The sequence below is a fragment of the Lagopus muta genome, chromosome 7 (assembly GCF_023343835.1).
Source record: "Lagopus muta isolate bLagMut1 chromosome 7, bLagMut1 primary, whole genome shotgun sequence".
Lineage (NCBI taxonomy): Eukaryota > Metazoa > Chordata > Aves > Galliformes > Phasianidae > Lagopus > Lagopus muta.
In genome coordinates, this window is record NC_064439.1 from 8,435,294 (window position 1) to 8,507,382 (window position 72,089).

The window sequence follows — 72,089 nt, forward strand, 5'->3', positions numbered from 1 at the left end:
TCATTTAACTTTTCTGACTCAATTTCCCCATCTGCTAAATGGGGATAATAGCAGAGGAGTATTGTAAGGATTAATTAATTAGCTAATGTTTGTAAAGTGCTTTGAAGATCAAAGCACTAAGCGCTATTGTTGTTATCAAGGGTGTTGAATTAACTTTCCTCATTTTGGCACACGAAACCCCAGCACTTGGACCGTTACCCCAGGGCATGTGCTGGCAGTAAGAACACAATGATCATCATCTATTCATAAACAGAGATATCAAAGCACTTGTGGAGGTGCAGCAAGTCTCTGAGCTCCCCAGGCAGAGATGCAGTTTGCTCCCTGTGAGGAAGAAGTGCAGCAACAGCAGAGTGACCTCTCAGGGTATACAGTGGATCAAGGTAAGCTCAGCAAGTGCTTACTGCTTCTGCAAACATGTCCATGCAGGGTGGAGACACTGCACAGACCATCAGGCCTCCAATCCTTCTACGCCTCTCACATCCTTCTTTCAGCCTATTCCTATTCACGTTGCTTTTTTTTTTGAGAGGTAGAGACTCCCAACCATGCATTCTTTGAGCTGTTGGCTGCTCTCAGAGCTGGGAGCACGCTGTGCTTTTTTGGCAGACATGCATACTTAAAATAATATAGTTTGTATTCCAGAGGCACACACTCCAACCAGCTGCCAAAATAGCAGGTGTATCACCAGGTTCATTGACCACCACAGTGGTCAGGTTCACTGACCATTGCAGGCCACCCTGTTCTAGGACTGAGGACAATAAGTGATTTCTTTCACTACTGGGCACTGGTGCTCTGGCTCAACACTTGAAGCAGAAGCTAAATAACCCCTGCTGCAGGGGGTTTGGAACTAGATGATCTTTGAGGTCCCTTCCAACTCAAACTATTCTATAATTCTTCTGAGCAGGAAACTCAATGCATTTCTTAGCCTTGGGAGAGCGAGGCCTTCAGTTGTTATCTTTGCACAGCCCCCAGAATAGATGAGGAAAATAAAAAGATTGTGATAATTACAAAGAGAGAACAGAGGGCAAACGTTGGTTGATAATGGGGAGTTGTTGTCAAAACGTCATTTTAATTCATCTGTCATCAAAACAAGCTCAGTTATTATTAGCAGTTAAAGACTGTGAAATTATTTTAAAAAATCATTCTTTTCATGGAAAACAAGCATTTAAAAGACTGCAGTGACATTTTAATATCACCTTTTATTATTGCTGAAGCAAAAATTCACACCAAAACACAACACTTTCCCTCCCCCCAGACATGATAAAGACAGCAGAGAAAGCAGAGAACACCAGATTTTCCTATAGGAACTGCTAAGGAAAAAACATATTATTGATAAGGCAGTGGTGTGAAAAACATCTACATATGGCCTTGCTTGCATTTACAGTCTAATATCTGAGCTGTTTTTCCTAAAATTTGTTGAAGGGCTTTTTTAAAAGTGAGGCTCTTAATACTAAATGCCATACTAGTTTATTAGGTTTGATGAAGAGCAGGAGAGTTCTGAAACAGAAAAAAAGTGCTGAGTTCAAAGCATTATTTCTGTTTGTAATGTTCTTTATGGTAACTATGCCCCCTCAATCTGGCACAAAATGTATGGTTTTGAAGTTTTCTAAATACACCTGAATTACTGGGATCAGTCCTATGAAGTTGTGATACTAAATTGAACACCTGGATTGATACCGTTGTGCCCTTAAAATTTTCAGCGTACATAATAAAAAGAGAGGTTGGAAGACTTATTAATTGAATAGCAACCAGATTACATGTTGATAGTGATGCCATACTATACTTTTTAGATTTTATGTTTGTTTTTAAAAAATCATGAATGGGGATAAAACTTTGCTAATCCTATTTATTACAGACATTCTGAAATATGAGGGCTACTCTGACCACTATATCATGACAAGCTGAAGGTGATGAGTTCCAGAGACAGGCAGGAGAAGACAACCTTTCTTTTGCAACACAACTTGGATTGATGAAAGATTGACAACAATTTTCTGGTAACAACGACTTCATAGCAGCTGTGAAACAGTGGTGCAGATCTTTTACAAGCACTGCATGCAAGCTCTTGTCCATTGCTGGTGAAAATGCATAGCTAATGGCAGTGATTATGCTGTAAAATAGTGTTTTCTAGATGAGAATTTGCTCTATCAGATAGTGTTATTGTGCTCTTTGTATCTGTTGTAGTTTCTATTGAAAAAAAATAGGTGGCAGTACTTTCAGAACAATGTACATAGCTTCAAATAGCAACTGTCAAATGGAGAATTGCACATGAAACATCTATGTCCCAGGCTGGAACTAATTTTTGACCATGGCCTTGGTTCACCCAGGAGACTCCCTCTGATGTACTATTGCAGAGCAATTAATGATGAACGTTACCTCAGCTCAGCAGCCTGTTAGGTTTCTTTCCAAGTTCACAAGGATGTTTGTGCAATTTGCATGTTCCCTAGATAAGCATCCTGAAAAAATATAGTGGCTCCTAGAAATGTTCATAAGCATTTCTTAGAAAAACTGTGTGATGTGAAGTGTCTAACACAGCTGGAAATTGATAAAAGAAGCTTCACCTCACAAGAACTATCACAGAAGTATGGGCTGAACCACAGCATCCATTAAGTTCTGGATCTGCATCTTCTCATAATTATAGATTTTTGTACAAAAGGAAACAGCTACTTATATTAATTCAATAATTCATTACCAGAAAATCATGGCACATGAGCTGGAACATACTCAGCTCTAGAGCCACACATAAATCAGTTAATTACTATTTCACTAACACGCAACTTTTTGCATGAACCTACACAGGAGTAGTATTTATTTTATAGCCTATTTTTAAGAAGGCAGCAAGCATTATCTTTAGCTTTTTTGCCCTTTTCCTTGCAGAAGAGCTAGCATGACTCATCTTCCTTTGGACTTTTCTGTAAACTCACAGCACATCACATGTATAAATACACCTGCTGAAGCATCAGGACACCACACACACAGAAAGGTACATACAGTTTGTATCTACCCCAGTGTTAAAAGTGACCCAGAGCCATAAAAATGTCAGGATAAGGACTTCTGAAAAAATAAAGGCAAAGAGTGGGAGGATATAGCTCTAATCTGAACAGGGGAGATAGGCAGAGATAGTGGACATGTACTAAGTGTTCACCTAGAAGTGGGATGTGTGTGTTTTACTAATATTAATTCTTTATTTGCACTTTAGCAGGACCAGAAAGATTATTTGGGTGGAAGCACTTTAGTACTGACTTCTGTATGAACACATAAGTAGGCAGAGTCCCTTTACCAATTATAGTCAATACTTCTGCCATCCCGGAGGGCTCACAAATCCAGAGTTCAGGCCCCCAAAACCTTGAGACTGGCACAAAAATAATGAAATTGGAAAAAAAAAAATCTACAACTGGGGTTATTTTTATTTGCCTTCTGGTATCTAAGCCTTTTCTATACACTTGAGTCACACTTTCTCCATGGCCCTGAGGACTAAAAATGTAGGTCTTGCCTACATGGGATTATTTTTTTGGCATAACCGAACATTTAAATTTAAAAAGATATTGTTATATCACTACAGTCCCCTTATCCCATTGGCCACTTGCTTTGGGGCCTGGTTGATATAGCTTGGGCAAAGTTATAACTCAACTCATCCCCAAATATGGACTTGTAATGGAGTCATTGTTCCAAGATAGTTACATCAGCACAGTACCATGCCTATTGACATAGAATATAACTGTGAAAGAGAAGGTGCTCCTGAAACCCCTTGAAAAACAACTGTATATCATGAAAAACGCAAGACTCCAGGAGCTGAATTCTAAACCTTGAAGCAAAAGGTTAGGTGCAAACCTCAAGAGGGAAATCTCTAATGTTGGCAGTGCTGCTCCTGGAGGCTGAAAATGAGTAGGAAGGAGGACAACATGAACTGAGATTAAATCCAGCTAGGAAAGAAGCCAAATTGTTCTGGGTCACTCACACTTGGCCTATTTATAATTTTAGTACAAGTCAGATCATGAACAATATTAAAATAAATAGCATGTGCCTTAATGAACTCCTTTTCCCTGTCATGCAAAGAACTCTCTAATTCTCTGCCTACTAACAATCTCATGGTTAATTGCTTTCACACCCTTCCTTGTACACTCCTCCCCTTTACTATCACTCTATGTGCCACAATGGTATCCAAGTTCAGACATTTTCAGAGCAACTCTGTATCACTACATGCAATTCTAGCAATACATAGAAATTAATTTATCCTCAGCTGGCAAAACAAACTATATCAGCCAAAACATATTTTACTGTTGTATCTTTCTTATTGGGATGTAAATCAGGAGATTCTAATTCATCAGATTTACACCTTATATTTTGCATTAAGACCACAAATGTTCTTCCCTCTCACAATTCCCCATTGTCCACTTGCTGTTGTGTTGTTTTTCCAGATTATCCCTCCTACATTATGCCAGGACAACATGCCAACATACTGCAGTGAGTTGAACCTAGAAGTAGAGCACAGACCAGTATCTCAGTGAGAAATTCTAGGGTTCTGAGTGTGACCAAGAGATTAGTGAAGATTTGCTTCCACTAACCCATGAGGGATAACCCACCTTTATTTGATACCTTTATTTGATACCATCATTCACTTCCACATGTGGACCCATGCTGCCCCGTTTTGTCACCCCCTTTAAGATGCTGTATGTTGTGCTCTTCTAGTCTTACTGTAGTTGCATTGTTTTGAGGGAATTTCAGACATCAGAGTAGCACTGGTTCTGCCTGTGTAAAGGTAAAATACCCATAGGATTGACTAGAAAATAGGAATTGCTTGCAAAAAGCCCCAAGGTCATTTTCCAATAAACCCTATATTGTTACATATATGGGTAAACAATAGATATTTAAGATAGTTAACTTTTCTTCCAGGTGGCTTATCTAAACCTCAGTCAAACCTCCTAGCACTAAGAGAATCAGGCCAGAAATTCTGCAAGAATCACTTTAATACTTCTTTTGATGGCAATGACACGCATGGAAGCCTGAGGTCTTTTGGATATTGCTCTCGGGCATGGGTCTTAGACAAACAGAACATCAGGAGTAGATTAGAGGCCGAAGTCCTCAGATGCCCGCACTTTGTACCAAAAGCTTGTTCTACTTTTTGCTGAATGTGATAATTTCTCCCTTCATTCATCTGTCTGTCCCCCCTACTTCGCTGGTCTCTCATTCTCTGCTCCCTATTTCTCTCAGTTATCATTTTTCAGCTCTGTCAGCTTTTTTTCTCCCTCACATTGTTTTCTTCCATTTTTTTTTCCACATTATGTTGTTCTTCCCTGGCTGCAGGATCCAGACTAACAATCAGATCTACAGAAGGTAGCTGAGAACACTGAGCTGCTCCTTTACCCCACCACATTCTTGAAAGTGCTGGGATCACTTTAACCAACACTATAGTCCCACACCATTTGCACATCTTTGCCTCAAGTTGCTGCAGAGGAGGTTTAAGTTGGATATTAGGAAAAACTTCTTTACTGAAAGGGTTGTTAAGCACTGGAATAGGCTGTCCAGGGAGGTGGTTGAATTACCGTCCCTGGATGTGTTTAAAAACCATTTGGATGTGGTGCTCAGGGACATGATTAACGGAGGGTTGTTAGAGTTAGGGTAGCATGGTTCAGTTGCAGTTGGACTTGATGTTCTTTAAGGGCTTTTCCAACCTGAGCAATTCTATGATTCTATGATTCTATGATTCTATGATTCTGTGATCTTTTCCACTGACCTTTTCCATCTAGTAATTTTTTCCATCTAGTTCTCCTTAACGTTTATTTCTCTTCTTTGTTTTTATGGGCTATGTTCTTTCTGTTTTACTTATGTATGTATTTCTTTCAATTGATTTCTTTCCTGATGGGCAAATGTCCTTCTTACACATGCCACAAAATAAGGTTGTTGTCAAGGGAAATGTGACTTTGGAGGAGTTACTTGAAATAATGTATAAAACATTGTTGCTTATGTTCAGAAATGCATCAAGAAATGTTAAAACGTCTTGTGTTAAAGCTTGATACCTCTTTCTAACTGTCATCCACACAACAGTTGAGCATATGGATTCTGGCCAGTGCGGTAAGTGACTTAGATCTCTCTGTCACTGCCTACCCTGCAACATAACTCCCACGTAGCATGGATTTATTAATACTTTATTAACACTTGCACAAATGTGCCTTTAGCATAGTTTACTGCTGGGATCTACCTGAGGTTGCAACGTGCTCTTGGAACCACTGACAGTCTTTAATAATGTTGGGTATGAGCTTGATATGAAAGGTAAAAAGATAAAGCAAGGCACCTTTATTATTCACAGTTTTTCCTGTGAGTTAAGCAGTAAGACTGCTTATGTTTAAAATAGGTCCCATCTTTGCTGAAAATTTGGCTGGACATGCAAAGAACAATGCTATTCTGTGCCCAGCCACAAAATAATTTACTTTGAGTTACAATTTTGACCCTACAAGGAATTTTACAGAATTTTACTGTAAAGGCAAATGTAAATGTTGCAGCCTTGGAAGAAAAATTAAACGGTAAAATCCAGGCAAATGAATTGAAATATTCAGCAAGGTTTGAATTCTTCACAATATCTCAGTAGAAAATGTCTTATAAGAATACAAGAAATTGAAAATGAACCCTTCACAAAAGCCATCATTCTGCATTGCACAAGAAGGCTGGGTGCTCCTACTGGGTTCCCCATCTGCATGGTGTAAGCATATACTCATTTAATTGCTATAAGAAGAGATCTTCAACAACTGATGATCTAGATTCAAAACTGCTCATAGCTGTTCCCTTGGCATTGCTGGAGAAAGTCTAAGGTTCCATTTGATAAGAATAACGCATCCAGCATTCCTGGTTGTGATAATAACCTCAAAATTAGGAGCCATGTGTTACCATTTCTATGTCATCCTCCTGCCATTTTTAATTCACTAAAGATGCTTTGCTGCTCTTCCTCACTCTCAGAGAAGTAACACAGAACATGTACCAAAATCTGAGTAAGCACTGAGTGTCTCATATCAAGCCTCCACATGTTTTTGGAGTTGTTTTTTGAGGATTGGTTTATTTTTTCAGACTAGTGGAAATGCAGCTAGCCTGTTATTCTCCTCGGCTTTCCATTCACGTACTGTTTAGTACTGTCAGGATAAAGGGAACTAAGCCAGCACATATGCCATTATCAAAAGGAAAAAAAAAAAAAAAAAGGCCAGATTAACTCTCTTCAGGTACATGATTTCAGCATCAGAAGCTCTTATCTGATCTTTTATCCGAATTACTCTTTCAGGAAGACAGTGGGATCATTAACTCAAATAGTCATCATTACTTGCTTCAGATATTCTCATGCCTGTCTGCTTTGTGTATCTGAAGAGAACACTCTGATGTGAGATTGGTATCAAGATTTCCCGTAAGATCTGCAAACTTCTGTGGAAAAACAGGGCAGCGGCTACGGGACTTAATGAGAGGCACTAAACTCATTCTGCTCTCAGAGAAAGAGAGTCTAAGAGGATGTGCACATTGCCAAATAATTCCACTTGCTATTCAAACATGCAAAGAAAAAAAACAGGCTTAGTGTTCAGAGAAAGGGGCTGAAAAATATGAAAGCAGAATTGAACATAGAAAGAACAAAACATAGGCTAGTTTACTCATGACAATGCTGTAAATCAGCTGTGAGAATAATGTCAGGGAATAGAAAACAACTCGCATCACAAAAAAGCTTGTGCAGAAGGGTATGTGCTATAGAAGAGAAAGGAACAAACAATTGAATGCTACAAAACTCTCTTATATCTGTCAGGGCTTTCTGATATGTTTATGTAATTTCCTATGCTGTATGTGATCAGACACGAGGGAAATGAGACTCACAAAGGGCACTGCATGGTAGCTGTTGGGCACAGGGAAAGTCCAGCAGGGCTTCACGGTGGCACAGCATCGGCTCTGCCTGTGCACTGAAATGCAAATGTGCGTCGTTGTCTGCTACAGCAGTAAGACTGAAATTGGAGGAAGCAGATGCTGTAATCTGATGATGATGTTGTTCTTGCTGAGTCTGAAGAATCACTTCAAGAGCTTGTAATGAGAGTCGCTGAAGCTAGTGTTGATTACAGACTACATCAGAATGTAAAAAAAATAAAGGTGATGACACTTCTGAAATGGCGTATTGCAGTCACAATATAGAGACATTGAGCAGTGAAGGAAATTCTGTTTCTAGCAGACAGTGGATAAAAATGGAGAATCTCATTTCGAGGAAGAAGGCATCTCTTTCTATATTCGCACATGCAAACGTACGACTATTAGAGATCCCCAGAGGATCTGTGTGCACAAGACCAGGTGAACCACTGCACCGCTGGGAAGCGAGAGTAGGAGTGCATTAGAAACACAGCAGGCAAGTTAGAAAAGCTGTGAGAGTTTTTAAGCTCAGGCTTCCTCCAAATGCCATGAGAATCCCACCAGGATGGACTTTGGGTAAAGCAGTGAAAATGCTTTTTAAACAATTTCTTCACAAGGGAGCAAAAAAAGAAGCAATGTGAGAAGGAAGCAAAGGGAAGCATTTTGAAATAGCTGTGTTGAACAGGCATGTCAGACCAAGACTGAAGCTGGGTTTGAAAGGTTATTGGATGGCCACTGAAACTTGTCAAACAGATCCAGCTGTGAAAAAACAGTCCCAGTGATCAACAGGAAAATTCTGCTAAAAAGTTCCAGGTGAAAGGGAAGGTTGCACAAGGCACAGAACTGTTGTGACCTATTGTGAGATAGAGAAGGGAGGGTGAGAAAACAGAAAGCAAAATAGCAAGGGCTGAGCAAAGGAATATGAGGGGCATCCTCATAAAGAGGAGTCCTCAAGAGGTGGCCAAAAGAAACTACAAGAGCCCAGTGCCTCAGCTAGTGTAGATGCATATTTTGGAGTTGGGCGGTTTGGATATGGAATTTTGGATATTTTGGACTGTCCAGCCTTACTTGTGCTCTGCCCCTGATCTGCTGCATGTTTCCACTTGGATTACTGTTCTGTTAGTGCTGTATCTGCATGCTATTTCCAGAAGAAGTCAGTTCTCAGCTTCCTTAGAAGTGAAATATTAAGTCTCTTCATTGCAGTATTTCATCATATTGCACATTGGCTGATAGCCACATAATTTCCAGTTCATAAATGCACCACCATCAATCAGGCACGACTGCTGAGGAAGTGAAAGAGTTTTTTGCCAAATTAGACTGATTTCTGAGTCCTTGCACTACAAGTGACTCTTGTTTTTACCTGCCCATTCATGAAACAAAGGATTCTCCAAGGCTATCTACCCCAAGACAATTGAAAAGATGAAAAAAAGTATCCTATTTGTACATTGGAACCAATTGAAACTGGGAGAACTCTAAAGCATTCTAGAAGATCTTATGGCCCTGCTTGTATCCCTTTAAATGTTACTGCTGTGTCACACTACTTCTAACACATTATGTCATGTGTGGTGTGATTTCAGAGCAGGCAGTCTCTGAGCCAAGCACACAGCAGATGTTGAAGAGACCAGGTGGCCATAAGAAATGCGTAATTTTAGATCTCTCCAAATAGTTCAGCAGCCAGCCTTCTTCACTGCTTCTGTATCTCCAGTCCAAATCTCTGACGGCAAAGACAGCAACTTTGTTTTCCCAAAAAGCATCAAACATAATTGTCTCTTGATCCTTCGGATTTATCCAGTCGGGTTTGTATTAGAAGCATGAGTGCGGGACTAGCAGGGAGGGTAATAACAGCACAAGTACCTCTTAGCTAGCTACTTGTCAGGCTAAATGCAGTTGCAATTGCCAACCTGTGTCTGCTGTTCCAGCAAAGCTGATTTAGTTAACTCTGCCAGCTTCCCACTTCCCACCCTCTCCTGTGCAAGTAACTTCAATACTGCCTCTCCTCCCACCTTCCTGTAGTTCAGACACTTCTTATTCTTGGACTCCATTCTGATCTAGCTCAGGGCAAACTACTACTGTTAAAGCTGAAAATCTGACTACTTGGGTATCACTACTTTGTAGTAACAGGTTTATCCGCCCTAGATACATTGCATAACACCATTAACACGAGCAGAGTTCATCTCCTACAACTACAGCCTTCTAAGTTAGTTGTTTGGAGCTGTCAAAGCTCCCACTGTAGTCCGCAGGAAGACAGATGCACTTCCAGATTTTAACCCCTTTTATCTCAGATATCTTTTTTAGGAGAGGGAAAATCAACAGCCTCTGTATGCTTCTCTCTCCATTGACAGTAGAGAGAGCCTGGATCATAAGCACAGATACAAAGGCAAAGGTTTAGAAGTGCAATGAGATAAATCCTCCCTCATCATATCTTTCATAATGCTAGTTACCATGTTATACTCCACTGTTCATCGTGAGAGTAAAGCTGGTGCCAAAATGACCTCATACACATCTATAGGTGAGGGGTTCATTCATGGTCAGGGCCAACTAAGAACCACCAGTTTTGCATCTTCAGTAGTGGTCTTTTGAATGCCTGTGCCAATTGCCTCACTAGATTTTCTGCAAGTGGCAAAGGAACTGCTCTTAAAGAATGCTTTCCTCCTTTACAACTCAGTGACTATACAAGTAAGGAGTTTAGGAAGTTGGACAAGTTGCTGCTTTTCAAAGCTCAATACATGAGCCGTACATTATTTTGATTTAAGGATCTTCCTTCCAGCAGTGAAGGCTCCCTGGATTTTCAAGAAATGGGTTGTACTGCACCAAGCTCTAGCTGCAGAGCTCCTTCCACCTATGAATTTCAGTAGATTTTAGCTCTTTGCGTTCCTGCCCAGATCTATAGCTATAGAAGTATCACTTTACTTTTTCTTGTATCCTGGAGCCAAGGAGTTCATTTTAGGTAATAAATCCTGCATATTGGTAGAATAATCCAAGGAAGCAGTAACTGCAGTGATATAGAAAAGGTACTATTTTTCTCAGTCATGATTTAGGTCACAGCTTCATCAGATTGGTTATTGCTATAGCAACCACAGCTTTTGCTTTTGTACAGAGACTTCTAACAGTATTCCACAAGGTAAAAGAAACATTCTGAAACATAAGAGATAAACCAAAGACATAAAGGCATGCAGCCAATCAAGGTAAAAAGAAATGCAGAACCAGTCTACGTTTTCCTTAAAGATTCAACTAACTCTTTGTTGCAAAAGGAAAAGAATGGAAGGAGTGAAAATAAATTTAACAAGTGTTTCATGGGCACTGGTAGAAATGAAATTGCGGTAAGGTTATTAGAGCTCAGAACACAAAGGACTCTTTCCTCTGGTGCAGAAGGTCACAGATTTAGCTCCCAAGAAGGGAAAATCCAAGCACACTTCATTTGCTGTGCTACTGCACTAAAATAAGCACCTTTAATTATTTTAGCCCTTCTCTCTGCTTTAAGGACACTGACAAAGCCTCGTGAAGGCAGGGTTCTTATTTATTACCTAGCTCCTGTAGTACGCTGTATTTAACCAGCCTTGCCAGCACAGTGATTCCTTTGGAAATTTTGTCCCTCACTGCAAATTGTGCCCTATTAATTTAAAGCAGCAGAGACAAAAATTAACTTTTTGCTTCTTTGCCACCAACCTGCAAGGGACCATTAAGAATGTACCAATCCTACTCACTGAATGTACTTGATGCTGGCAGGTTTAAACTGTCAAATCTCTGCCTGTAACAGAAAAAGTTTTCTGGTGTCCTTTTAGCTGGGTTAATGTACAAAGGAAAAATAAAAAGAAAGAAAAGAAAAAATAAGGACTTAAGCTAATAGTCAGCACTTGCATAGTAGAGCACTTTTTGTCTCCAGAGTGCTTTCCAATATTAACTAATTAAGTTTAACCCATTCCTAGAAGAGGGACATCATGATTCTTCCCTTCACAAGATGGTAACAGGGAGTAGACCCCAATGGCACCTTTTAGAACCATTCAAGTTTGTTAAACATTGCTACTGAGATTTGTTTTGCAGACAATGAGGCCCCAATCCAGCAAAGAAATCTGAGCACTGCATTCAGTTAATATTTATCCTGAAAAGCTTGTGCTGAAGACTTAGTGCTTGGCACTATGCTGTCTGTGGCACACAACCCTAACAAAGGGCAAGCAGCATATTGCTTAGCAATTAGCATCAGTGGAAGGGTTCTGCTCCAGTCATTCTATGTAAAGGCATATTTCTGCAAACACAGGCTGAAGTTTGGTCTAAAACAATTGTTCCTCAGTAGGCCATCACATATACAGCCTTACTTTCATTCTTTTGACCAGCTGAGATTTCATAATATTTACTTAGTAATGTTTCCTTCTTTTGCTTATGTTTGCTGAACAACGTAACTTTCTTTTTAACAATTGATTTAACTGTATGCAATGATGCAAATTATTAGACAAACTGCACCTACCTGCAGCTCTAAAATTTTCCAGCTGTTACATCAGTAAGGTCAAAATATGACCAAATATTTTCTCAGCATAATATTTCTGAAGAAGTCCTCCAGGTCTGTACCAATTTTTTTTTTTTTTTTTTTTTTTTGATAGCTGAAATTTGCCTTAATGCTCAGAATGTGATTGCTTGTTTTATTTAACACAAAGTTGTCTGTCAGCTCACTGTGCATCCAATGTAATTACCTGCCTCCTTGACACAGTTGCACCAACACATATTTTCAGTCTACATACCAGTCTCTGTGTCCAGTGATCAGACATCACTCTGATCACACAGATTTAGACTGTTGTGAGAACTGCCATGAAACACAATTTCCATTTAATTAAAGGCAGTGCAAACATTCCAGTCTCTATGGCTACATCCATCCTAGGACATAAAATGGTCAAAGGCCCATTCTTTGCCCTGATGGCAAGTGGTAAGGCATGGCTTGTAACCATATGGCTAAATTCACCTTTTTCCATCCTGCCTCCTGGGAACAGTCCCTAGGAGCGCTGCTGCCCTGATTGCATCTGGACATCATGTGGAAGCATGGTGGCAAGGGTTAAAAATGTGCCAGAGAACTTGCTGATAATTGATCTGCATGGATCACAGCATAAAGTGTTGAATCCCTGCTCTGCTCCTTTTTAGAGTACTAGTGCAGAAATAGTCTGCAGACATTGCAGAAAATAAAATAAAACCAACTGGAGTGTGGAGAGGGACTTGTATCCCCACATCAGCACCCTCTGGTCTGTTAGGATGGCTTCCTGGCACACTCTATCATGACCAGACTTCAACTAATGGGGTGAATGATCACAAGCCAACACCATTCCATGTTCAGCTTGCCCCCATGGATGCACTTGTATGAGTTTTTAGATTACAAACAACATGGCTAAATACTGAAAGTTTTTTAATGAGTTTAAATCAGGCTGAATGCACTTCAAGCAACAGGCACGTGTGCGTGCACTGCCAGAGTTATATGGCCCTTGCACTAAGGGATGTAACAGACAGGACCTCAGTTCTGTTATTTGTGGCCTGAAAAGTTTGTATCCTTCCCTCCAAGGCAACACTCTTCCAAAATTCAATAGCATTTGGGAGAAGATGCCAAAGGCTTTGTTCAGCAAAAGAAAACTTGTGCCTCAGACAAAAAATTCACAGCAGTAAATACATTCTCATCACAAAGCCTTCACTGATGTACTCTTTAACACCTTGTACTTAGATTACAGTTAATAGCATGTATACTCGAGGTCACGCAGGTGGTGGGCAGAAGGGTTGAGAACAAAGTGTCCCATCATGGATGCTCAGCTGCCAAAGTGCTTCCATGGGTTTGCCAAGCAGTGCTCAGGCTTTCTCTGGTCTTTCAGTCAGGTGACTTCAACAACTTGTACCTGATAGCTGGTACACCCATATGGCATTACCTAGGACAGGACCAGTATGAAGCCAAACAGATGAAGGAGGAAAGAGAAAGGGAAAAATCTCACATTCTGCAATAGAGGCTTTTCCCTTAGCATTTTACAGAAGCTTCAAAGCCGACTGGAACAACTGAAATCACAGGCGGATGTGATTCAAAGCTATTCTGAGCTGGTTAAACTATTTTTAAAAATGTAAAAGCTTTTATTAGCTTAACATTCTATTTCAATCCACATGAGTAAAGCAAAGTGTGTCTTCGTTATTCTGTCAAGATTATGCACATTTCCCTCCTGACTCACAACAGCACTGATCATAATGGTTTTAATTGATATTCATGTGCATGCCATATTTACTTCTGCAGAGTTCCCGTGTAATTGAGCAATAGTTAATGGGCACTTAGGACTCTATTCACAGGAGATTACAAATGTGTGTGTGTACTGGGGAGCTTTTCCCTGTGAGTTTCCATGTGTCTGGATAGGTGCATAATCAGCACGCAGTCATCAGACACAGCAGCTGACACTTGCGGCCCAACGAGGTTGTAATGAGACAAATCCTCAGCTTTTTCCAGATTTGGATTGGACTGGGGGGAGGAGAGGCTGCGGTTGGGAGATGATTAAGAATCAGGGCTGCTCAGAAGAGCTGGAGATGGCATCCCTGAAGGTTTGCTGCTACTGAGGTGAACAGTGCCTTCAGTGTTAACTCCCTCCTGCTAAGCTTACTGTCTGCAATGCAGCAGCCAATTCACAGCCCAAAGCTGTGCTGTGCACTGGTTCTGGACAGCAACAGGACTCAGTGCAGCATCCCCTGGCACAGCACGAGGAAATAAAGCAGGCGTGGTGTGACTGCTTGGATTGGACAGTGCCATCTACATATGCATTTAGGGAAGGTTTCAGACGAGGTTAAGTGTGATGTGGTTTTGGCTTCCCTGGGATTTGTGAGTTAATGGGATGAGGGAGAGGAATGAATGATGATGAGCTGCTAACAACACTGCTGCATCAGTGTGTGAAGTAGAAAGCAATACAGATTTTTATTTTCTTCTTTTTTTCATCTTCTTTTTGTCTGCTAGCCAGTATTGCACAGAGTTCAGTCTGCTCTGGTTACTGAGATTAATAGTGTCAGACTCTGGAAATGGTAAAAAGAAATTATTTCATATTTTTATATTCACTTGCAATTTTGAGCTACTGATTTATTTGACTTTTTACTTCCAACCTGATCCCATGCTGGGACATTTCTACTTACGTATGAGGTAGTCCCTCAGGTCATAGTCATGACATATTTTCATGAAATCTGAAAGCCTTCCCTTCATTCTTTTTCTCTTAGATGAGATGCCTGGATCAATTTGCAGTTAAAAAAAAAAAATGGGGGAGTAGGGGGGAGTGCAGTATTTTCTGATAGTATGAGCTGTGCTTGTCTATAGAACTGTGACTTGTCATAGGATCATGCTTCCAAAACAGAGTCTACAAGCTATGTCTGAAGACAACCTCTGGGCTGCCCACAACGTAACTGCCAACAGTAAAGGAGTGAGATGGGGAGAGAGCTCAGAGTTTCCAAGGACAGAACAAATTACTGCACAGATCAGGAAAATTACCTTTCTCATTGGTCAGGTAACAGTGAAGCTACTTTCCCCTCTAGAAGAAAGCAAAAAAATAATTCTCTCTAGGTTTCAGAATTGTATAGAGTTGATATGACAGAAAGCTCTGATGTGATTTGTGGGGAGACACGTAAAGATATTTGCTACTGGAGTGAAAATACAAGATCACTTATATTTCATATTTCTCACACATGGATTTCCCTGATTTTATCGCTATAGTTATTACACTACACTCATGATGACAACCTTCAGGTGGAACAGCTTCAGGAAGCACAAATGAATGTGTGAATCCCTTCTTATGTTTGTCATGCTTGATATAAGTCTCTACTGTTGAAGAGAACAATAACAGCATTTCGTCTCAGTCCTTTATCACATTCGTTGTGATGTTAAATATTTTGTAGAACTTTTCCATGCCATGATATGATTGAATATGAGAACACTGGCTTTGGATGTCAAAGCCTTGGCTGGCTGAAAATGAGATACTGTTACAAACCAGAAAATTTAGGAACCATCCAAAAAAAGTGGCAGCATTTTTCCTTCACTGAGAATGTTCATCTTCATTTCAAGGCATTCTGTACTGGTACCAGTTCTGATGTGCAGCCTGCATTTGTCCTTGAATTACAGAGGCTGTTCCCCTTGCTAAAAGAGTTCATTTTAGAGAGCCTCCAAGTATTTTCAGTGAATCTCAGTGAGTTCATTTCACCTGTATGTCTGAATCTTGCTTTTCAGATGAGATATGAAATAAAATCCAGAAAAAATCTGTTCCTGATCTTACTAGAATTCTCAGTTCTTGATCAGTTCCATGGGCTTTCTTAGACCAATCCAAAGACCAGACCCACATACAATCCATGGAGGGTTACAACACTCAGCAATAACTTATGGATTATAGTACTAGTCCACTGTATGCAAGGCTTAGATGCAGTGTCTTCCTCTTAATTAGCTTATTTCCACCTTTCCATTTTACTTTTCACTTGAATCCTCCAAGGCAGACAGAATCATAGGTTGGAATTTTTTCCTATATGTATAACTTTCAGTTCCCATGGAAGACTAAGATATTCACTGAGCATTACAGATTCAGTGGGGTTTATAACTATCCACCTATGAATTAGACATAGTATCACTCAGAAATCCAGTTGTCTATTGCCCCATCATAGTTGTAACCAAAAGACTAGCAATTAAACTCTGCCGAGTTATATAGTTACTTCATCAGTATCTGCAGTAGAAGGCTTCCTCCATTAAAGAATTATCTCATGAGATGGTAAATGCCAGATTCTGACCTTATCAAGAGCTCTCTGAGTGAACAGTACATCTGTTCCAGAAACTCCCCAAATGGGCAGAGACATTATCCTGTATAATGTTGGTGACGATTAGTATGGAAAGTGCACTTGTGGGTTGGAAGATGACCTTTAGTAGTGACGAAGTCGAAGTGTTCATGGAACATCTTAGCAACACAAACTATTCACATCGCTTGGCAGAGTTGCTCCTGAATATGTAGGAATAACACTTTCTATTTTTTTAGAGGACCAGATGTTTTGGAGGCTCTCACGGGAATACAGTTTTCATCTCAGCACAATGAGCAACAGTAGTTTCCAGGATCCAGCTCAGCTCCAGTGAAACAAATGAATCTTTCCACTGGCATAGAGAGAAAAAAGAGCAAGGTCTGAAGGCCCTCTATTTCAGCCAGACAAACAGCATCACCTCGATAGCACTGAGCCCAGCCTTCCAGGAGGAGCAGAGCATGGGGAATCAGGGACAACCTGATCACATCCACCCATGTTTCAGTTTGCTTCCAGGTTGCTTGCAGTGTCTGCAGTCACCAGCATTTGCTTGAATCTCAGCTCTTCCCTTCTACCCAAGAAGTCACTCTCGCTGATGATAGAAATAACCATTTCCATAGCTGATATTGCCACATATTCATAATATTCTGACCCAAGACAAGATTTCCATCTGAGCAAGCTGGGAAATACATCCTCATCAAGCTACAAACTCTCCTCCGGACAACTATATCTTATTGGGACGGATATAAAGTGTGGAATACAATTCTTAAATGAAACGTTTCATACTAATTTTTTTTTCTTTATAGAAGAATAACTGTTTTGTTTCTTGTTTTGCATTACTATCACACTGGAGTACTGCTCAGTGTGATGTGCATACAGTTTTCTTTATATTGGATTTTAAATGTCTTCATCACTTTAAATCACTTCATCACTTAAAATCACTTTTACATGGCCTAAACATATCTTATTTGCTCTGAATGAAGAGAATTTTGGGCATTATTTCCCATGGCATGTTGCAACTTTGCATGTGGGGAATCAAAACAAAGTTTTAATTTTTTAACCAAAGGAGGAGATGAAGAAAGAAAGGCTCTCTCTTTTTAAGATTGAGAAAAGAAAATTTATAAATAAATAAATAAATAGTCCTTTCCATTTTACAAAGAAAATATCTGCAGATTTTTGCTGAGATCTCACATTTCAGTTGAGTTGAGCTGAGTTCAGTTGAGGCTTCTGAAGCTGTCAAAAGAGACTGATACATAGAAAAGTCCTGTACATTTGTACTACAAGCAACAAAGTTGGAAGACGTGGGGGAAGGAAGCAAGAATGCTTTGACATATTCAGCAGTCACTCATTAAACTTTGACCACAGGCCTTACAATGGCTTCTACTTGCCTTACTGAACAGTGAGATGCTGACCTAGATCAAAAACTCTTCCACAGACAGTAATAAAATTTGAGACCCATGTCTTAATATAGTGTCTGTTTTCAGTGGAAATACTAACAGACCATCCCATATCCCAACCTACCTTGGTCACACAATGCTCATACTATTCCTTTGTTGCATTATGCTGCTGCCATTCCCCTGCAGCCAGGAATAGCAATGCCATGGCAGCAATGCACCTCACTGGGGTTAAACTAAAGTGTTTTTGCTCATGTGGTGGGAAACAGAAGTAAAACTCAACTTCCAGCTCCCCTCTCTACCAGGTATGTACAAATCTTCAGAAAGGATTACCCACAGATTAGGTGTGAATTGATCTATCACTTTTTTTCTCACTGGCATTGTTACTCACTAAAATAAAATACTTGGGTTTAATTCAGTAAACTTCTGTAGAAGCTCCTTACAGAGTGCCAGGCTCATAATCTGAAAGTTTAATGCACTATACAAAGACGCTAAACCATTCTTCCTTATGGAGGCTGTTAAAGTTCTAAAGTGGGGAGCTTCTGACTTCTTGCAACTTAGCATCACATAAAGTCACATAGGGTTCAGTGGTGTTCTCCAATCTGTTTAGAATATAATTACAATGCTTAAGGAGTTGAACAAGTTGCATAAGTTAGCACAAAGATAGCATCTACAGCACTTTCATTATAGTGCTACCTACCCATCTACAAATATTTATAAAAATGTAATGCAGCTAACAATAAAACTGCATCTGATGCTCTTTCTTTTTGTTAGTTCGAATAAGCATGTTGAAAGAAAGAGTGAATGTACGCATTTATGTGCAATTTTTTTCATTTTGTTTTGAAACAACTTCTTGTCAGGGTGTTTGAATAGTCCCTTGGAGCCTTTATTTTTGAGAAAAGCAGATTGTGTGACAATAACAAACATCAAGTTACTGTTATTTAACAAAGTTGGTTAAAAGTAATTCCACAGCCATCATATTTCCAATTAAGTTTGAAAGTGATGCATAACAAAAGGACTCGGAGAAACTTTAATTTCATATTCCAAACTAGTTAGTCCTATTTGTTTGCTTTGAATCACTCATTTCAATAAGGTGAAAACTTGTGTTAATCCTCCATTCATCAGTTGCCTGGGTGCGTGTGAAATGAGTCATGTGGACAAAATAAACCGCTGCTAGCCGCAATATTCCATTGTCCTCTAAGCTTCTTCAAGGGGCCTCTTCACAGGTACCAAAAAGCCACTCTAGACACTTCACATATTTTTGAAGATCCTCCCTTTTTTCACATCGCACATTACTCACTCATTGAAGAATAGCGAAAAATGGGCATAAAATGAAGGAAAAGCTGAAGTGGGCCAAACTCATTTTCTACACAGAAAGAGATAATTGGCACTGCAGTAATTTTGGAGAACTGAATTAAATGAATAAATTGTGACATGGGAAAAACTGAAAAGGACAACAGTTTCCTGGCTTGCACATAATGGTTACTTTGGGCAGCATTTTTCCTGGAGACCAATTGATAAAACAGGACAAAAATGTTTTTCCCATTAATTGCTTTCAAACATTGTCCTGCTAAATGCCCAATTAAAAGGTAGAAGTGTGAGCTTCTTTTTTGCTTATAATGACCACATATTGGGGGAAAAAAAATCAGTAGCAACGTCCTAGCATTTTCTTTTGTGGATGTGGAATAAAAAGATCAATGGAAAAAGGTTCTTAACTTACCTTAAACTAAAACAGCAGCCTCAAAGCCTGCAGGGCAGTGAGGGGGTGAGGATGGGGAGGTGAATGGTGGGGCACAGACACTATCACTGCCCTATGTTGAGACTATCATTTATTCCCCAGCCCTAAAAAAAAGATGGCACTACTCATAAACATAAGTTCATAAATTGCCTACTGGGATTTTGAATGAAATATAAATGGGATTATTGCATGTCCAAGAAAGAAATAGTAGTTGTGTACAAAAGTGTTATACCAAAGCTTTTCCACAGTTGATTTTTAAAGTACATCTTCAGTAAAGACATGGTTTTCTGACTGTTAAAAATATTCTAATGCATCATACAAGTAAATGACATCGGAAACATTATTTTTGAGATAACTGCACTAAATTAAAAGTAGGTTAATTCATCACCTTCCATTAATGATGCTACTTTATATCTTCAAGAGCTGTCATTGTCAGTCAGCACTGGAAACATTCATTTCTTGTTGCAATAGTATTTTTAACAGAAATTCGTTGTCACAAGGAAATTCCTCTGTTTTAGGTGAGAGTAACCTAAATGTAGTAAATTCATTTTGAGAGTAACATCCTACAACAAAGTATTTTTTTTCTGTCTGTAACTCAGCTGTACATCAATAATGTCTATATGATCTATATGTCTCACAGTGATTGACAACTTCTTGCAGGCCATCATGAAAATTCATTGCAGATCTTGAACAGAAAATCCTCTGTAAAGAGCTTTTACTAGGCTACACTGCAGGTGCACACCACTGCATATAAACCACTGGCAGCATGTGTCCAAATCCACCTGATCTCTTGCAGAAAGAAGATAAGCAAAACGAAAATCCCTTTCTAGCAGAGACAGCCACACAGCCATCGTGCCAGCATTAGTGGCCCACTCAAAGCCATTTCTAAGCCAAAGAAAAGAAAGTTTCTGAGGATATTGAGAGTACAGTGACCCTACAAATTTTCCCTCTCAGCAATCTAAATGAAATTTTCAATCTTTGTCACAGAAAAGAGATCAGTCCCTTCAGGGCAATAGATTTCATCTTCTTTCCTGAGGCACTGATTAAGTGAAGTGCTTAAGCACCTGAGTGACTATAAGCACAGGAGAGATTGCACTGAGTCAGTTAAAAGTTAGCCAAGTGCTGAAAAATACCTTGCTAAGGGAAAGTTGCTATGCAGAGCTATCTATTAACAGGATCACAAGTCAAAGAATACCTCATGGTTCTACTGCATTTTTTTGCAGTATTCACTAGTATTCAATTATATGGAACAGATCCTGCTCACAGTTTTAAAACTATTAGGTTTTAAAACTAATAGGAACAATTAGGGGGGGTTGGAACTGCATGATCATTGAGGTCCCTTTCAATCCAAGCCATTTTATGATTCTATGATTCTATGATATTGCACGATTTGTTTTGGGCGACTTCTTGAAGAGACAAGAAAAATCTAACAGCTGTCACCTAAAGGTGACGCCAACACCTAGGGACAAGGAGAGGACAAGGAGAGCCCTGACCATGACACTACAAAGCTCCCAGCAACACTGGCTGGAAAAGACAAGGAGAATAGAAAGGGTGTGGGGAAAGGAGACCTTCCCTCCTGGAACATCTCACAGCAGCTCTGTATAACTCCCTTTCTTAAAGGTTGTTTTTTCCTCCATTGTAGATTGACATCACTGCTTGTGTCATTTTTACTATGCATGACTTGCATGAGATGATCTGCATTTAAAAGTAATGCGTATTTTCTGTTTCTGAAACACTCTAATGATGATTTTAAAATGTTTAATATACAGTCTCCAAACTTCATGCTTTGCCATGTTTTGCTCTCAACCAGTTGAAACACCTTTTGAAGGTTATACGTGAGTGAGCATCTAAGTAAAAATTTATTAAGCATACAGTGAGTGAAAGTCCACTGGCAACTTATTATTAAGGTTTCCTGTGTCACCAGATCCATTATACACTGATTTCAAACTGAAGAAGGCTGAATTTACATGTACCTTGTATAATTTACATGTACGTTGTATATCAATAATAACCATAACAGATACTAAAATTATTGCATTTTCTTAACAGTACCTTGTAGGTTATTATAGTTTCTACAGGAATGTAAAACAGATATCTTAGGTCACCCAAGAAATTTATAATTTTTTTTAATGTCCCTGCTACTTTAAATGGAATTAGTGAAGGTTGTATGCTATTCTCAGCCATCATCCATCAGAATTTACAGTCAAATTGATTAAAGTATTACTTATCTTAACTACTGTTGACCTATTTTCTTTCAAACCTGTCATACATACATATAAGATAAAATATACAGTTGGAATTGTATATTTATATGTGCAAGGATGAAAATTTGGCTTTTAGAACACAATAAACTAGTTGGTTATTTCTAGAAGAGCAACTTTTTGAACACTGAGAAGATATAAAAGGGATGTACATAATTTTAACACGATACTGGACAGTGGAAGATTTTTTAGTTACTTATTTTTTTTCCATCCTCCATAGCCTTCTTTTTCACATTGTTCTTTTTCCTATGTTCCTTCTATTCTTCTTTTAAACACAAGTCAAAACTCCACCTTTGCCTTTTATTAGATACAGGGAAAAAAGTCCTGCTTACCACATCCCTTTCAGAAAGCGTGTTGCTTCAGTGCAGGGTTTGTAACCAAAATAGGCTGCCAGAATGAAGGAAGAACACAACTGAACCTGACTGTATGTTTTCATGTCCATTGGCCTACACATTGCCAGTTCAGCTGTTCACAACTACTTTCAAATGCCAAGTATCTGTTGCATAGACAGAAATCATGGCCTACCATTCTATTTCAAGGCATAATTCCGGAAGTGCTACAGAAACACAAGCGTTTCTGAAAGCCTTGCTGTGGACAACATTTTGCAGCACTCACAAAATCCTAGCAAGCTGTCTCTACTGGACATAAGAGAGGGAAAGAAGAAATCCACAGAGCCCTTCTTAGAAGTAATCCAAGGTACTGTGCAAACAGGCTTTCAAAACTGAGATCCCATCTCCTTTTGTTAACCGCGTGAAAACAAAATGTGATCAGTCCCCTCACCTGCACTCTTGTCACTGCATGAGGAAAACTGTCCAGTTTAAGACCACTCAGTAGAAGCACGATTTCGGAAAACTGGAGTGAGGATCATCAAGTCAATTGGAAGGATAATGCACATTATGTACAAGGGAGACAGGGGATGCTGGCCTTATTTAGTCTGGAAAAGAGAAATCCAAAATGCAGTGTAATTGTTGGTTTCAATTACCTAATAAGGGGTTAAGAAGAAAAGAGTGCTAAACTCTTTTCAGAGATACACAGGAAAAGAAGATGAAATGACCATAAGATACGGCAAGGAAAATAGTGTGAATATGAGGAACAAGTTGCCCCAAAAGGCTTTGATGTCTTCATTCTGGAAGATTAAAGTTGATTGCATACATTCCTGAGCAACCTGCTCTAATGACAGTCCTACTATGAAAGCAGGGTTCAACAAGATGACTTCCAAGGCCCTTTCAGGATAGATTATTCTATGCCATTTCTACTGAAATTCTGTGGATTCTTCTAACAAAACTGGAGACTGATGTTTAGATTGCATCCTTTAATCTCCTAAAATATTCAGCACATCCTTGTCCTTGCTATATAGACTATCTTTCTTTATGTATGCATACTTGTTTTCAGAATCTCATTTTATTGTTGCCCAAGTTCAGTCCATTTCTTAGGGTGTGTTAAGTTCCTGTCATCTTCATGGACTGAAGATGAAGTTGTGTATTTTCTGCATTTCAGAAAGGTAAAGAGTCTTCTATGCACCATCTCTCAAAAGAAACATCAAAAAATCAGTACTTAAAATATAAAATTCTGATTACATCTTTCTCTCAAAAATTTCTTTCAGATCTGAGGATATGTCCCCTCATATCTATAAATACTAGGGAGAAAAGGGAAAGGGAATTCCAGGGTTGTCATCACACTTTATATCCTATTCTACCTGTGCAAAGAGACCATGTCCTCTTTGCTATCTCAATAAGGATGAGGTAGTTAACTAGATTTCATAAATTACAACTTCAGCCTTTAATACATAATCTATCAGAACACAAAATCAAATTATCTGGGCAGTGAATAGCTTATGCTGGGACTGTTCGCAGGGCAATTCAGTTTTACACGCAGATATAGAACCCCAGTCAAGTCCCATTGCAACCAGGGACAGCCACATGCTGAAGCTGTGGCACAGGTCAGAAATAAAAACTAGATTACTTGCAAGCAATTCCAGAACATCCCAAAAACTCTTGAAAGTGAATTATTTGTCCATAAATAGTGGGGGATTTTTTTTTTTTTTTTAATTGAAAGCATTAAGTTTTTTTATACAGTCCACACTTTAACAATATTGGCTTGCTTGGGAGTCCATATGCTCATATGGATCTCAGCAAAAAAGTTAGCAAAATTCCCTCAGAACAAATCTTTAAGTTCTTCATGATCTTTCTGACATTAACTACTAGCAACATAAGAATGTCTGTCTGCCTTCTCTGTGAGGGTATAAGAGGGATTTTAAAGCAAAATACTGGTGAGTGCATGCCTTGACAATCCATCAGTGAAAGAAGTGGAACCAAAGTCTGATTCAAGTGAGTGTGAAAACATGCTCAGAATTACTTTTTTGTAGGTAGGATCCTTGTGATAGCTAGCTGTCCTGAAAATATTATACACTGTTGTACCAGACACCTCAAAATGAAATGAATTTTAATTATTTATTTCCACTAGTTCTACTCACAGAAGTTAATAAAGATCAAGAAACAGAAATCAATCAAATATTTTCAACCGATTTTTTTTTTTTTTTCCAGATAAATTAATTTTTTTTTTCTTCTTCCGAGCATTATTTTTCTGTGAATATTCCAAATTTCTCAGCATATAGGCTGGTCTACATATGGTTTAGCTCTCATATCAGCTCAATGGATTCTTCTTAGAGCCTAGAACAAACTAATCTAATACCATCAAATTCAACATTCACAAAGCCTTATGGTAGCTATCCTTATTTTTATTTATTATGAACTACTATAGAAATATTGATCTGCCTCTTGGAAGTGAGTTTGTGTGACAGACATTTTGATGAAACATTATGTATTGTTATCTCGATACTTCAACCGCATAAATATGAATCTTAAAAATTTGGATGTAGATCTTGGCAACTTCCTCCAATTCAGGCTCAAAATTTCTAAGTCTGTCCACACATTTCTTTCATATATATGTATTTCAATTTCAGTATTTACATGGTACAGCTTAGTTTCAATGGCCTGTAGATTGTATTGTGTATGTTCTACGCGAAAATGAACGAAGAAAAAAATCAAATAACTGGAATGAAGTCTCTGCCCAGTGAGATAGTAATGTAAGATGAAATACCACTTCTCTTGTACTGTAAGATCATATATATTTATTTTTCTCTCACACTTTCTTCATCTGTCAATTCAATGAGACTTTTTTGGTTTGACAGCCTACCCAAGCAGTGCCAAACACTCATGAAAGTCTGCCTTGGTACCTGGCAGTGCTGATCATGTAGTTATTTTATGGCAGGTTGGACAAACTTCTGTCAGGAATGACGCAGGTAGACATGATCCAGCCTTAGAAGGACCAAATTACCTCCTGTGGACCCTTCCAGCCTTTTTTTCTAATGATTTCACTCCCTTGGGGTAAGGTGACACATTGGGTCTGATCTTATTGCCTGGAATGTAGAAAAATTTTTACATTGGTTACTTGTGGCTACATAACATCATACTCTTCTGGCCACTACTTTTTATTTCTCTGTCTTTTACCTTGGGCTATACACAAACTCACACGCTTCCTCAGATTTCTCATTAAACTATTATTAAACTATAAAAAATGAAAGCATAATGAAACAATATTAGGAGCTGAAAATAACCTTTGGCATTCCACTCATTTTGAAGTCTGTACTTTCCCTACCGGAGTTTGTTTTCAGAAAGATGACTTAGGCTTTTAACGTGTTTTGCAGCCTGCAGTGTGGTATAGGTGTTGTAGTATTTGTGAAGTTTCCTGGCTGGTTCTTACAGTTTCTTTTGTAGAGCCAGAGGTTTGTAATTCTGAAACGCTGGGAGACAGAGGACTGCAAATGGGGGAAGGTAACGCATTTGTCAAGGGGACTCTGTAAATGCTGCTTCTGCCCTCTTTTGGAAGAATTCATGCATCTCTGAAGTCTGGTGCTCAGCTCTGGGAGCAGAACCCAGTTCAACACTTCAGGAACACCTGTCTCCCTGCCTCAGTGTGGTCCCCAGCATTGCTACCACAGATTTTAGTGACCGTAGCCAGCTTTACTTATACTGGTTTTCTTATTTCATTTAAACTGCTAATACAGAGTTGAGATGAAACGTTATGACTTCACACAGGGCCACATTCTAAGTAAATGAAATTTTTAAAAACCACAGTAATAGTAATTAGAAGAAAAAAAGTCTTGCACGAGAGCAAAAATATATCCTGCTTATTACAGGATATGTGAAGTACCTGCTCATGAAGTACCTCCTGTTAGCAAGAAGGAACCCACATCACACCATTTTCTAACAAGCATTTTCTCTAATAAGTCTGCAGTCTGTTTGCCTTCAAGCAAATGGTTATGAATATTCAGCTCTCAATATAGTGCTGATATCTGGGTATTCATTCTGAAAATGGATTATCTTGTCATCTCTCTTTTCCTTTAAAAGAGCTACTGTCCTAGGAAAGAAAAATAATTAAAGACATTTACTATTCAAACTCACGCAAACGTTGTACTACAATCAATTGCTCCAGATGAAAGTCATAAGAGCCCACCTTTGCATTCTGTCCTGAAGGGAAATATATGCCTCTTTTTTAAGAAACAAATAAATGCAGATACATTTGCACAAGAAAGCACGTTTATTGTTCCTTAAGTCCCAATCCAACTCCAGAATTAGTGCATTTCAGTTCAGCCACTTTTTGCTTCAGAGTATGATCATCTTTTAATGTCTATATTTAATGTTTATCTTTCTATACTTCAGTCTTGAAATGTGTCCTGTTTATGTCTAGTAAATGCTCAAAAGAAATTTCAGTGGACAAGAGGACAGATTGTAAATGTAACATAGCAAACAACAATAGTTGAATTACTCTGTGTGGAACAGCCTTTTGTGTTTATTCCTCTTTGTTTCCTTTTATTTTTTTTTCTTGATCCCTGGAGAACTCACATCTATTTCGGGTTCAATATTTGTAAGTATTTGTAAAGTACTTTTTTGAGAATAATGCAGAGCCTACAAGTTCTCTCCCACCCATTCCCTGTCAGCATTCACCAGATGCTCTCCAGGCTGAGTTGGATGGGTAATCAAAGACACGGAATTATTTCTTCTCCCCGACAAGTCAATTTCCATTGTTTAAAAAGAGGTAATAAAAACAATTATCAAGTGACACTCTTTGAGTACCACTTGTAAATATTCATTCCTGGCTCATGTCCATGAACTCTAGAGAATACACAGTGATTTCATGATCATGTGAGCAACCATCTGAAGATTCTCTAATACAAGAAGATTCCCTGCGAGGAACAGAGTTGTGAAGTGATTATATTTATGTGCTTTTTTTCCCCCCCCATTTGTCAACAAGCTCTGCTTTTTAAAGTGTGGTAAAAAGATACACAGATGCTCTGTAAGCTTATTTTTTTGTATTCCCTCACATTCTAAAGAGCTTGCTGGAAAGGCACCTGCATAAGACAATATCACAAAGAATGGTCAATAACGACTGAAAATAGTGTTAGTACAGGTGTTGTATGAATATCTTTGATCTTGAAAGCTTTGCTTCTTTTAAAAGCTTTAGGAAGAATGAATGTGTTTAAGTCAAAGACAGAACCTATGAGTATTGTTTTCTAAAGTAGACAGGAAGAAAAATCACTGACTTTACTCAAATACCTACTACACTACAACAAGAAAAAAGACTGAAAAGAGGTTAAGGCTTTATATATATAAAGAAATATGAGTGGATTACTGCAGCTAGCAGTACCACACCACTGGCAAAAGTGAAATACATTATTCACAATGCTCTGATGAACTACTTGTAGGCAGCCTCAAAAAATGACATTTCTAGACTAAGTCTGATACAGACATCTTTCTCTAGGTTCATATTTGTTAATTTTCTAGTAGTTTGCATGGTGGAATAGCAAATTTGAGTACACCCTGAAGAGCTGACTCCAATCCTTTGGATGAAGCAAGATGTGTGGAGGATTTGTACAATTGTGAAGACCTCTAAGCTTGTGAGAAGTCCTCATGGAGACTGCCATCATGGAGACTGCCCTCATGGAGACTGCCTCACAGCCAGGAGCTATGTGTGTTCACTTCTTGGAAGCAGCAAGACAATACAGGTATGAAAACAACTATCTGACTGGCAACCAAAGTTCTGTGACAACTTCAGAGCACATAGCCTCAAACATTAGGAGCTATTGGATTGGCCAAGCTGGATTGGCCACAAGAAGGAGACATATATACTAAAAGTTGAGGCCTTTGAGAATACAGTGCGGTCGCCTATGCTATGAGTACTGCAGCACAGAACAGGGGATTTATTCCCTTGTACCCTCTTTATTCTGAGACCCGCTCTACAGCTTTTTTTCAATTAGTTGATCTTTACAAACAGAGGAAAACATCAGAAGTTAAAACAGAAAAATGCTGTATCCAGCTGAGGGTTAGACCTTAGGGGCTCAGCAACAACCTCTGGCTCCATAACATGTAATATCCGAAGGTTCATTTGAAACGGAAGTTACTCTCCCTTGAAGAATGATCTCACCTTAATTCTTACATCTCCTGACAGCAGCCTTGGCCAGAGAATAAAGGCAGAGGCCTTCTCCTGAGCTATTTGATCCTCAATTTCAGTAGCCGAGATCAGGGATCAAACCCAAAATTCAGACCAGTGAACTGAGAGGTTTCTTTGTTCACTTTGGTCAGACCAGAGCGCAATCTAATTCCTTACATGCAGAAGAGTTAGAAATAAAAGACAAATGCAATGGCTGGCTTTCCTGAATCTTCCCTGTAGTCAAACACGAGATAAGGTTGTACACATAAAGTTAATGTTCTACATTTGGATACTGGTGCTTCTTATGAAGTCTTGATAGAAAAAAAATGAGAAAAGAACATTAAAGTCTAACACCTTTTTCAGTTTCAGGAATATTTACAGTAAACAAACAAACAAACAAACAAACAAAAAGCAACCTAATTTGTTTCAGAATAGGTTATTTCTATAAGGGAACAGTGAATTGTGGACAATATCCCGATACTGAGATTTTTCAGTGAACTTTAGAGTGATATTAGCAGGAAAAACAAACGATTTAGTATTCAGCTCTTATCTGAATATAGTCCCCACCAAAGTAATTCGGCTCTAGAGGGAGAGGAGGTGGATGCTGAAACACATCAGCCAGCAGAGTTTGATAGTGAAGACCGCTTTTAGCAAAGTGATTCAACAGAGACATTTTCATTAAAATGAATCTATTATTATAATTTCCTTAATGGTACAGATAAAGGGTGGAGTTACGGCTACAATCAAGACTAGGATAAAGGTCTACACTCTTAACATAAACAAGAGCACAGAAGAAGACATATCAGAAAAGGAAAAAAAAGGACTTTGTGTCTCTAACATTTATTTCAGCAGGAAAGCCAGGCTGAAGAAGAAATCAATTAGTTAAGATTTAACATCAACCAGAACTTTCATCTGATTGCCTTTGTTGCACTTCAGAGCTTGGCTCTGCTGCAAGTTTCCCTAAAAAGAGACACTGCTTTTTAGGATCCCTGTAGTAACTCTGCTTCATTGTCACACTAATCCCCAACAATGAGATCCTCAAACTCAATAGCAGGAGAGAGGATTTACAATTTTACCAAATTTTCACAAAATCGAAGTGGCTAAAAGCTACCGTAGCTCCCTGTTCCCTGAGGTGTCTTGCAAAAACATTCAGAAGCTTAGCACTGTACTTAGCCAGGCTTTCTTTAAGTTTTGTCTACTCAGCCCATGTCTGCATTAAAAAAAACATTCAGCATCTCGGGATTACAAGAGCAACAATCAAAGTAAAGCCTAAAAGCTGACCTCTCTTCAAAACCTTGAGCTATTGCTGTGCAGGAAACTATTTTATACTTAGGTGCCAATCTTTGCATAAGCCTTAAGCTTCTCAAAGCAAACAAAGACTAAAGAAACATTCGCCTCCACCAAACACCAGTGGCAAACATAAACATTGTTTTTTGTGTATCTGGTGAAAAGATGGTTTGAGAACGGAACCATAATTCACTCTAATTGCAAGACCTGACTTCTGCTCTTTCAGAACAAAAAGATAAATTTGAAGCCCCACAATCTCTTTGGTCACCTCACCTACACCAGACATCAGACGTTCTCAGTTTCACAGAGTTTCGTTATAAGTTTGACTTGAAAGTTTCCTTTAATGTCCTGGATGAGAAAAGCAAAGTGAAGAAATACCTCTGACACATTAATGCTAGGCCTCATAAAGCAAGTGGTATAACAAATAAAGGTGAAAATAAATCCTGACCATCAGCTGTTCAAATCACATGCTCATGCTATACAGAGCAATTTTTATTTAAGTGTAAAACACTTTTCCAGTATAAAACAGACACTAAATTCATTAGTAAAATCACTTTTATCTAAGATGAAAAGCTCATAGAAAGCTATTTTCAGTGAGATATTATAATCAGGGGTAGCCCCCACAGAGGTATGGACGTTTCACTATTGAATAGCTCTGAACTGGGACAGTGACTGGGGTACAAAGTGACAATACTGGTAAGGAAGAGGGGACCAGTATACTTCCAGGAAATTGAAATCCATTTTCTCAGTGAATACAATGGTAAACAATGACATTATTTAAAGAGATTTGAAACGAATCGTAAAGTCAGGCTAAATTTGACAATTACACCCAGATTCCTTACTCATCTCCCAGCAAGAAAGTCAGACAGAATGTTGCATTTCAATGTTTTAAAAGAAACTCTTTTGCTTATTTATCTTGGGCTTTTTATGGTTCACTTATTTTGATAGTCAAAGAATTAGTTATTCACAGAGACCAAGTTGGGCAGTGTTCACCAGGAGAAGGAAGCCCCCTTCGTGTGGCATATTTTGTCCAGAAGATGGATTCACTGCCAATCTCATGCCCAGCAGAAAGACGTTCTATGAGACTAACTCCCCAGAATCTCCAGTCACTAGGGGTCAACAGACTGTGTAACACCATAGACTGACCTAAGCTCTGAAAACAAAGGAGTTATGAAAACCATAGAAAAAAAAAAAATGCAAAATCCACTGCATCCCAATCCACTTTTAAGGCAACCTGCTAGAGAAACATGTGAGATCAAAGTAGACATGAGACCCAATTCTGTTTATCCTTGAGATATTTCACTGAAAGAAAAAAAAAATTGAAAAGAATGGATTCATGAATTATTTCATTTTTTTTATTGCTAGTAGTAACCTAGCAAGGTTCATTTACAGTCAACAAACTATCCACAATAGACCATACAAAATCAATGACATTTCCACGGTGAAACTAGGAAATCATTCAAATTGAAATAGGATATCTAGCAAAATACCTCATTTTGTTTCACTTTCCTGATGCTTGCCTCCTGTTGTATTGTTGCAGGTAGTTTTTGGTCATATCAATCAAGCTACCAGCAAAGAAAGGAAAGATACTATAAGTAACCAGTTACTACCAGTGGTAGGAAGCCACATGGACCAGGGCAGGAAAGTACTCTAACGTACAACATACATCACCTGCATTTTGTGCATTTACTCTGGACATAGTGCAGTAATGCCTCTGCCAATCACCCACTTCAAATATCTGAGTTGGGGATAAGCAAAAGTGCAAAAGCCACCTGCAGGAATTTCCCCAAAGGCTGCACACTGCTGAGGACAGTCAGGGCTATCCCAAAACATGGAGTAACCTCACTCAGCAGCCACTCAGAAGCTGCAAGACAGTCTGAGCTGTGGTGCCTCTTTAGTTACACCTGCAATGATCCCTCACATAGGCATCTAGCCTAAGCCACTGCCAAAATCACTCACCAGTGAATGGAGAGACACAGGTATAGCTGACTGCCCAGCATAGCAGAGGTGAGTAAGGTTCCGGGTATGGACTGCTTCCTCTTGGATGCTGAGTGAAACAAGGTGAACAGCTTGACTTAAAGCCTCATACTCACCCACTGGTGCATTATATCATAGAATTGTTTGTGTTGGAAGGAGCCATTAAAGATCTTCAAGGCTAAATCTCCTCAATGAATAGGGACACCTACAGCTCCATCAGGCTGCTCAGAACCCTGTCCAGCTTGACCTTGAATGTCTGAAGGGATGGGGCATCACCACCTCTCTGAGCAAACAGTTCCAACAGGTCTTGAGACATCTTTTATAACCAAGGAAAAAGGAACATTTTCAGAGGGCAATTAATTCCACTCGAGGCAGTGGCGAATCCTGGAACTGAATATCACTGGGTACACTCAGCATTCTCCTCTAGCCAATGTGCCTGATTTGTGCACAAATAATATCATATCAAAGCGTTTCTTCTACTCATTATTTAAAACAAATTAAAACAAACAAACAAACAAAAGCAACACACATCAGCATCTATCTCCTATAAGGAAAAACATTTCTTTAATGATGATACGCTCTCACAGTTCTCGTGACAAAATATTACAGTTGAGAATGTATCTTGGTTTCCATATTTTGTTCTGTCCAGCTCATTCAAGGTGAATGTTTGGCTTTATAAGAGCATCTTTCTATTTAACTAAATAAGTGCACAGCTTTCCTGATAATTCTACTTAACTTTTAAACCATCTCATGCTACTTTTATGAAATGTCTTGATGTGACCAGCTGCTGTACTCCGATTGATGGAGGACAAAGGACAGGACAGGAGAGATCCTAGATCTCCTAACCCCAGAAAAGTGACCAGTTAGAAAATTCTTTATCCCTAATAAGTTTTCTGGGCTCCTCCTGCTCTTGCATGAAAAAAGTCAGTGGCCCAGAGTCATCAGCTTCCCAGGAGTTTCAAAGAAAAGCTAACATAACTCAGTTATTATATTTATTGTAAATGTTTCACTATGAGAAACACGATATAAATATTTTCATTTCAAAGAAAAGCCGATCTTTCCCAAATGCATTGGAGCATATTGAAGTAGTCTGGCAAATCAAGCAGACAGATAGTAATAGACCAACAGGATATCAACATCTTTCTTTGGCAAGTGAACAAGTGTAAAGGTAGGCAGTAAATGTGAGAATAGCAAGAGGAATGAGGAGAAAATACTAAAATGTAAAAAACAACAGACGATGCAAAGAAGGACATTTCCTTCCTCCCACTTTCCCTTTTCAGAGAAGTCTCTCATTTCCTTGCTAGGAAGTACAAGAATTAGGAGCCAATTACTCAGAAAATAAAATAGGATGTTTTTTGTGCTGTCTACTGCCCTTCACATACCTAAACTGAGACAGGCTAGAGCACCAAAAATGTAGGTATTGACATTTCATAGAGAGTTTACTGGAGCTTTTCAATGAATGCACTTTAAGTAGACAGCAATTCTAGGTATGCTATACATAATCCTAGGGTCATGGTCCCTGGATAAATTTAAAGACAATTTAAGATTGGATAATCCCAAACCCTGCATTCAGTACTTTCACACAATCCACTAAGTAAAATGAACTAGATAGGCAGGGTGGGATCCACCTACATATGTTACCATCTCCATATATTAAGATCTAGGCATAAACCCAAGCTACATGTAATAACAGACATTGCAAGATGGCAGTGGCCAAGTGGTTGCATTAAAATGGCGCAACACCTCCATTCTATAGCTTTTTTGAGCATAATACTGAGCTCATACAACTTTGCTGTGCCTGGACAGTGAGCAGGTATCACAGACTGTGTGATGCTAGTCTGAGGGTCTCTGCAAATCATTCTTCAGGTAGAATGAGCTGAATTTTCTTGACTTCATATCTGTCTATATTCCCTGAACAAGATATTTTTCCCTCTGAGAGCTGCTGGATGAAAACCTATCTTCCCATACCAAAGAAGAATGTCAAGGCATCACATCTCACCTCTCCAGAAAAAGCTGCCCAACTTCTGCTCCTGGAAATCCCATAGTGTCACTGAAGTCAAACACCAAGCTCAGAGGAGGTGCTCAAACTATACAATAGTACAAGATCCTGCCTATCAGTCCCATCTGGCCAGAGTACATTTCAGTAGCATATCCACAAACATGTCTAGGTGAGTCAGATAATATAAGGTGTTTCTAAAACTGCCAGATTTCAATGCTTAAATGTTCAATCTAGTCCTTTGGTATACTTAGAAATCCAACAGTAAGTACATTACTATCAAAACGCAGATTTAGAGAATAACCTGCACTATTTTTAGCTCAAATAGTTATATCTACTCCATCTGTGTCCACATTTTAGAAAATTGACATCATAAATCACCTTTTAAGTATTCTTTCTTCTGTTGCATTTGGGTCTCATTTGGATCTGTGAAACCACAGAAAGGATGTAACTTGGAAAATAAAGGATGTAATTTGGAAAATTAACGCCCATCTGCATATTTACATATATACAACTACTTACAAACACTTTTTTTTTTCCTTTTTTTTTCTTTCTTTTTTTTTTTTTTTTAGGACAGGAGAGACTTCACAGTTTCTGGCTATCTGACATAAAAGATCAAAAACATTTCTGTTTCACTTCACTCCTTTGTTCCTAAGCTACAAAATACATCAATTCAAAAAGTGTCAGTTATGGGGCACAAATTGCAGAACTGCCTCAAGTTTGGTCAGCTTGCAGTAGATACATTAAAATTGGTATCTCTCCATAGACATTTTTGTCAGTTAACACTTATCATGGCATTCATCTCACATAACATGAGATATCTAAAAATTCAACATGCTGTTCAACCTACACTTCTTCTATAAAAGTGAAGAGAGAAACATAGCTACGATTAATACATCCAGATCCTTGAACTGCTGTGTTCTGACTGTGTCTTACTCTCTGAGCATCAACTCAAAATGAAGGAATGTATTCATTCTCTTTTCTTTCTTTCTTTCTTTCTTTCTTTCTTTCTTTCTTTCTTTCTTTCTTTCTTTCTTTCTTTCTTTCTTTCTTTCTTTCTTTCTTTCTTTTCTTTTCTTTTCTTTTCTTTTCTTTTCTTTTCTTTTCTTTTCTTTTCTTTTCTTTTCTTTTCTTTTCTTTTCTTTCTTTCCTTCTGATATATTGTTAAGGTTATATTCATTTTTGTTGAATGATCACAAACTCATTATAGGTGTTGAACCCATTTAGTCTACAGGTACTAAAAATTATGGAAAAAATAATGTCTTTTCTAAGGCAGCTCATCAATAAAGGTGAGAAAGGAATACAGTAATATGAATGATCACCAGCTCCAGCTGAGTTTTCTTGAGAAAGAAACTATTAATGCTTGTGAGTACACAGATAACAAAATTCAAGATGCCTTAGTAAATTCAACAACAAAGACATTCAATATGAAGTCGTCACAAAACCATGTCACAGACCATCAGGAATATTTCAGGTCTGTGGGATTTCCCAAGACTGGAGGTTTGGAATAGGTGACAAGGGGACTGTGTAGGTAGGTACTGAAAATGGAGGCCTAGTGAGGAAAATATTTCAGATCTATGGTACATGGAAGATTTCTTGTACAGTGTCTGCAATATTATTTTTTATTAAACAGTTAAAAGAGAATAAGTGTCTATATAGAAAAGGTAAGTAATTAAAATTCTTAACTGCACAGTCAAACACATACAGCAGTGCATTGCCAACTACAGACAAAAGTAGAGCTATACAAGTCTGAACATGCACCTATTTATTAAATCTTATTTAAAACACTGAAGTAAGTGCAGTATCTGATGAAATATTTAGGGTGTTTAAGTGTGCTACAGCTGACAGAAAACGTTTTTTTCTACTGGCACAAGATTATTTTGTTTTGCTTTTTTCCATTTTTTTTCCCCCTCCAAAAAAGTCAGAGTAGGCGATTTGAACTGCATCTAAATACATGCTTTTCCATGCTTCCAGTTTTAGCATGGGATTCTTGAAAAGAAGTGCTTCTGATTAATTCAATAACTTTTTGTTTTGCTGGATTTGAATACACAGAATTTCCCTTGTATTTCTAAAGGCACTGTGTTTGCAACTGATGTGATGTTGTGCTACTTGATGTCACTGCGTAGCTGTGGAATTGACCTCCTGTAGAATTGAAATCTAGAAAAATTATTCCTCTGAAGTGGATGACCTAGTGGTGTATCTGGCAAATATGAAAAACAGGATACTGTATTACAAATTCTTTGAAATCCATATCCTTCAAGAAATGGTAACCATTAGTAGTACTGCTAAGAGATCTGAACCTTCACATTGCCTTGCCATAGCATAACAGCCTTACTGATACCGTTTTGGCGAGTCTTCCACAAGCTCCTTTCCCAAATGTGTTCTCTTTCTAAGGCACAACCTTCCAATACAGACATCCACTCCCTACTAACATATCATGCACATTGACAAGTGAAACGACCATCATAGAAATTGCTTTTTGCAATTTCAGTCCCCACCAGGCTTCTGTCCGTTGGCTGGCCCTGGGTCTGTGAGCTCCACCCAGCACATTGCTCACTTTTTAACTTTGTGTAAAGCTCCACAAACCCAGAGGTCATTGTCCCACAACAGAGAACAATCATTTCCGCTTTGTAATTGTTGTTTCTTTCATGCTGACCATTAGCTCTTTCATGCTTCTGTGCTTACAGAGGGCTTCCTGTCAATAACAGTGGTTGTCTTGGTGTGTGTTAGCACAAAATATATTCCCTGATCACAATGAGAATTATTTGCATGCACACACACAATAAAAGTCCTCTCTACCTCCTATCTCTTTCTCTCTAGACTACAGACCTGTTACAAATGATTCTGAATGTGTTGACTTCAGTCCCTGCATAATAATCAACTGAGTACACTTTTTAATCTTCAAGTTACACTGCTCATTTTGCAGGCTGTTAAGCATGGATATAGTGCAAATTACCCAGGAAAGCACTGAGCACCTCTTAAGTCATTTTGAGTCCATTCTCATTTACTGAGATTCTGCTGGTCAGCTTTCTCACCCATGTGCATCCTGAGCAACAGCCCCCACCAACAGGAAGATGAGGGGGGAACAAATATCTGCCAGGTTATGTCACAGTCATTGCTGTTGGGACCTGGCCTGTATTTAAGGAGAGAAAGATGGAGATGGAGAGAAGGCAAGCCAAGGTGGAGCAGCAGGATGAAGTTGGGGAAGGAAACAGAAACTTAAGAGAGAGTAGAAAGCAAGCCAAGGTGGAAGAAGTAAGAAAATATAATTGGAAAGAAAAAAAAAAAGAGAGAGAGAGATGATGAGATGATAATGCATGTTCAAACAGCACTGTGAATCAATAATCTACAGCTGAATCCTCCTGTAACTATCATGGCTGGGTGCAAAGCTGGGCATTGCATCACATAGAGAAACTCTTAGAATAAGATTTTGCCTCCATGAATGACTATTTCAAACCCTGCCATATAAACAGCCTGAGAAAACACTTCACACAGCTATGAAGGACTTATTTCTACTCTGAGCGCTGCTCATGGGATTTCCAGCCTTAGACACAAAACTGGGATGCCTAAAAGATGCTGGATTGGAGGCCCAAGAAGACAGCATGTGCCTCAGCAGCAGCACCAACACATCATCACCAAAAGAAAACTAGAAATGGTGGCCATATTTCACTCCTGACATGCAGAATCATTCGTGGATATTGCTGGTCCATTATGTCAGGTCCATGAAAGAGTCTCTATCATCCTTGGTAAGGCAATGACTTCAGACTCTGAATGAGCTCCACAAGAGCCTTGATCGTATAAATACTAGATTGAATGGAAGGATTTATTTTGCAGCATGAGATGGAGTAGATCTTAACAGAAAATCCCAAAGACCATTCCAATTTAGAATGAGTAGCCTAACAGACACAGAAAGTAGTATCAATTTGTAGGTGCCACTTTAAGATGAGTAATAAATTTATAAGTTATGCAGTTAATTATTTCATCCTGGTGTACTAAAACATTGCTGTTTTCTCATGATTGTTCATCCCTCGGATTAAAAAAAATATTTTTGTTCTTTGTTCTTTGATGGCTCTCTGAGATAAAATTTGGATAATTTTGTTCCACAATATTAAAAAGTCACACAATCTGTGTAGTTTCAAATTCCAGACTGAGTAAGTGCAAATTCACCCACATTTTCAGTTTTAAAACAGCTTTCATAACTGGCTTTTCAGAAATATTTTTACAAAATTGTCCACTTCAAATTGAAAACGAACTTCATTTCCAAATTGCCTGATTTTTTTAACTAGTTGGTATAACAGCTGTTATCCAAAATGTGTAACATATTCTGTGTTTTAATATTCTAATTAAGATCTCAGATTTTATCAAGAAAATATTTAAGTGAAAATGGTATTTCACTCCTCTAGTATTTTCAAGCACGAGTGCATATAGCTTGACATATGATGCATAAAGTAGACCTGGAGTTGACAGTTTTAACAAATAAAATAACAGGACCTTGACAGAAGAAGGACAACCAGTGCCACATATACCCGTGTATGTAACATAACTCTTGGTGCTGCTTTAAAATAAATTTTTCATGAGTCCTTTGGAATGGATATCAAGCCTCACACCATCACATATTAGGAAAAGATACGAACCACGCTAGAACCACGCAAAGGGCAGTGGGTGTGAAACAGGCTGTCAGGACAGCAGGCACGGCCCCGAGTGCTGGAGCTCATGGAGCGTTGGGACACCGCTCTGAGACACAGGGTTGAGTTTTCTTTGGTCCTGTGTGAAGCCAGGAGTTTTATTGGATGACCTTTGTGGGTCCCTTATATGTTAGGGTATTCTATGACTCTATGACTCTATGATATACGAAAGCAGCATCCTGCTTTGCTTCCCAAGAGCCTGTTTTTTTTTGCCTGCTGGTAGCTTTGTGGCAGGCAGAGCAGGAGCTGATACAAACTTTGCAGGCTGTTTGGAAGTCATGTGGGATGTTTCGTTTGTGAAATAATACACAGTTTGATAGTATTTCTGCAATTATGCATATGGCGCTAGTAAGGAGAGACTCTACTCAGAAAACCATGTTCTATTAGGTGGCATGTAACTATTTTAAAAAATCCCAACAGTTTCTCCTCTGAAGATCTCCACCTTTTTGCATGAGTTGAAAACAACAGGTGGATGCAATGAAGAGGAAAATAAAGGAGTCGGGGTAGGAGCATATTTATCATCTTCAGCAGAATAAGTGTAGCAGCACACCAGCTGCTGGGCTATTGTCAGATATTTTCCAGCCATCACAGAAAAAAAAAAAAAAAAAAAAGTGAGTTTTAAGGAGGAATTTGAAGGAGAATAGATTAGCAGCCTTGTGGTGTTTTTATGAGGAGATATGCATATGCATAAGGAGCAGCTCTGAGAAAGTACGAAGGCCATTGGACTAACAAGTGATGAAGGGTGGCAACACGGGGTCTCCAGAATGCAGTGCATATTAAACTGCTTTCATATGTAAACATACAGCACGCTGCAGCCTTACAGGATGGCTGCTGCCTTTTATTCAGCATCCCAGTACTGCAAGAGTGGTGGCTGCTCTGTCACTGGTACATTATGTACATTCAGTAAATAAATGTGATTAAAAATGTCTCAGTGTTTGAATACTGAGCACGGATTTAAGAGTCGTGAAGGAAACAGAAGAAAATGACAATTAAATTGAAATGGAAATAATGGCCCGATTGCTATTAATGTCACTGGAGGCTAGATTTTACTCCAAGCATTTCAGAAGGAATATAAACCATTTAGCTTCAGGACAAAAGCACCTGCAATTGGGTTTTGGGAATGCTTTCCATACAAATAGGTTATTTTACAGCTCCTTCTGCAGAATTTCCACTTTTCTCATGCGCAGGAACATCCAGACCACAGCACCCGTCCTTGCAGCAAGCCTCACATTTCAACGTAATGCATTGATAGGGCTGCCTTTTAGTGTGGAAAAATGCTGGAAAATATTTTTGAGTAAGCTTCCAAAAAATTAGAAGGAACTTCCTCTGTTTTCCAGATAAATCTGGTTGCCTTTTTGTGTCAGTTCTTTGGGAATAAAGGTGGTTTTCTGATGACAGCATTCACTTTAGGACAACGAATGTGCTTCCACATGAAACACATGGGCCGTGTTGGTACATGTCCATGGACTGCACATAACCTTTCCATTTGAATTGTACATGTGTTACGAACGTTCACTGGGGCTGCAGTAGATGCTGAACACCAATATTTGCACAGTAGGCTCTGTTCCTGCCTTTATTCCGCAGTGGGCAGGCTCCTGCCCTCCTTTGAAGGCTTTTACAAGAGTGTGGTTCAAAAAAAAAAAAAAAAAAAAAAAAAAAAATACTGCAGGCTGCAATTCAACCAATGCAAAATTATGGATGAAGGCTATTTGCTGTATGGTGTGGGGCTGAGGTTGGATCATACCGCTGCAAAAAGCCGAGGGGACTGGTTTGCATTTTCATTAGGCACTTAGACTTTAAATGATTTGAAAACACTTCAAGTGGAGTTAAAAATTGCTGAACAGCCTCTTCTCCCACCTTGGGAAATCTGTAGGTTTTCCAGTATTTCAGATATTTCCACTAGCAAATAGGCACTTCCAGGATATCTCCTATTATTTATCATCAGTACTGCTCTGTATAGAAGGCCACTGGAGTGCCTTAGCATTCTGCAAACACCTTGAACAATTTAGAAATGTTATTTTGCCTCCTTATCAATTGAGGGAATACATTACATAGCCCAGCCCTGATAGAGAGCTCCTGTTCACACAGATTGTGGACCTAAACATCAAAAAGAGATGTTTAACTCTTTCCTTTCCCCTGGCACCTGCCACACCAAATCCTTACATTGAGGATGATGAAGGCAGGTGACAAGACTTGCAGGAACACTTACAGCTCCTCAGAGCCCCTTCTAGCCTTACCTTCTGTGTCTTCAGGGATGGGTCACCTACCACCTCTATGGGCAACAGTGCCCCACTGCCCTTATTGTAAAAAAACCTTTTCCTTATATCCAATCTAAATCTCCCTTCTTTTAATTTGAAAGCATTTCCCCTTGTCCTGTCATGTATTTATTGAGCAGGGCGAGCTGTGAAAGGCCGGGGGATTAGGCATCTCCCTTTATCCTTAGGAATGTTATTTAATTTCCCTCCAACAGACTCAGAGGCAGAGCCCTATAAAAGGCTTGAGAAAGAAAACTGAATTTCAACAAATTGGTGGACAAAACCAGTTTATCTCAGTGTCCTGAATTGCTTTCACTTTTCTCTTTTTTTGCTTGCTTTTTTTTTTTTTTGCTTGCTTTTTTTTTTTTTTTTTTCTTTTTAAGCAGTGCCATGGGCAATATGAGTGGTGAGCCTTATCTGTTTCTATCTGCTAAAATACAGGGTGGATTTTCAAAGGATGGGTGGGAATCCAGCTCCTGCTTGCTGTTAGTGTGCATCTTACCTCTCCAAATAGCCTTGTGAAACACCCCCCTGCAGGTGGAAAACGTGCTTGGGTGATATGAGCATCCTGCAGCCGTTGACACTTGGGTTTAACCCCCTCTCCAGGTTGTCCAGAGAGGTGGTGGATGCTCCATCCTTGGATACATTCAAGATCAGGCTGGACCAGGCTCTGACCAACCTGATGTAGCTGTAACATCCCCATTCACTGCAGAAGAGTTGGACTACATGACCTTTAAGAGTCCCTTCCAACTCAAATGTTTTTATGATTCCAAGATTCTCTTACGGCTCACTCCTGGCTGGTATCACAGACATGGGTTCCACTTCGAGGAAAGCGAGGGGCAAAGTGGAAGAGGAATGAAACCACCCCATCAACCCCCTTTCCCGTAGGAGTTACAACAGTGCACAGTTTGCACAGAAATATCCTTTTGTTTCTCCTCTGCCATGACCTCTGTCTGTTTGTCTGTCTGTCCACCCAGAGACTGAAAGCGTCAGCTCTTCCTGAAAGCCTAGAAAGTGTCTGTAACACTGTGGGTACTACCACAAACAAACATTAGCAAAGACCAAGTCCCATAAGATGTTAATAGGAATGCAAAGGTAAATAGTCTTGCAAAATGCAGGAGATCAGACTCAATTATTCAAAGAGACTTTCCTGAACCTTGTTGTTTATCATTCCATGATAAGGGATATATTTATCTTTTAAATTCCTGCTAGTCAAACAGAGGAGCTTTGCTTTCCCAGAGGAACTCTGCTCCTCCATCCCACCATGAACGCCACTGTGTGCCTCCTGCCCTCCCCTCTTCCCAACACACACAGATCCTTGTGCGTGGAAACAGCAGTGGGACATGTCAAGTACATTTTTTCTCCTTAAAGCACATGTACCTGGGAGGTCACAATCTTTACAAAGTCAAAGTTTTGTGTGTTTGAGAGCTTTGCCCTACTACCATGTAATTGAAATCAAGCTTTTAAAAGCTCACGGTAATATGTTTGTTCTTTAACCTCACCCAACGAAAAGAGAGCGCTTTGCTGAGAGAACCCATTGTTACACTCCTGCACTTAACTGATAAGGAACTGATACAACCAGTAGCAAAGAAAGAAACTAATAATAATAAAAAAAAGATTCACATGCCTTCCTTCCCCAGCATACTAATGCCCTGCCCAATGAATTTCCCAACTTGTTAACAAATGAGGTGCAGTATATTTAATAATATTAACATATTGTTGCAAGGCTTATTTAATAACAGGTAGGAGGAATGAGTTCTCGTGTCAGAAAATGGAGGGCCTCGTGCCATTTGGAGACCGGCTCATTATCCGTTCTTGCAGTTTAATGATATATGTGTCTATTACCGAGGAAAAGTAGAGGATCTACTCAGGAACTTCGTAAGATTGATTGACTGGAAAAATGCATAAAGGCTTAAACTATCTTACATCATCTGCCATGCATACAGGACACTTACATTGTTATGTGAAAATCTCTGAGCAAATGGAGACAGTGAAAATATGTAAATGGGACTGGGCTGATTTCAAGGAGATGACATGCAGGTTCTGAGTGTGTTCGGCAACCCAAGAAATCACATCCTTCCCATTCCAGGAGCCAGGACCTCACGAACGACCTTTGTAAGTGTTTTGATTCAGATTATTTTTTTTTATTTGTGCCAAAGACTATTCACATAAGCCTTTATTTACCCAGTTCAAGCATTCTCACTTTGGCTAGCTTGATGATCCTCAAGTTTTCTTTTCTTTGCATCTTGATATTTCTGTGAGAAAGAAGTCCTGGTAAAGCCACAATGGAATAGAATTTCAGTATAAGGCTTCTATCAGCTTTTGATAAGCCAGAAAAGATGCCCGAGATTCAGCAGTGAAAATCCTAGAGTGATGGTATCTGTAAAGACGAGAAGTTTCCAAATACACTAATTGAATTCAACTGGCAAACATTTTTTAAATGGAAAATTGCTAGTAGCCAAAAGGTTTTTCCTGGGAAACCACCCAAAGATAGAACTTTGAGCTGACTTCATCAAAGGAGATTCTCAACTGTGAAAAATGATAATACCCCCATGGCAAAAAGTGCTTCGAAATCAAATAAGCCTTGGAACAGTAGTAACTGGAAGGGAAGTTTGTTGTGATACAGCAAATATCCATGTGCTGCATCTGTGAAGAAGCACTGGGAGATTTTGGAAGGGGAAATTTTCACAGCCCTTCCAAAACACAGACAGTGACAGACTGAGATATATTCACTGAATGGTAAATAATGACAAAATTGGAATAATGAGAAAAGTCTGTGTAGTTATATATCCACTTGTCAGAGGAACTTTGCAAGAAAGGAAGAGAAAACCTAAAAATAAAGCCATTCCCTGTTGCCTGTCCAATCTTTACGAATTAAAGCTGCCCATGCCCCTGTGGGTTGTCTATTCATTCTATTGGAAGGTTATATTTTGTTTCTCCCCAGCTAGAGCTCTCATGAAACCGCAATAGAGAGGTGCTGATTTACACAACCAGGGATCATTGCCAGCAGCATTCAGTACCCAAGGAGGCTGTTCCTAATTTAGGATTCATTTACTGCTTTATCATGGTGGCAGTAGGGGTGCAGCAGAACGTTGCATGGTTCCCTCTAGGCCACCATCTAGCTTCCCAGCACAGAAAACAGGTGGATGCAAGCACCACTGATTCAGTTTTGAGCAGCATATGAGGCAGCAATCACTTCACACCACCTGTCTGCATGTTATTGGGGGTTTTAGATGCATCATGACCTAATGATAAATAATTCAGCAGAAACTGAGAATCACACACAAACGTAGACAAAGCCAGAAATGTAAAATAAAAAAGATCAGAGGAAAGATCCATCTCTAGATCTGAAAGGTCAGCAGTGAAACCCTATTTATAGGCTTTTCTGGCCAGCTGAAACTCTGTCCCTGGAGGTACAAGCTCTCTGAAATGTCCCCATGTGGGCAGAGCAAACAGAGCCATTCTAATGAGTGAGGAAAGGTTAGGCTCAGGGATGAGTATGAGTGAAAAATATTTGGCTAGACTCCTGGTACAAACTCCCACGCATCGCTTTGAAAACCTACCCCTCTGTCCTTAGCATTGGTTTTCAAAGTACAGCAGCCTAGAGACAGATGTGCCATTATTGTTTATGATTCAAAGGCAGAGAGCACGTTTGGTGGGGAAATAAAATCCATACTAATAGAGCAAGCACCAAAAAATGTTCTAAGAGGGAATAAGCATGTTCTAAGGTGTTTTAACAATCTTCTGGCTCCTGGCCCAGAACTCAGTTGGAACAGTTGTATTCATCTCCAGGCCACCACTCTTTGAACTTATGGAAACCCATGGTTATATTTAGCTAGTTAAAAGATATATGGCCAGCGCATTGTAACCCTTTTGTCAATGACTCCCCATTACAACTTTTAATTTTATTGCTTTTTAACCACAGTTACTTGATTCATGGGTTCAGCTAAGAGGGACGGAAGGCAGTTGATGGATGATGTGACAATGGCACTCCTGGCTGCTGTTACAGCACTCATCATCTTAGGAGGAAGAGCCAACTTGCAGCAGTCTCCTCAATGGCTGTTCTCAAACCTACATGTGCTCTGAGCTAGCCCACTCTTATGCTTGTGGGACTATTAATATATCTGCTGTCAATAAGGTAATTTGCAGGCAGAACACTTCCTGAGATACACAGCATACACAGATCAGCACCAACGGTAGATTTCAGAGCTCAGGACTGAATCTTAGCAGGCTCTGTTACTGTACAGGTGCTCATCTGTAAGTGAAAGAAAAAATACAAAATCACTAAATACACAAACCAGAAAAGGAACTCATTCAGCAAGCCCAGACCCAAAACTTTTTGGGTATAATAAGTTTCTTGTTCTTTCTGCTATACAGCAATTAATCAGGAGTAGGTAAAATCTTAACAAAGAGAATAAAGCAAAGTAATTCAAATATTCATAGGCATTCCCTTCCTGTGCAATCATAAAGATCAGCTCTGCAGATAATGTGCCAAAAGGTCAAGCAATTAAAGCCACTGGAGCTCCAGTTTTCTAGTAAGTCTGGTAAAAAAAAAATAAATAAGTGAGAAGCTGTAAAAGTATCTTATCTGTTCTGGATAGACAGATCTCCAACAACCCCAAAACAGCATTACAGATGATGGGCAACAGGAAGACCTCAGAGAGGGAACAGGGCATATTTTCCTAGTTCAGTTTCTAGATTCCAGTGCCAATGCTGAGCAGGCAATTTCATGCAAACCACTTGTGTTCAGCAGCCACCAAACAGGATCATAATGGCACCACGAAGGCTGAAGTAAAGATGTGAGGTTGAACATGCAGTAGAATTGAATGGCTGGCTTACTGTCACTCTCTCTATTTGGATGGCAATATATTGGCTTGGGAGTATCAGACACAGAGTAAGCAAGGGCACGTGATTGGAGAGTCGTGTAGGACCAGATGCTAAGTCCATGGAAGACAGCAGGATGACCTACCCTAGTCATGCAACCAGGAGACTTCAGCTACTTAAAGCTGAACTCTCCAGCTCTTTAAAGCAAACCAAGGAGCGGAACATCAAAAAGCACATGTGTAAAGTCAGAGTACATTTGTGTTCAAATGTGTAGCCCTTAGGCTTTAAGTGCAGTATTTTATTGCTATAAAAACAATTTTTAAAGTCCAAAGAGAGTGAGAAGATCTCAGAGTGAAATAGATTTTAGTTAGGGTATTTCACAGATGTACAGCAAACAGGGGCAAAACAGCTGAGGCTGTAGGATGAGATTGTTTTAGGCAGATATAATTGAAGGCTGTCATCACAAGAGGTTTCCTTCCTTCTCTCACTTCCCTCCTGCTGCAGGCTCCCAGAGCACCAGGACCAGCACTCATGCAGGCAGGTGATGAGATGATAAGTTCCCTAAAATCAGAGGGGTAGTAGGGCATTTTTCATAGAATCATAGAATTAGGGAATCATAGAATCACAGAATTATAAAATGGCTTGGGTTGGAATTCTCATGGATGTTTGCATGAGTATGCATGTAATGGAGGCAGCAAGGCAGCAGGAACTAGAATTTGGAGGGAGGAATAGGGAAACCTCTATATTTCAGCTGCAGCTTGTACAGAGCTTTGCTTAAAGCAATCATGAAATCACAGCTTGCTCTTCATTAAACTTACAGATCCCTAGAGGAAGAGGTATGGAGGGAAGGGAATGTGCTGCAATTTTTTTTCTAGAGCTTTTCTGCCATTTCTCAATAAGGACAGTTACCATATATCCTCTGTCTGGAGAGCTAAGCCTATCAAAGTGCTCAGAAAAATGGTTATAAATAGGAGTTGGAGGCAGTCCTTCACTTTGGTGCCTAAGTAACAAAGCTGCTATGAAGACTGCTCCTGACTGCCAACACCTTGTTAGATTTCACATTCCTTATTTCTCTCAAAACCAAGGGGAGCATTAGCTGTGGGCTCAGCAACTGCAACAGCAGCTTTCTACAAGAGCTCCTGAGCTGTTGCTTCCTCCAGAAACTTTGGAGGCATCTGGATTTCATTTTTCTTAGGCTCTGGAGAAATCTAGTGAGATGTGTGAACAACTTGTGCAATAAAATCAGTGGGGAATTGGTATCAAAGTGTACAGCAACATGAAAATACTTTGAAAGGGTATCAATATATCCACAGCCTTTTATTTTCAAATGTTTAAGTTGATCCAGAGCATTTCTAAAACATTGCTGGCAAATGTTTCTGATGATGCATTAAGTGCTTGCTTGCTAGTATTTGGCTGCTGCTCCTTCTGAAGCTCTCAACCACAGTTATTAACACCTACAATAGGAATTTTGTAGCAACTTTGAGATTTAATCCCATGCACAACACTCAGAGTCTGAGCTCATCAGAAAAGAAAACTGAGGTGCAGAGAAACACGGAGAGCAAAGGATTATGCATGTTTCAGCTTCCTCATACCTTTTTATTGTTCCGGACTGAAAATTAGGTGAAAATTAGGTGAAAACTCATGTGTTTTCATTCATTCTTTACTCCAAAGTATCTCAGTATATGACAAGTGTGTTCATCTCTCCACATATGTCACTGGTAGAGCTGAGCCCAGTCCTTCCAAACCTTAAAAGCTTTTTCCTAAATCCCCTTCTATCATTACTCTTCTCACTTCTCCCTTACCATCTCATCTTGTTGGCCTTCCTTGCAGATGCTAAAACACATACCAAGCATGATAGAGGATGAGAGATTATGGTCTTCTGTTGTGACAGAGGAGGCTGGGGTTGGATGTTAGGAAAAAATTTTTCACAGAAAGAGTAGTGAGGTATTGGAACAGGCAACACATTGAGATGATAGAATCACCATCCCTGGAGATGCTTAAGAAATGTGGAGATGTGGCACTGAGAAGCATGGTTTAGTGGGCATGGTGGAGATGATTTGACGGTTGGACTAGATGATCTTTGAAATCTTTTCAACTGTAATGATTCTTTGATTCTATAGCAGCCAGCACCATTTCACCACCTATGCTCCATCCAGTTTTACCTCAAGAAATCTTTAAATAAGATGCCCCAGAAAGAGTTAAAAAAAAAATGTAATGCTATCAGCATCTATCCATCTACATATATATTAATGTATGAAACTAGGAAAACATTTTTGTCCCTGTCTCACCCCCAAAACTTGTGTTATTATGCAGGAGCTGTCGGCATTGCAATTGCATTGGAGCAGAGCCAAAGCCTCCACCCCTGCACAGCAAGGGGTGAAAACACGCCCTCCCTGCAAAGCTTTCCTTTTCTGCTGGATGTTTTGTAACCTTTCCACAAGGATGGACCACATTATCCAAATGGGAGCAATTTCCCTCCTCACAGCATCATGTTAACTTATGAGCCATCCAGTCCCTTCCTGCTCTTCTTTCTCCCATGTGCTGTGAGCAATTGCTTATCTCTTTCCTCACCGAACATCTCAGAGAATCACACAGGGATGCGGATAGCTGTGCAGTTGAGCAGAGAATGAGTTTATTTCTATCAGCTCTGTTTCTGTTTAGCCATCTTAGAGCAGCAGGGATACGTTTTCCAGAGCCGTTCAGAGCAGAGCTGGCTATTTGACAACAGGCCCCTAATGGGAAACTGTGACAGAATGGGGATTCAAAGGAGACAGGATTTGGAGTAATCACATCAACATCTTGTGGGGAAGAAAAGCCTTTGGTCTCACCTGGATTACACGTGCAGACTATGAAAGCAGAAACTGCTTCATGATTTTATAGCCTAAAACCAATTTTAAAATACATAACAAAGGACTGTAACAACTCCATCCAAGTTAAACCAGTGAAATCTGCTGCTACCACACACTGCTGAGCCCTAGGGAAAGCACCGCAAGAACCCAGGATTTGAGTCCGAGACAATTAAAAGGAGGTGCATTCATCACAAGTCTGGAAGCACAGGGTGGGATTCAGCTGCCTAAACACTGGTGTCTAGTGCCATTTCTGATGCCTTAGGGTCCTGCATCTGGCCCCCAGCTGCTGTTCCAGGAGCAGGTCTTCCATAGATCATGTGTCATATCTGTCCCATGGGGATGTCTCAGGTGGCTTCAGGCATCAAAACTGACGGGACATGTTTACATTTTGGCACCTGAGTCTCTCCAATACTTTGTATAAGTAATTTCCGGTTCTCTTTATTAAGTATCCTTTTTTCTCTCCCTCCCCAGTCTCCATTACACTGTGGAGATGAACTATCTCCTTGAGAGCACCCTTTCAGCACTCTGCATCCCTGCAGCACCCAGTCAGTCCCTAGATGGGCACAGAGGTATACTTTCAGTGCGAAACACACCCAGGCTGTGCAGAACTCAAGACATAGGTCATAGAGAGTCACAGAATGGCTTAGGTTGGAAGAGACCTTAAAGATCATCAAGCTCCAATACCTCCAACATAAACACAGTTGTCATCCAGCAGATCAAGCTTCCCAGGGCCCCAGTCAACCTGGCCTTGACCACCTCCAGGGATGGGGCATCCATAACTTCTTTAAAAGTCTTCTTGAAATGGTAGAATTTTATCTCCATCTGTGCTAACTGCAGTTTAGGCATTACCTTGTAAAATATATTGCTTTCTCACCTTATTTTTCAGAATCTCATAATTTTGAAGTAAGAGTGATGATGGCTAACCCTTACTGGACATTTCAGCCAGCAATTTGTTCTCTTGAAAATTTTATTTTCAGTTACAAATACACAGTGCATTGACACATTGACACAGGTATCCATCCTGAACCTCCACTGGAGTGACTTTACCTCTCATGCTATCACAATGTTGATACTCAGGATAGTAAAGAGGCAGTATATGGAAGATCTTTGATATTTCATTCAAATTATTTATGTAGGAGGAACTGGATGCCTACCTGTGCGACCTGCTGTAGGGAACCTGCTTTGGCAGGGGGGTTGGACTCGATGATCTCTGGAGGTCCCTTCCAACCCCTACAGTTCTGTGATTCTGTGATTCTGTGATTCTGTGAACTATTTATTTTCTAACAGATTTATTTATTTATTTACATTAGAATACTGTAAATTGCTTTGGCTATGAAGATATCAAAACACTTACTGATCCAGAGTAGCATTTCATAGAATATGTCCCCTACAAATAGCTATAGCACAGTCTAAGCTGGACTGCTAGTTAATCACAGATAAAACCCATCTCAGGTTTTCCTACAAATAGTACATATTCATGAGCAAACCCTGACATATCAGTGAGTTAACCTCAATAAGCTGCTTCAGGATAGTGGCACTACAACAGCTTCGTAACACCTGCAAGTGCCAGCAAAGGATGCCGAAGCTTTGGTTTGCCAAGACTGGAACAGAGCAGCGACCACAGGTGCTTATTTTGCCTTTCTGCAGTTCATCAGTGTCATGCAACTGTTGGCACAGTCAGCAGATGTGTCAGCTCTTGGAATAACAGCTACTTATGTAGGTTAGGTACAGTGCCAAAAGGTAAGTGTTATAAAGAGTAAAATTGTAAAGAATTATGAACATAAAGCCTGTGATAGTAAAGGTGACTCCTTAACATTATGCACCACAGCAACACATTTTACCAAGGGCAGGAAAAGTCAGCTTTATTTTCACGCCCGTCACAAGGCATAAGTGCTGAGTCTGTGCAATTCCCCGTTGGATTTAAATAGACACTTTTCTGAGCCCTAATTTTCACTCTTTTCATCTCTAGTAAACAAATGCCAATTAATAATTATGAGTTGGTCTCACACAGCACAAACTTGTGCAAAATAATGCAATACCCCACTACCATGCTTTTGGTAGCCCTCATCTGTATAGAAGATTAGTTACAGTTCAGAAAGGAGATCTGAAGAAAGCCCAGCACAGGAACCAGAACATGGTCAAGGGCCAAGAGCGCCCGACTCACAGGGAGAAGCTAAAGAAACTGGGTTTGTTTAGTCTGGCAAAGAGGATAAGGGGTAATGTAATAGCATCTACTTGACAGGGAGTTACAAAAAAAATGACAGAGCCAAACTGTTCTCAATGGTCCTAGACAATGTAACAAGGGGCGATGGCCACAGGGAGTGCAGCTTGGCATGCTCAGGTTGGACATTGGAAAAAAATGCACTTGAAGAGTGTTGCAGCACTGGAACAGATGCCTAAGAGGCTGTGGAGAGTGTCCTTGGAGGACTTCAAGACTCAGTTAAAGTTATGGTTGAGCACATCCACAGCTGGCAGCTGTCCCGTGTCATGTGGGAGGTGAATGAGAGTCCTCCAGATCCTCCTCCCAGCCACCATTTCTATTCACTTTTTCAACTCTCCGCTTTAATAATTTACGCCTTAAAAGAGTCATTTGCACCTCTGCTTTTTGCACACTCTTAAGTTGTCCTCTTAACCCTGGACATTTAGGGTAAGAAGTCAGTCCTACTTCTTCCTTTCATTGCGCTTTGGATGAATCAATGCAGTGGTCACACTCAGAGGATGTCTGCCAGGAGTGAGCACTGTTGTGAGAATGTGCTTGTGCTTCTGTATAAATCCAGTTGTCATGCCACTGTCACTAACAGAATGCTTCTGATGCGACCAGGGGCAGAACTTGAGATGTCTGCTGCTTTCAGTCACTTGCATGGTTAGATAGCAGTACATGTTCATGGAGTTCAGTTTTTGGATTTGGGCAACCGATGAGCTTGCTCAGCTCTGTGCTTTAGCAAGCAATTTGGTTTAAATTCTTAGGAATTAATGTTTATGAAAGCAGACATAACTGAGTCCCTATGCCTTTGCTGTATAAATGGTCTGGAAATTTTTTCCTTGAAGAAAATATAGCCTGATCATCTGATCTGAATTCCCTCACAAAAACCATCTGAAACCATCTGAAAGATCAGTCATTGGTTTGGGACTTTATATCCTCATTGGGGCTAGATGCATTTTGGAGGCACACCTGGAGCAGAGCTTCCATGTTAATCTCTGAGAGATTGAATCTAATCTCAGTGAGATTAGTACGCTAGAAGTTATATATGATGCAGTATTTTATTACCAGTAAGCACAGAAGTGACCAGTTCTGTCTACTTCTGGACTTCGCAGTTTAAGAAAGACAGGAAGATGCTGCAGTGAACCCAGCAGAGGGGAAAAAAGATGACCTGGACATGGAGCATCGCAAGGCTGAGAGAAAGACTGAGAGACCTGCAGCTGTTCAGTCTAGTGAAGAGAAGGCTGAGAGGAGATCTTATCAATGCTTACGAATATCTAAAGGGTAGAAGTCAAATAGATGGGGCTAGACTCTTTTCAGTGATGCCCAGCAACACAAATGGGAACACAGGAAGTTCCATCTGAACACAAGAAAGAATTACTTTATTGTGAGGTTGACAGAGCACTGGATCAGCTGCTCAGTGAGGTTTGAGAGTCTTTTTCTCTGATCCTGTGATTCTGTGAAAGACATGCTTCATTATTCATAATGGCTGTGAGAGTTTCCTATGGATGTAAGAGCAGTCATACAGCATTAAGCCAGTTTACCCAGAATCCTGTCTCTGGTATTGGTCAGCAGGGGAACAGCAAATGGAATGATCAAATTCAAACGTAATTCCCAAACGTAATTCATTCTTCATAGTCATTCTGGGTAATGGACTCCTAAAGAACAGTGACCACATCAAGACCATTGAGCTTAAAAGTTGCTAGAGAATCTATTCTTCACGACTTTGTTAAACTCTTTAACACTTTACACTTTTGGCTTCCATAAATTTCTGTGTCAAGTTGTACTACAATTTGATCATACATCTTGCTTTTAAATGCCTTTTTTTATATATATATAATATATTTTAAGCTTACTGTTTCCTAGTTTCACTGCATAGACCCTAATTCTTACATTATGAGAAACTGTGAAGTAGTCGCAGAGAAGAGCTGTGATGACTACACTGAAGCACTCAAGAGGAGTAATTTTGAGTAATCTGTCCTTTGATTACATGGTATTAAAGCTGATGGAAAACCAGACCCTGCAAATAATTTATAACCATTTTCTGGTAGCTTTGATTTTTTTGACAAAAACACCTAGATTCAAGTTAACAATGAAATTTCTCTCTCTGGGAGAAGCAGCATGATCTAAAGCAGCACATCTATGTAACACATGCACAGCAGTCGATTAACCTCTTTGGAGTGTTACCTTGACACTGTAAGATAAAAAGAGTGCAGAGCAAAGAGGAATGATGAGGATGTTGGTGCATTACAAAGAAATCTCCAGGACGGCTTAATTTCTTTGTACAATTTGGTGTTAAATCATGCTATAAAATTCCCTGGTACCCTTTATTGTGCAGCATTATAAATACCACAAATCTTTTTCACTCTCATCCATTGCTATGTAAGCTGCTACTGCTTATGTTTTTCTTCTTTATGAAAAGTAATACTAATTTTAAGGCATTCCTTTCACTTTGCACCAGAATCTGACCCAAGAGAAGGCATGGTACTCTTGAAGTAGTATTAATAAATATAAAGGGTCATAGTGAAATCTTTCTTCTGAGGTATCACTCCATTTCAGCAATTTGTTTCCAGAGCAAGCTGAAAGCAAAGTGCATCCACATGATAATTAAGGGCTGGAGTGATTCATGCATGTTCTTTAACAATAAATTACCTACGGATTTCTGAAGACCCCAATTCAATTCTCATTATAATCTCACAATAAGCACTACCATCCATGCCCTTCAATATTTGACATAAATTATTGGAGGCAGTATGTATTTCATCTTCGTTGATACAAGAAATTACAAGTGGCCTAATGGTTAGTGACAGAAGTTGACATATCAAAGGATTCAGAGGAACATAAACAAAAAATAAATCACCATCCCACTGCCCCTCCCAATACTAAATTCCTCATTTTACAAAGACCATATAATCCTTTCATTTTCAAACAAATACCACTGTATCACTGTTATTTTAGCATAAGCTAGCATAAAGCTTACAATAAGGGCATGTTTAATGTGCTTTTTAATAGTCTGTTTGAAGGACTTCTTACTGACATCATATCGTTGGGCAATCCAAAGGGGATTACATGTGTCAGTCCAATCAATTGGTGGTAATTGTAGCACAAAAGACCCATCTGAGAGCTCATACAGACACAGTAAACTGTGCTTCTATAGTCACCTACCTTGCTAGAAAAAGAGAAAGCAAAAAAACAGCTATTAAATTAATTGGCACCAAAAGCATGTAATAGTTATCTAATCTATTAATTTTTAGTTTAATATTAACTAGGGTGTCTCCTATGACAAGTATTTGACCTGAAGAGAAAGAATGGAGTAAGATCACCCCTGCCGTCTTTCAAGTTAACAAAATAGTTGCTTGAAGGAAAGAGGTGAAGGCATTCTTCAGCCTCTGCCTCGTACTCTAAGATTTTATTTGTTTTCACACAAGTATTGACTTTATGTGGGGCCAGCCTGGTTGTGCCTGACGCAGCATGTTTCTCTGCAAACTTCAGAGCTTTCAGCCCAGCCTCGGGGATGGCAGGGGCCACATTGCCACTTTGCAGGGCGTGGAGTCAGTGTTCAAAGCTCACATCATCTCTTCAGCCACATCAGGGCACAGAAAGGCTCCCAGCACACTCACCAGACACCTGAGCACCACTGCCTTGGGTCAATAGCAATCTTCCCTTCCATTATATAGGTCCATGTACAGGGCCAAGGAAACAGCCTGGGAATCAGCCTCCTCTTCCAATCTCTGCCCCTTTGATTTGAACACAGGTCCAAAACCCCTTTAGCAGTCAATTAGTTCTAATTATGGCCAAAAGAACTGTTTACCACCTTCTACTCCCCTTCAAGAAGAGCTTTTGGGAAAGCATTAGGAAGAGCTTTTGGGAAAGCATTAGGAAGAGCGAGATAAATATCCAGCACACAAACCATGGTTTCACCCTTTTGAAAAACTGTATTCAGGAGGGCTGACATGATTTATGACCTTGATAAAAGCAGCATTTCTGGCTGGAGCTGCTGCCACAAGCAACACGTGCACCTGCAGCGTTACGCAGCGAATCCCCCATCGCTGCTGCCATCGTGCACCCTGCATGCCCCTGTGCTGTTGTAAAGCTGACAGAGCTGTGAATTAAATGCAACAACACATGAGCTCAGAGTTTCAAAGAGAGAAGTACATTCCCTAAGAATACTCAGTCATCAGCTAATCTCAATTGTCTTCTATTCCAAATAGCTCTAAAATAAGAAAGAGTTTCACACATGTGCACCATACCTGCCAAGGCTTTCTAAATACCTCACAAAACAAATAAAAGTCATTAAAAGGAACCAAAATGATCTCACAGGATTAAGTGTTGCTCAAGCAATGAGGCTAACACACATTTTCACTCTGCCAGTAAAGAGGGTCAGAAGCGAGTCCCTCAGAGGCCAAGTTTGTCTGTGCAAAAGTATACACTGCTCTTTATTCACATTGGCTAAGACTGAACAGTCCTTTATGATGAGCATAACTGATGCACAACTGATGTTCTCTTTTACCAGTGCAAAAAAACTGCAAGCACAGTTATCATATATACATAATGGTAAAAAGCGAGAATGGAAGTTAGTTATACAAATATGTCTTCTAAAAGTAAATCTTTCACTGTTATTCCAGTAAAATGAGCAGTAAAAATACCACAATTTTCAAAAATCTGAGTTGATTCATGTCTCTGAAATCCCTCAAACCTTCCTGTGACAAAACAGCTTCAGATCTTTAATCCAAGAAAATAATGTGTTGACTTTTTGGTGTCCTCATGACCTGAGTATGAATGCAAATACGTCAGTGCATCTAATGTATTAAAGAAAAATTGTGTGCTTCTGGCATTGAGCAATAACACTTCCTTACAATTAGAATATAGGAAGCAAGGGCATCATGTCTGAAAAGCATGAATACTGAATAAACTATGTAAACTTGTCAGGTAAAGAAGAACATTTTGAAAGCAGACAGTCTAGAACAGCATTTTTCCTTTCCCGTTGTCAGATGATAAGTTACTACCCTTTCTCATAGCTGCAGTAGTTTCAGAAGATTAAGAGTTATGGTCAGATTTTAGACTACACAAAATGAGATTACAACCCTCTTCTGGCATTTCAACCAAAGAAGTCAAGAAGCAAATGACAAGACCACCAATTCAAACACTACCATCAAGACAGAAGGTGGAAGTCAGTCTACTCTCCCAGGTAACAGCAATAGTCAATAGGTAATGGCAGTAAGTAGTGCCAGGAGATGTTCAGATTGGATATTAGGAGAATTTTCTTCTCAGAAAGAGTGACAGTGCATTGGCACAGGCTATCCAGTGAAATGGTGCACGTCCCTGGAGGTGTTCAAGAACTTTGTAGATGTTGCACTGATGGATGTGGTCAGTGGTATGGTGGGGATCAGTTGATGGCTGGACCAGGTGATTTTAGTGGCCTTTTCCAACCTTAATGATTCTATGATTCTATTCACGACAATTAGCTTTTGGTTCACCCGCAGGAACTGTATTCATACTGTATGCACAAGTTCCTTTTCTACCTTGGATCCTGAAGGAGCTGTGCCTGCAGCCCTGGAGATCAGCTAATCTAAATAGCTCCTTCTTTGCTTAAAACTGGGTGCTGTGCCACCACTGTATTCTGAATCACCACAATAAGCAATTTATTAAGATCATGAACCACAGCCCTTTCAGCACTGTATTTGCTGAAAGGTCATGTCCTTTCCTCATAGCTTGTGGAGAAGGCTTCAATTTGTCCTCTTCATGTTGCTCTTGTGCCTCTGATTTAGTTACCAGCTGCAGAGCAGCGGGATTTATTAAAGATGGATAAATTAGACAGTCAAGATAGAGATATAACAATCCCCACTATTAATGTAGCACCCAGTCTTCACAACCATTAGATGCAAAGGCACAGATTAGTTCCATATCTCAAAAATCAATCAAAATCTGCCTGTTCTTTTGATCTAAATGATAAACAAAATCTATTTTCTTTGTGAGCACACAAGGACTGTTAAGCTTTTCTGCTCTGCTTGTAATAGTTTCGCTTTAACTTCCTGAGAACAACAAGGCTAGGATCTCAGTAGTAGAATTTCCTTACATTCTTCTCTGATCATTTGTTAGGGCTCTTGAGTGATAAAATCATGATTTTAGTAATAAGTGGAGTTAGGAAAGTATGTTTGGAATTTGAAAGAAGTGTTGAGCTCATGTTGTGCATCCCGTTCCAGTTAGGCAGCCTTTTGCAAGCAAGTGAAAGGCTCAGTGCAAAGTACAAATTATTCCTCATCCTTCACAAGCACCTGACAGCGTGAATCCCTTTGAGACAGCAGCACATCATTAATATCTTTGCAGTACCAGTCCTGGCTGTGCAGTTGGCACCAAGAAACCTTGGCACGTTGACATGAACAGTGACATTAGCTCATGTCACTAGAAGTTGAAAAAAGTAGAAAATAAGTTGCTGCTTTAATCTTGGTAGGAGAAAAGGTCATGGGTGCTTTGGTTTTGCTATTCTGTAGATGTTTGAGCATTTCTTTTCTGCACAGCTGAATTTCCCTAGAAAACAACGGATCAGTTTGCTGTATGTGAGGTCAGCAATTGAGCATTATTTTACATCCCATATAACAGCAAGGGAGTAAAGGGAATACTGTAGTTACTACACTACAGTGCAATTTGGGAGACACATGCATAACTTCTTTCTCTTCCACAGATCATGTCCTGTGACCTGGAGCAGATTCTTTATTTTTCAAAGCCTGGCTTTACATTGTTACGCTGGTGCTTTCTACACCCTCCCCCTAGCCTCTGCACATCTGGCCAACCAAACTGTAGTTGAATATGCAACCGAACCCCAGATCACAGTCAAGTATACTTTTTCTATGTAATTCATACAAAGCACCCCTTCCTCTGCGCGCTGCTGTAGTACAAATTACATTTAAAACACAATGTGCTTTGTGAAGAGTCTCAATTCCATGATCATGTGGCTAATTATATCAGGAAAGTGAGCAGTCTGAATAGGTCTCACTGCGTCCTGGCTAGAAAAGAATTTATCTGAGTGCAAAGTTTACCTTTTCTGACACAAAAGATCCCTGCAACCAACCACACACTGTATCACAAAGATGTGGCACAACAGTCAGATGCAGACAAAGGACAGCAAATAGCTCCCAAGGTAAATAGCAAGTGAGGGAGTGTTATTATGGTTATTATGACGATCTAGCCAGCCTTGACCCTAGAAAAACGGACCATGGGTAATTGTGTTTTGTCTCAGCTGGAAATTAAATACGCCACTTACAGAGCAGAAATGTACTTTTGACTAAATTCCCTTTTCCTTCCAACCTTGCACAGACTCAGCGGTCCCCAGCTGTTCAGACACCAAGAACCTGACACTGAAGAAGCTGGGACATGGCATCCCTTGAACCTCTGCAACTCCAGGAGTCTCACCAGCACTCAGATGGATTAGAAGAGAGTTTGCTCTGGTATTTCGTAACGTAATAGCACACACATATCAGACCAATGTTTTACACCTCTTCAACACAAAAAGTGGCCGAAATGAATAATTTGGAAAAGAGATGTATGGCAACAAGTATGACTGTGGAACATCAGTCCTCAGCTGATTCCACCAAAGTCTTATACTACTGTTCTACAATAAGTGAGAATGAAGCAAAGGGTCTGCCCATATGAGAGGGCTGGAAGAGGAAGAACTATCATGAATTTCATCTGAATCAGTTTGCATTCACATTTCTTTGATGTCAATTGAAATCTGATTTAATTCTTAGGGAGCCCTCTGTGGAGACAGGAGATGGACTCAAAGATCTTTGGGGACACCCTGTGATTCTGCGATTAACCACCTATCAGGCATAAATTGAAATAGCACCAAGAACCACAGCAAAGTTCAGCAAACTGCACAGGGAATTGGTTTTCAGCCATCAGTTAAGAAAGAAAAGCTTGGAGGCCAAAAGAGATCAGAAGTCTGTACATTGCGTTGTGTTGTCAGCATCAGCCACTGGCAGGTGGCAGTTCAGAAGATGAAACAGCCTACAGAGTAAAGAGAGGGAGTATTAACAGAGAGTCTTAAAATGAAACATCACTGTGTAGTTAATAACCTTATGACAGGACAAAACAGAACTAAATACAGAATAAGAAAGGACATCTGCCATGCTTGTTACTACACGAAACAAATTTTCACTATCCATGACAATAGCTATTGTAGAAGATACATGGCATTGACACAATATGTGATTACTGAGATAGATTTTCTTGGTCAAGACAAATGTTTCTGATTGAAGAAGAAATAAATATATTTTTCACTTCTTATTATAGCTGCTATTGTCTGAAATCCGTTGGAGAAAGACAATTATAAAAAAAAGTTTGTTTTGTTTTCTTTTCCTGATAATTTTCCAAAGGAACACTGAACAAAATACATTCAGGAGCTGAAAAATCCAACTGGCTCTGATGTTTCCTGTTTCCCTGGATTGCAGCAGTGCTGATAGTCAGATATGGCACAAGAAGGGTGTGGGAAATGGCATCAGAACATACCCTGCCCTGCCTTGGAACATGAGGAACTTCACCTGCGCTCGAAGGGAAGATCAAGGAAAACTGGCAGAGAGAGGAAGCGTATCTGGAGTGTTTTGGCTGTCATGTAGAATTTAAAAGAACATATAAATCCATTCCAAAAGTTGTGCTCTGTAACAATTTCCTTCCTTGAATTTTGCTCGTTTCTGAAATTCCCCATCTGAAAACTTCTATTATATTCTTCTCAGCTCTCCCTTGATTGTTCTTTTTTATTATTATTATTGAATCCCCCAGGATTTTCCAGCCAGAGGAACATGTAGCTCTCATAAACGATGTAGACCTGCATCCCTTTGGCTTCTCTGCTCTGATGCTCAGGGAAAACCTGAAAATAGACATCAGGATGGTTTCTTCACCCTCTGCCACTGTCTGACATAGATGACCTTGGTCAAGTCACATCATCACACGCACCCATTTATAGATCAGAGAGGGCACTACTGCCTCATCTGAGCACTGCTGTGGGTTATGGGAGTCTTGCTGACTGCAGGGGCTGTGCGAAGGGAGCACTGCACAGGTTCAGGCTGTCCCTGTGCAAGGATTCCTCTGACGGAAGCACCGCCACGTCCCATCTCGCAGCACCTGACAGCATTCCAGTTGGAGCTTGCACTTTCAGGCAGAGGCTTTCAAGTTTGATCCCTTCAAATCTCTGAAGTTCACCCGCACAATTACCTCTGCTGTTCAAAGCAAGCCAGGACTTAGATGGAAATAAAGAACACGAAAGGATTTCCCAGGGTACTCTTGGACACTGAAAAAAAAAAAAAAAAAAAAAAAAAAAAAAAAAAAAAAAAAAAAGCTGTAATGGAAAGGTAAAAAAAAAGTAGAAGAAAAAAAGAAAGAAGAAAAAGAAGAAGCATTACGCCTTGAAGTTCTTGTAGCTTGTGTGATATTAAGATATTAAGTGGCCAAATTCCGTTCTCAGGTGGCAGAGGCCAAGCCCTGCTATGCTGCTGTTGCAGCCATCAGCACACATCCCAGTGCTCTGTGTGCTCAGGGGGAACAGCTGTGGGATCCCTGAGGGCATGGGGACCTAATTTGCCCTAAAAAGCTCAGAGGACATTTGCTGGCAGTCATGACACCTGTCCCAAACAGTACTGTGTTTTCAGCCAGAGACAGCAGCTGCCCTTGCAGAATTCAGGCCCCAACCCCTTGTTTTATGAGAAGTTCACATACACATAGCTATATATTAGGCACATCATGGATTAACCTGTAATAAGACGCTTCTTTAGGTTTAAAATTGTTATCAGTGAGCTGCAAATTTTAACTATTAGCTACACCTCTCTGGCTCCATTTGCCAGCATTGCCCTTACTTCCTGCTTTTCTCTTTCTTCTCCCGCTAATTAGGCATATTTGTATGTCTTAGGAGGGCACCTGATCTTTCTTTCTGCTTATTTCCCACTTGGACCAAAGTCTTTAAAAAAAGTTTCAGCTTTTAAAACACATTTTACGAGATGACTCTCTATATATAACTAACCTCTTAGGATCGATATTGACCTACATCTTTTTCTTCTGTCATAATGGGCTTATCTTTACCTGATGCTTAAAATAATCTTTTCACCTGAGCAATTCTGTCATTTACACTTTCTTTCTCTTTCTGTCTGTTAAAAAAACATTACAAGGAAAAGAAAAATCATCTATTGGATACAGCCTGTTTGCACTGGGCACACGTGTTTATGAATCAGATAAGACCTTTGTGTGTCAGGTAGGTGGTGGCACTAAAAGCTTTGTATATCACGACATCAAAGCAGCCAGGAGATGAAAGAGCATATTTTTGCATCATAAACAATATTTACATATTGTGATATTCCAAGAATCTTTCATTTAAACAGGTGGAAAAACAGGGAAGCAAGCACACATGCAAAGCAAAGTCTTACTTGTGGTTGATGATTAAATTTTATATGGCTTTGATATAACCACTGCAATTAAGTGCAGTGATGAGCAAGGACTTGTTTTGCTCTTTATAGGGTACACGTTGTTTACTAATCTCTGGTTCATATGATAAATCCGTCATCATCTGGGCACAGCTGCAAATAAAATTTTAAAAGGACAATTTTCACCCAGTGGAGCAAATTTCAGACTTTTTCTCTTTCCTGTGCACTCTCACTGTATTTTTTTCCCCCTGTGCAAACCTTAGAGGAAGCAACTTTTGTACTCAGACTCAGACTTCAGCTCTTTGGTCACCAGATTCTACCAATTGTCAGGCTCCAGATAACATACTCACAATGTGAATAGAGGCTGGAGATTCATTTAGCACTGCAGCACTGTTAAAAACTGGAACGCGCTCAATCACTGCAAATCAACACACTGCAATTTTCACTTTTCCTGATTCTGAGCGTTCATCACCACTTGCTCTTCACCCTTGAAAAGAAGGGCAAAAAGACAAATTACTTTAATTAGGAATTAGTTATGAGAGAATGAGCTGTTCTAATTATATCTAGAACCTCTCAAATAGTTTCACTCAGGCTTATTTGATTTCTTAATTACTGAAAGAGAAAAGCCGCGCGCAAATTGTGTCAGTTTTTTAAAAGTGAAATGCTGTCATTCTTTTGATGTGATGGATTAGTCTTCAGTGAACAGTGGTAAGGCAATAACACCTCTAAGACAGCACATGCATTAGCACAGGACAATTTTTTTTTTTGTTGAAACATTAGATAATCACCTTCTCCCATACCTCCAAATACATTATTTTATACACGATGGTGTGAAACCATAGATGTGACAGGCTGTTATGATTTATTTATGAGACATTATTCTTTGATGCAAGAATACATTAGGCTATAGATCCCATTTCCACAAATATAATGTCATGCACTGTATCTGAGCTCCAATAAGATACTGTAGGATGTTTCATTTTGTATATATAACACTGCATAGAAATATATATTTTATGGCTCTATCAGAGACCAAAGTTGAACAACAGCTTCCCTTTTAATGGATCCTTCAAATCATATTTTTCCTGGGCTTGTCTGAATATATATATCAAATTGGTGGTAGGGTTGAAGAGTCTGTGTAAACAGTATTTAGTTTATAAATGCTTTGAACGATATTCTTATGGATGTTGAATGTGTCTGTTTTAGAAATTTCGGAAATTATTTAGATCATTTTGAAAGTGATTATTTGGATTATTCACAGTATTTTTCAACTGTATTTTTGCTTGTCTTAATAACATGTTCAGCTCAAATTCTGAATCAGAAAGAGCAGTTCAAATTTAAAATCTCTCTAAAAATGATTTTCATGATTTCTTATTCTATTTTTCTTCTTCTCTTCTTTTACTGAAGGCAAAATCTGTGAAAGATTCAGTGCTGGATGGACATGTCTACCAGGCAAAAACAGCAGCCAATGTTCATCGCATCTGCAGTCCCACTCCAGTGAGATCAGGACTCAGGTGGCCAGTGCCTCTCTGACAGAGAGTGAGGAGGAACCTGGAACCTCATGAGGATAGGAAAAGGTCAGACGTGCCATGCATCTTGCAGAAATTCTCAGCCTATTGAAAAATCATTTTTTAAATGTGTGATGCATGCAGAATTCAGGATCTGGCCCAATTTTCTTTAAAAGATCCCTAATCAATTAGTTGTTTTTTAATGTGTCTAATGTGTACCTCGTGGTACTGTAGCCTGGTTCAAAGGATGTCAAGGTGGATAACTTCCTTCCTTCCTTCACTGCTGGTAGTCATGGTGAGCAATATGTGCTAATGGAGGAGTGTTTATTTTCAAGCCAAACATAAAATATTATTTCTTTTCTCATCGTGTTCAAGGTCTTGCAATTGTAGTCACTGATTACCAGTGGGTTACTCTTGTACAATAAATAAAATGCCCAGAATCTAGAAAAGCAGATCTGCATAATAATAGAGGGAAAGATGTTTAGAGTCTCCATAGTTCATTCGAGTTGCTTATAAAGTACAAAAATAAAAATCTCGAGGGACAAAAATGTCCAGTTGCACAGGGAAGAGCACTGTAAGGGGAAGAAAAGATGTGCAGTAGCAGCACTGACAGAAGGATCGTCCTGTAATTGAAAATCTAGGGTTGACTATCAATTATTATCCTAATAATTACTTAATTCTATAGGAGTTTTAGAGTCTATTGGAGGCGACTGTATGTTGTGTCAGTGGTACACATATGCTGGGTCTGCAAGTGGGCATAAGCATAGGTTATGAACTGCTTTATTTCACTCTTTTGTTCGGAAAAAGATATATTTTCAAACCTGATTTTTTTGCAAAATAATTCTGATTTTGAGCTTTGTGCTTCTACATGTTACGTTGCTTTTTCTTTTCCCTTCGGAACAGATTGGTTTTTAAATGTCAGTTGGTGTATCCACAGCAAAAATATATTAGCAATAGTAACTGCACTGAAATGTGCCAGAATTATCAATTCAAAACATCGTGTTTATTCATTACTGACTCATCAACTTCTTGCAATTCCTGCTTTTTATTGCACTTCAGATAGAAACATTTTCAAAATTCAAAATATTTTGCAGTTATAGGAAAAATATTTCATCTCACAGTTTTAAAATCATAAAGGTAAACCAAAACCAATTTGTTGTTTCTATTAAAAATTTGCTATGATATGAAATGTGTCCTATGATTCCAGCCATGTGGACTTTATATTATCCATTAGCGTAGTTTGGAGGTCATAATCTCTCTGTCACTATTTATCTGAAGGCCTCATGCCTGAAGTTTGTCTGCTTTCTCTAATACCTCAGTCAGGCAAACAAAATATATTTCTTTGTCTTCACAGAATCATAGAATGGTTTGGGTTGAAGACTATCTAATTCCAACTCCCTGTCACAGACAGGGTTGCCACCCACTAAATCAGACAACAGACCAGGCAATGTCTCTTACTTGCTTCTTCCAGAAGAGTCAGGCCCCTGTTCCATGGAGAAGCAGAGGGTATTAGTGTCCTCTTCTCAACAAAGACAACTGTTCCATTTCATGGAAAGAGGATTTACCAGTGCTTTCTTCAGTCTGCTATAATATTTGCAGAAGTTGCCAACATCATCTACATTCAAAGGCTGCTCTGTAATGGGCAGTGGGTGGCTCTCATGTAATTAAGCAGAGGTAAATAAACATGTATATAATATGCATTCAAGCTAATCATCCCAGATTATCAGTACAGTCAGTGAGGACCTAGACAGGTTATGCATAGGAATCTTGAGTGTCACTCGTCCTCCTGAAGTAAATGTTTATAGTGGTCAGGAAAATTGCACCCTAAAAACGCTTATTTCTCCTCCTTGCCTATAAAGGGAGCATAGAGCGATTAGCGTAGCTGTAGAAATCTATTCTGCAGATGCTGAAAGAGAACAAATTCCACCTTGATGTCTGCACAAATAAGTGAAGAATTTGCTGTAATGATGGTTGTTGAACTGTGGCTTGCAAAGCACAACAGGAATACATGGAGATGCTTCTAGCTTCTCCCTGATGAACTCTGAGCACCAATAGTTTGCAGAGGTGTCTCAGGGCACTTGTTGCTGCAGTCACAATCAGTCTGTTGGTAAGGTGGGACCCAAATCAGATTTAGATTCCTGAAAGAGATGCAGCCCTTGCACTGTGGAGGATAAAACCAGAACATTTATTGCCAAATGGACATATGAATATGATGATCAAAAAACAATCTTTTTTTCCTTTTTGGGAAGTACAAAGTCATTTCTTAGGTGGAGGAACAACTGCCTAATGCACCGTAGAATCATTGTCACAGAATCATAGAATCATTAAGATGAGACCACTAAGATCACCTACTCCAACTGTCAACTCAGTGCCCAGTAAATCATGCCCCTCAGAGCCTGAACTCTTCCAGAGACAGTGACTCCACCACCTCCCTGGGTGGCCTGTTCCAATATGTTACCACTCTTCCTGAGAATAACTTTTTCCTAACGTTCAATCTGAACTTCCCTTGGTATGATTTAAGGCCATTGCCTCTCATCCTACTGCTGTTACCTGGGAGAAGATGCCAACCCCCACTTCACCACAATCTCCTTTCATGGAATTATACAGACCAGTAAGGTCTCCACTCAGCCTTCTCCAGACTGAACAATCCCAGTTCCCTCAGCTGCTCCTCATAAGACTTCCAGGAATTCCAAAGGCTGAAGGTCTCAATGTTAGCATTAGGAGATACCTAAATGATCTGACCATATAGGGATGCACCCTGTAGTAGTACAATCCCCAGTCTGAGGAGCTGGGACCTGTTACCCCAGAGTAGAGCCTGTCTGTGGCTCCACACAGAGCCCAACAATGTCCTCCCTACGTGTGGATGGATGGAGGCAGATAGTAAGGAGCAATTTTAGGCACTGCCCTTCTCCCTGGGAACTACAGGCATTGACTCTGGAGCATATTCCAGCTCTTGCCAGCACAGTAAGCAAGAGATTTCATCATAATCATTTTAATATCTTTTGAATGTTGCATGGACGGATAGCAGTCCAGGAAGAATATACACTAGAGGGTAGTCAGGGAGCATGATTAGTATTGGAAACAAGTATTTTTCTTGGCAGAGGAAGAGCATGCCATTTGACAGATAGCAAAACACGGCAAGAATGCTGCTCAGTAGTAGCAAATGCCAAACATTCTCCTGTGTGCATAGAAGAAACTGAGTTTTGTTTTGTCTTGTTTTGTTTTTAAGCATAAGGGAAGGGAGGGGGCTTATCACTGTCTGCAGTAGAGCACATAGCAGTAACTGCTTCTACTGCACTGTGCTCACAGCAGCTGGGAGCATTTTCCACGTGGGATGCTTCTTCTCCCAGACCAATCTTACAGGGTTAATAAGCCATCCAAAAATAGTGACTAGGATTTAATTCCTGTTGGAGGAGAGCAAACCGTTACATTCCCATCTTTCACACACATACATGCATCTCATTTTCTGTGTCTGTCAGCTGTTGAAGTCAGCAAAGAACAAGTGGGGTTATTTCTGAGCAGTTTGTATAGTCCTTTAAATTACAATAATGCTCTAGATCAACAAAGTTTTATTTTGGTATATTTTACTCCATCACCATATGCTGCAGAATAAAGTGTTTGGGTTTCTAAAGAGAAAGTTAAACAGCAATTATTTAATTTTCATATAGTCTCCAGTAGGCATCCAGGGCAATGAGATTTTGATAAATATTTTATATGGATTTTTACTGAATGTGTATCATCTGCTCTTCTATATGGAAGCACATGGACTTCTTGTCCATGGTGCCAATGACTTTTAACCTAAGGCATCAAAGCATAGTTTGACAGGATAGCTTTTGGAAGACAAAGCGCCAGGATAAAAAAAATCATCCCTTGGCCTAGGAGAGTGATTTTGCACTCAGGTGCAATGCAGCTTCTCAGAGTCACTTGGCAAAGGCTCTGCCGTCCAGAACTGGCCTGGTTTTCTCAGCTGTGGCCTTTTTCTTATGAGGGGACAGCTGATTGCATGGCCCCACAAAACATAATTTAGTGGATAAATCCGGAAGGCAAAACAAATCCTTGCTTTGGAAAGAGCCCAAGAGAAACACCTGGGTAAAAGAGGAGCCATCACACAGCTTTTCACAGAACCAGCTCTTCCAAAGTTTGGACACAACACTTTTCATTCTTCATTCATTTCTTAGGGCTTGTGAAAGTAGAAGTATTTTCTCCAGCTCTTGATTTTACACGTTCAATCATGCTACCTGTTATGCTTGGAACAATCTTGTACATCCTTTCGTGAAATCTCCTCCCACCTCTCCATACAATGCATTCCCACAGCAGTGCTGCCTCTTCTTTTCCTCTAAGGTCATTGCTCTCCCTGGAATTTGGGCCAGCTGTTCCTCCTGTAGCGTTGTTCAGTTTCTCCAGATTACCCTGTGTGCTCCTCAGGGATACACACCTTGCTACATACTGGAGAAGCAAACTGAAGTCCAACCAAAGTTAATGGCAAAATTCCCATCAGCTTCAACAGAGCCAGGATTTTGCTCAAAGTATTCAAATGAGTCCTCAGCTGGGCGTCTGTGATGCAGATATTTCTGTGTCCAAGGGCAAATCATATCTCCTATCTGCATGTAAAGCAGATTGAACAGCAATTATTTTCAGTATAGCATTTCTGTCTAAATTAAGCAATTTCATCTGACAACAATATAGAATTTTACATAGCATTAAAAAAAACTGATTATATAAAGGTTTTTGTTCTTTTTTTCTCTTCAGTTGGCAAATATATATTTGAAGATATCTTATCTATATGTTGCTGTTTCCTTGAGCACCTCAAACAATAAATCGAAACACACCTCATGATAACTTTTTTCTCTCTCCCACATACATACCTACAAAGGTTTAAAATACAACTTTTGAAAAGATTCAAGACTGAAAGGGGAAAATAATCTTATTATGCAACAATTAATTGCCCTGCCAAATGTGGGTGCCTTGGAAGCTTGAACAACCCGCCAACACACCTGTGTACATTGGCATTAAGTTAAATCAATAACAAAAAAACAGGCCGGCAGCCAATTACCTGTCACATGGAGATTCATTTTAAGTGGAGGTTTTACAAGCATAACTTGAATCATATCATACTTACAAGATAGTCCACATATGATATTTACAAAGATATTTGAATTGAGAATAACATTGAACCAAAAAGCTGTGTATTACAATGTCATTAAGAAGCAATCAACAGCCACAGTAGCAATTAATTTTCTGTCACAACAGAGAACAGTCATTTACCAAAATACAGATAGGAGCAAAAAGAAATGTGTTTTTTCTAAATTGCAACTTCTTGTGATTATTATCATACATTAGGCCAGGAAAAATGTCATTCCCTACTTCCCATGTTCATTGTCTTGATATACATGCCTCATGTACACACATTTATTGCTTTGTAATTATTTTTCAAATAGGTCTTTGGTTGTTTAAAAACAGCTCAGAGCCTTATTTCTTGTATTTTTTTTTCAGTATATGAAGAAGTTACATGATTATTATTTCCTCCTTTGCAGCCAAAACAGGTTCATGAATGTAACAAACATGCAGTATAAAGTAAATAAGAGTCAGAAGCACTGTTCTGTCCCATGTGGCTCTTCCAATTCTGCCCATGAAGGCACATGAAACATCAAGGATGGTCTCATAGGTAGTTTTCATAATGGAAAAGGACCTAATAGTGGTAACAAAGCCTTGCTTTGCAAGACGTTGTATGAATCTTCAGCTCCCATCCATTTCAGTAGATGTTAAAAGTGCAAAGTATTTGGTGTAATTCATCAACTTGCCTTTCTCTTATTCCATCTTCACCCACAGAGGAACTCAAGAAGTCACTGTAGGTTTTTGAGCTGTTCTCTGCAATCCTGTATTTTAGATTCTATTTTTTTTAAGTTATATTCATTTATTAGTATGAATCATGGTCAATTTAAAAAGCTTTCAAGCTAAAGACAGCACTCATAAAGTCTATAATGGATATTTCATCCATTTTCCAGGAATTCTGAAGATTGTTTTTAATCATGATGAATCAACAGCTCCTTCTGACAAAGCACTGTTTCTCCACCAGGGTCATTGCATGGCGTGCAGGCATGCTGTCAGAGCAGAAACAGCTTCAGGATGTGCTCTGACTTGACCTGCTTGGAAGAGAGGATAGAACATCCTCTAACTTAAATACTCTTCCAGCTATTCTCCCATTGTTTCAAAATTGCTTGATAAAAATGCAATTTAGGTCCTCTTGAGATTCATCTTATAGTGAAATATACCTTTACACTAATACACTGGTATAAAGCTAGAACATAACAGATGAGAAGTCTTACACTGCAGTTGTTCTAACTGCTGTAATGCTTTGTGAGATGGGAAGATTTCATTCCACTTCACTATGAATTTGATCAAGTTAAATTTTAGCAGGAGAAATAATGATAACATAATGCCAAAGATCCATTAAACAGGATCCTACTTCAGTAAGTGTTGTATATATTGAATTAAAAGATTGCCTTACTGTTGTGGCTTAACCCAGAAAGTGGCAAAGCATCATACAGTCATTCATTCACTGTCCCTCTTCCAAGTGGGATGGGGAGAGAACTGGAGTTGCACCAGGGGGGATTCATGCTGGATATTAGGAAAAATTTCTTCTCCGGTGGTCGGAGTGGTCAGGCACTGGAATGGGCTGCCCAGGGGGTGGAGTCACTGTCCCTGAAGGTGTTCAAGAAATGTTTAGATGTTGTACTGAGGGATATGGTTTAGTAGGGAAATATTGGTAGTAGGTGGATGGTTGGGCTTGATCTTGGAGGTCTTTTCCAATCTTAGTGGCCTCAGTGACTATGAATCATCATTAAAAGTGATACTCAGGAGAACATTTCCAACCTGTTCACAAACATGTTTTCCCTGCCAGACTTGATTTTCTATACTTCCATAATTTTTTTCCCTAGACTGTGTGTTTTATAAGATTTGAGGGTTCTCCTTTGAAGATGTTATTTCAGAAAGGTTTTATTCTTTAAATACTAAGATAAAAAGAACCAAATATTTTATACCCTTCCTCTCAAGCTGACTTATTCTTCAAAAAATATTTAGAATTGCATTAACATCTTGCAACTTTTTTGTTACTTTTTCAGACCTTACACAGTATTGATCAGTATTTCCTAACTGTTATCTGAATAACAATACTCCAGGATCATAAAGTTAATGTGTCCATTAGCAGTAAGTTTCTCACTGGCCCTTACAGCACCCACATCCTGGTTTGAAAATAGGGCCACAGTCCTGAAGGCCTGAGGCTGTTTTAAGCTCCTCCGATAATGTGTTTCTCTCAAAGCAGAGTTAGGTGCTGAAGATAACAGAGTGTAAAGGTACTTGTGAAAAGGATGTCAGCAATGTCAGTTGTCATGGTTTCAGGTCTGAGAGAGCTTTAAATTACTGAACTTGTTCTGTTATCACAGCCGCTCTCTATTCCCCATTTATTGCCAAATTATGTAGACTTAGAGAAGCTGGGAACGTGAGGGACCTGTCTGGCGTCTGAGTTCAGGCTCTTTCAGGAATGATCCATACTTAAGTTTCCAAAACATACTAAGTGCTAAATGGCCTCATCCAGGGACCCTTGAAGCCACTGAAGTGCAATGTGTCATTGAGGTACTTTTCTCCTCCAATAATTCTGATTTTTTGTACAGTTGCTTGTAAGGTCTTTCATTTGTATATTGAACAAAATAAACTGTTAGGAGCTATCATCTCTACTGTGACCTAGTAGTACTTTTGATGAAGGATTTCAGATTAATTAACAGAGTCATAGAGCGAGTACTACTTAAGTGTGCATCCCAGGTAGGACACGGTCAACGGTGCAAGCCAAGCAAAAGACAAGAATTCATCCTTGAGATCCAACTGGAAGATGTCACTGAAATGCCAGCGGTTCCTTCTGCCAGACTTCAAGTTGACAGGATTGAGAGGTTCCCTCTTTGGAAAAAAAGCTAACAGATAAAGATGCCATAGTGAAAATATGCCAGGTTTCTATGTAATCACCCACCTTGTCGAGCTGGGATAATTTCTACATTGCTTCATCATACCTTGACCTGAATTACCCTATAACTTTGAAATCGACGTTTTCTAGCTGTCTTCTTGAAAACTTCTCAAAATGATCCTCTTATCCTTTCTGTTCATCTCATGCTCATAGTATTTAGAGTACAGTATCAGCTGCAACTAAGGACATATACCAATGCATATTGTGACTATAGATATGTTTGCATTTATACTTGTATATGCATATTGCATTGCAGTGGGAAAAAAAAATTGTTTACTTAAGTGAAATTGGTATCACTCTGCTCTCATATGGCTATGCAGAGGGCACAGCTACCTTTCATTGGGAAATGGATATCACAGAGGCATTTAACTTCAAGCAGCTGACGGTGAAACTACACACGATTTCATATAAAACACCACAGAAGTAAGTTATTGTGTTCTTCAATATTCTTCTTTGAGACCACTTCTAACTTTTCTGATCCCTCTAATTCGAACTTAAGTAATAGAGAATGTGTCAATACAACTTTTCCTTTAAGTATTGCTAAGGAGCATGCAGGAGCCCACATGTTTGCTTAACTGGTCCTGCAACCAACACTGCTAACAATAAAACCAGAAGTTCAAACCCAGTTCCTTGCTTTCAAGTATGCCCTTCAAACAGAAAATACCAGTTTGTCACCCTTCTAAAACAAAGTGTATGATAACCAGGAATAAATCTAATGTATCTACTTAACATGAGATACCCCATCATTTTACTGACTTTTTTTTAACACACACTTTCTACCAAAGGTAACAACTACTCGTGGCATATATGTGCGTGCATTGGTGAGCGTGCCTCAGAGACAAACAACCTCCCCCACCCTGCATTTTCAGGTACTGTAATACACTGCCTGCTTCCTAGTCCTGCAAATACCCTTGAAGTGGAATAATATTTAACAGAGGGCAATACTGCTGGAGAACTGCCAAAGAAATGAAGGGTGAGGGAAGCCAGTCAAGGCATTGTGATGAATATTTTTGTACCTCCAAAGACACAACTATTATGCAAACATTGACCTATTTGTCAAGCAATCACAGTTTACTATTGCTTAAAGGTCACAGAAGTTTCCAAGATTATTAAATAATGCATGGAGCCAAAGACCAAGGATATTATTTAAACAGTGGAGGTAACTTTTGTTAGTGAAGGACAATACGATGACAATGCCCCTTTATTTTCCCTTGAAATTCTCTAGAGTTTGCAGTGTAATATAGTAATGGCTGTTTAAGCTGAAAGAGGGAACTCTGCTGCGGAAATGTGGCTCAGTACTACAATAAAATATTACGTGGGTTTTCTCCCCCTTTCTCTACATTTGTTGGTACATGATTTATGTTTTTCTACAGGCCTTTCAATGGTTCTAGGGAGCAACAGTCTCTCCAGCAGTCTGTACGCATATATTTGTGAATGCAATGATCAGTCCCCATTTGCTTTTCCAATATGGGTTATGAGCAAGTGCAAGAATTGCTTTTCATCAATTGAGGGTATGTGCTGTGCACAAATGTACAGGGATCAGCAGAAGTTTGCAAAACCTAGTATCAACTTTGGCATCTGTTGAGACAGCTTCA